The sequence below is a fragment of the Chionomys nivalis genome, chromosome 4 (genome assembly GCF_950005125.1).
Source record: "Chionomys nivalis chromosome 4, mChiNiv1.1, whole genome shotgun sequence".
NCBI lineage: Eukaryota > Metazoa > Chordata > Mammalia > Rodentia > Cricetidae > Chionomys > Chionomys nivalis.
This window is the reverse complement of record NC_080089.1, coordinates 93,131,433-93,192,091: the sequence shown is the minus strand read 5'-3', so window position 1 is coordinate 93,192,091 and position 60,659 is coordinate 93,131,433. Positions and strand designations below refer to the sequence as shown.

General features: G+C 46.9%; 2 protein-coding genes across 3 annotated transcripts in view; both read left to right on the top strand.

Moving 5' to 3' along the window:
- The first annotated feature begins 12,257 nt into the window (after nucleotides 1-12,257).
- Nucleotides 12,258-39,977, top strand: LOC130873562 (uncharacterized). The gene is made up of 10 exons (XM_057768400.1): nucleotides 12,258-12,517; nucleotides 13,300-13,510; nucleotides 15,323-15,475; nucleotides 19,462-19,610; nucleotides 21,256-21,396; nucleotides 22,348-22,493; nucleotides 25,636-25,731; nucleotides 32,676-32,808; nucleotides 37,415-37,521; nucleotides 39,802-39,977. Exons 2-10 carry the CDS (start codon nucleotides 13,331-13,333, stop codon nucleotides 39,975-39,977), a joined length of 1,281 nt encoding a protein of 426 aa, XP_057624383.1. The 5' UTR covers nucleotides 12,258-12,517; nucleotides 13,300-13,330.
- A 15,731-nt stretch (nucleotides 39,978-55,708) lies between these two features.
- Rnf7 (ring finger protein 7) overlaps nucleotides 55,709-60,659 on the top strand; it is a 6,738-nt gene continuing 1,787 nt past the window's right edge. The window contains exons 1-2 of one of the 2 annotated variants that reach the window (XM_057768178.1): nucleotides 55,709-55,938; nucleotides 58,922-58,969. In XM_057768178.1, coding sequence (XP_057624161.1) covers nucleotides 55,771-55,938; nucleotides 58,922-58,969 — 216 coding nt within the window. In that variant the 5' untranslated portion in view covers nucleotides 55,709-55,770. Of the gene's footprint in view, nucleotides 55,946-58,921; nucleotides 58,970-60,659 lie in introns of both variants that reach the window. The other variant, XM_057768177.1, reaches the window with a different exon arrangement.

Below are 60,659 nucleotides of genomic sequence, written 5' to 3'. Positions count from 1 at the left end.
CCAAGATAAGAAATTAAAGTTCCCCAAATATTATTGTTAAGCGTACTCAGGGCAGCTCTAGTGTGGGGGGCCCTTTACACAAATATTGTGAATCACAGTAAGCATGCTTATCTTCTTTCACCTTCAGCAAATAAGGAAACAGCTGTGGGACTGCTGATATTTATTTATTTTTGAGGGAGCTTCGTAATGGTGGAAATATTCTGTACAAGATTATAGAACCCTGGGGCTGAAGCCCTGCCCCAGAGGAAGAGTGAGGCGATAACTGGTAAATAAAGTAGACATTCCCTTCTAATTAAGACCTCAGTGCATAAATCCTTACATTTGTAGGTGTCAAGACTACAGCCATCTTGCATCTCAATAAAATGCAAGGTCAGCTAGTGGGAAAGGCAGTCTTGACAGAGGGCATTTGGCCCAACAGCCTCAAATGGCAGTGTATTTTCTGTGCTCACTTTCCCCATTCTTTATTTGCTACAAGGAGGAACTGAGAGAAGCAGGTTGGCTGTGGACTCATAGACTTCCAGTCTTTTCTCGAGCGGTCCCTCTGGGTGGATTCTCGCCTGCGGAGCCAGGCGATGGCTGCCAGAAACTTCTCACCTACAATTTCTGTTGACCTGCATGATATGCATTTAATGCAAGCGAGAAGGGTTCCTTGGGCTATGGTGAAGTCACAGAAAGTGGAACAGTTCAGGGAAGAGCATGGTGAGGCCTGCAGATACAGGTCAGTGCTTACCCAGCATGTGCAAAGCCCTGGGTTCAAATCCCCATCTCTGCAGAAAAAGAAAGGCAGGAGCATAATCAGCAAGAAAATTGACCCCGAAGCCAGTAGTCCCCCACTACATTCTTGGTTTGCTTTTATTCTTTGTTTTTAGCTTTTTTGACACAGGGTCTCTTTCTCTATGTGGCCCCAGCTGGCCTAGAACTCGTGACCTTCCCTAGTGCTAGGATTACAGGCTTGCACCACCTTCTAAGCTTCTGGATTTCTTTCTGGAGAAAGAGACTAGAGATGAAGGGTGTTTGTAAGGATGAATGTCTTCGAGATTGGACGGGGAGAAACAAGAGCATAGCTGCACACAGACCCTGTACAACTAAAGCTCAGACAGTTTTATTACCAACAGCCAGAAAGTGGGTGGGAACAGAGTTTGCCTACCAGCAGCCCAGCTCCCCTAGACCCCTCTAACCCTCTGGGGGCCCCCACCTGCTTCACTGCCTCGGGTGTTCCAGTGCTGTCTCCTTCACTGCTCCAGATGTGGGGTCTAGTGAGCCAGGCCTGCATCCAGAGCACAGGTGCAGTGCCTCCTTCACCCCGCTCCATCCCCAGGTGGCCCCAGCAACACCTCAGAAATGTACTAACCTCAAATCTCTGTTTTCACCAAACCACCAGCCATTCCTACAGTCTGACTGCATTCCCTAAAAAATGTTTGTTTGTTTTTAGGTACTGGGCATTGAACCACGACTCTGCATGCCAGGCTAGCGCTCCACCACTGAGCCATATTTCCAGCTAGATTCTTTTTCAAATGAAATATCTGGCCAGACACAAGCCCTCAAGCCCTTAACCTCAGCACTCAGGAGGCAGAGGCAGGTGGATCTCTGTGAGTTTGAGGCCAGCCTGGTCTACAGAGAGAGTTCCAGGACAGCCAGGATAAAGGTTACACAGAGAAACCCTGTCTCGATAAAGAAAGAAAGAAAGAAAGAAAGGAAGGAAGGAAGGAAGGAAGGAAGGAAGGAAGGAAGGAAGGAAGGAAGGAAGGAATGATAATACCGAGGCTTTGGTGTTACTCCTGGGGAGGGGGTGAAACAGCCCAAATCCAGTACTGGGGTACCACTCAGAAACAGAAAAAAAATGGACAGAGGTCTAGGCAACAGCAGAAGTGCCCCACAAAAGCCTGTTGTGTGCAAGTAGCTGGGCAGAACACAGTCCTGGTAAGTGGGTTCTGCTGTGTATTCTAAAGTGCAAACGGAGAGCAGAGCAGCAGCCAGGGAGGAGCAGGGTAGGGGAGGAGCAGTGGGGGGGGAGGAGCAGTGGGGGAGGAGCAGTGAAGGGGAGGAGCAGTGGCGGGGGTGAGGAGAAGGGGGAGAGGAGCAGTGGGGGAGGAGCAGTGAAGGGGAGGAGCAGTGGCGGGGGTGAGGAGAAGGGGGAGAGGAGCAGTGGGGGGGAGCAGGAGGAGAGGAGCAGTGGGAGGGAGGAGCAGTGGGAGGGAAGGAGCAGGGGAGGAAGGAGCAGGGGGGAGGAGCAGTGGGGGGAGCAGGGGGAGAGGAGCAGTGGGAGGGAGTAGCGGGGGGGGGGGGGGGCAGGGGGGAGGAGGAGATGTGACAGGGAGGAGAGTGGGAGGGGGAGAACAGTGGCCAGGGAGGGGCAGTAGGAAACCTGGACAGGGGGCTTTTTAAAGGAGCACAAAAACTTCTGGGGTGGTGGACATGCTCACCGGTTTATTGTACTGTTTGGATAAGGTTCCTTCCAGACATGCTACCCCCAAATACAGCATGTTGGCTGATGAAGTATTTCAGGTTGAAGGGATTTGATCAAATGGCAGAAACAAGAAGGTCATCCTGGCCGACTGCCTCCTCCCTTGAAGCAGGCGATGAGCCCTCAAGTAGGAGGCCCTGCCCTAGACCTCAGGACAGGAAATCACAGAGGAGGGTCTGCGGGCTAGAGGCTCCACGGTTAAGAATGATTGTTTCTCTGCCTTTAATCCCACGTGAAGCAGAGGCAGGCAGATCTCCGTAAGTTCAAGGCTGGCCTGGTCTACAAAGAGAGTTCCAGGACAGCCAGGGCTGTTACACAGAGAAACCCTGCCTTGGAAAAACAAAACAAAATAAACAAGCAAAAAAGCTTCTCTGCCAGAGGCCTAGAGTTCAGAACCTAGCACCCATGTGGGGTACACTTATAGCCACTTGTGACCTCAGCTCAGTATGTCTGATGACCCCTTCTGGCCTTTGCGTGCGCACGTGCGTGCGTGCGTGTGTGTGTGTGTGTGTGTGAATGCACACACACGCCAGACTGCACGTGCCCATTTGTTGTACATCAGTCAGCCAGTGTGCACTCTTCAAGTGTGCACATGTCAAAAAAAAAAAAAAAAAAGCCGGGCAGTGGTGGCGCACGCCTTTAATCCCAGCACTCGGGAGGCAGAGGCAGGCGGATCTCTGTGAGTTCGAGACCAGCCTGGTCTACAAGAGCTAGTTCCAGGACAGGCTCCAAAACCACAGAGAAACCCTGTCTCGAAAAACCAAAAAAAAAAAAAAAAAAAAAAAAAGTGTGCACATGTGTGCGTTTAACTCATTCTTTGCATCCTCTTTGCCTTATAGAGTCTTGCATGCTGTTTTCACAGTTTGTATTAAGTACATGTGTGCTCTGTCCTATTAACCTTTTGTCTTAGGGGTCTTGGGCCATAAAATCCAGGACAGATGAAAGTATCTCTTTTCTATTCTTTTTGGGATCTTTGTTATTGTTTTGTTGTTGTTTTGGTTTGGTTTGGTTTGAGACAAGGTTTTGCTGTGTAACGTAGGTTAGTCTCCAACTCATTGTATAGCCCCAGGTTGGCCTCAAACTCACAGTAACCCTCCTGCCTCAGCCTCCCCAGGCCTAAGATTACAAAAGCTCACCACTATCCTCAAGAAGGAAGATGCTTTTCTTCCCTTTTGGTCTCGCTGATGGTTCATACGTCAGTATCTGTCAGATTATACATTTAAGTTTGCTTCGTTTACTGTATGTCAGTAACACGGGTGTGGTATGTCTGTGTGTGCACATTCGTGTGTGTGGCATGATTGGGAATGAATCGTGGACCCGTATGAAGGTTTGTGGTGCGCTATTACGGGACAGAGAAAGGGAGGGAGGGAGGAGGGAGGGAGGGAGGGAGGAAGGGAGGGAGGGAGGGAGGGAGGGAGGGAGGGAGGGAGGGAGGGAGGGAGGGAGGGAGGGAGGGAATGTGTGTTCTTGGTGAAGCATGCCCTTGCCTCTGAGGCTGAGGGATGGAGAATGACGGCCTCAGTGTTATTGAGTAATTATTGAACCTGTCTGCCAGGCCGAGCATTTTACAACCAATGTCTTATTTAACTCCTACATGACTTCTGAGCAGAATTATTAAACCCATTTTACAGAGGGTAAAATAATGTCAGGAAAATACAGCATGGCAGGTGACCAGAATTTATAACAGGATGTGAGAGCTGTCCTCTTGAGATGTCAAACCGGGACCATTTCTAGCCAGTGGGTTTACAAGTGAATTTTGTTTATGCTTATTTAGTTCTGAAATTTTCTGTAACGGATGCATCTATGACTAACCAGAAATAGCCTTGCCTTCAAATGTTTATCGCCACGCTGCGACGACATTTCAAAACTTCAGCTCTCACACTGGTAGACGTAAGATCTGGCAGGACTCAAAGATGACAAAGGGGCTGAGAGAGGCAGAGGAATTCTGTGGCTCTCAAATGGACGTTGCTTCAGCTCCGCGGGCAGCCAGAGGCCTCCCAGCCTCTCAGGGCGCCTTCCGTTCTCAGCGGCGCGTGTTTGCGCTGGACCGACCGAGCTCCTATTTAGTTTTTCCTCTTCAAACTGTTTGAAGAATATTTTCCACAATCCCACTTGAAGATTATCCACATCCAGATAGTTCTCTAAAGGCCCACGTGATGCACAGCTGACATCTTGTAGTCCTTTGCTCTGCAGCTGGTGAGTGAGCTTTTTATAGAAAACAATGCAACTTGTCATGGAGCCAGAAAAGCACCAGCTAGCTGAGAATCCCTTCCCAAAAAAGTAGCAGAGAGCACGAGATGGAGCGGCGAGGTCCTGACAATTTTCACTCCAAAAAAACCATGACGGGGTTGGGGGGAGGCAGGGATGGAGCAAGAAATTAACTCCCTCATCCTTGGAAGGAAGGAAAGGGGAGGGGCCCCGTCTGCACAGCAGCTTCTTCCATTGAAAACCACGGATGCTCGTGCTGTGTGTCCAAGTTTACTTCTGCTTTTTCGTTTGCTGAGAAGCAAATATTGTCCGGGGGCCCTGTGGGTTCGTTGTCTGACCACGTGGAAGGTGTGGCCATCTGTGTGCTAGTGAGGCCTGAGGCAGATTCAGTATTCCATGAGAGGGCTAGTCAACCCCAGTGCAAAAGCCACTCAGTACTCTGATGGATATCTTAGGTTTTTAATTTTATTTTTCTTTTGTGTACACGGGTGTTTAGCCTGCGTGTATGGCATGTCCGCAGTATTCTGTGACGGCCAGAAGAGGGCGCCAGAACCCCTGGGATAGATGGTTGTGAGCCCATACGTGGTGCCAGTACCATTTTACGGTTTTTATGGTAGAATACACACAGCACCACATTTATCACTTCGACCACTTTGGAACGTGCAAGTCAGTAGTGTTGAGCACACATTATTAGTCACAGAGTCAAACAACTGTTTCCGGAATGTTCTCGTCTGGCAAAACTGAAACTCAGGCTGCCTGAGATGGTTAGGGGTAAATCTGCCACACAGACCTGATGACCTGAGTCTGATGCCCAGAATCCACAGGGAATGTGGAAGAAGAAAACCAACTCCACAAAATTGTCCTCTGGCATCCACGTGGAAGCCTTATATGGTGATTTGAATAAAAAATGGCTCCCATAAGGTCATATATTTGAATGCTTGGTCCCTAGTTGATGGGACTGTTTGGGGGAAAGATTAAGAGGTGTGGCCTTCTTGGAGGAAGGAGGTAGTCACAAGGGGAGGGTTTTGAGGTCTCAAACACCTACACTGCCCCCCCCACACACACACACATCCTGCTCAGCCTCCTGAGTTACAGATGTGTACCATCATGCCTACCTCTGATGATTTTTTTTCTTTTTGAGACGGTATTTTGCAGTGTAGCCTTGTCTGGCCTAGAACTCACCATGCAGACAAGGCTGGCTTTGAACTTGTAGCAATTCTCCTGCTTCTGTTTCCCAAGTACTGGGTTACAGGAATGAGCCATTATGCTCTGAGCTGCCTCTATTTTTAATTGTTGAAAATCAAAAGAAATAATATTTCATGGCATTTGAAATTCTGTGTTCCTGCTGGGGATGGGGGTACTTGTCTTTAATCTGAACACTCAGGAGGCGGCAGAGACAGATGAATGAATCTCTGTGAGTTCAAGGTCAGACTGATCTACAGAGTGAGTTCCAGGATAGCCAGGGTGGTTACACAGAGAAACTCTGAAAAAAAAAGAAAAAAAAGAATAAAGGAAGAAAAATGAAAAGGAGAAAGAGAAAGAACATCTGGGAACACACTGGAGTTCACTCATTCACAAATTGTCCACACCTCCTGCTTCTGCACTAAGTGCCAGACTGCAGTGGTTTCAACAGCTACCGTAAAGCATTTACTATCCGACCATTTATAGAAAATAAATCACCAGTGCTACTGTAAGGCTGGATGAGAGCCTGTCAACACAGACAGATGCTTGAAAGGCAGCCAAGGACCCATAGCAGCCTCGCTCCCCATTCTAGGCCTTCTGTGGCTTGCTAAGTCGGGACCCCTGCCCCTCATCACCCCTCCCCAGGCCTGTATGTTTAAGGATGCTAACCCCACAGCCCTAGCCTCTCTCCTCTCCAACCTCAGCTACAGCAGCTGCTGGATCTGAGATCTGCCCCACCTCACCCCTACCCCCCAAGCCAGCCAGAAGGTTTACAGCTGACCAATGAAGCCACAGTGGGGAAGAGCTTCAGAAGGACTCCAGGCCTTCTTACCAGCAGCCTGAGCTTTCCCAGTTTTCTGGGTGATGCTCAGACTCTGCCTCCCACCCCACTGCAAGAGTCCTGAATTAGCGATTTGGCTGTTTACCTGGGACAGGACTCAGTCTATTGGGCTTGTATGTCTAGCTAGCACCTGTTCTCAATGAGCTATCTCCCTGGCCCTCCAACCAAACTTCCAATAGAACTTTCTGTGGATTTTGAACAACTGATTTGAAATTCATGTGAAGGGTTGGGGGTGTAGTTCAGTACCATTTTAAAAAAAAAACAGAATATGAACGTATAGGCAGAATTTTTCTTCGGGACCACTGAGTCCCCAATAAATGACACAGAGACTTATTATTAACTATAAATGCTCAGCCGATAGCTTAGGCTTGTTACTAGCTAGTTCTTGATGGAGGAAGGTCATTGGTTAATTAATAAAGAAACTGCTTGGCCCTCATAGGTTAGAACATAGGTGGGTGGAGTAAACAGAACAGAATGCTGGGAGGAAGAGGAAGTGAGCTCAGATGCCATGCAGCTGCTCCGCAGGGCAGACACGATGAAGCTCCGACCCAGGATGGACGTAGGCTAGAATCTTCCCAGTAAGTGCACCTTGGGGTTCTACACAGATTATTAAAAATGGGCTAAATTAATATGTGAGAATTAGCCTAGAAGAGGCTAGATATAATGGGCCAGGCAGTGTTTAAAAGAATACAGTTTGTGTGTTGTTATTTCCGGGCATAAGCTAGCCAGGCGGCCGGGAGCTGGGTGGCAGAAACGCAGCCTGCGGCTCCTTCAACAAGTTCTTATTACTTAAATTAACCCATATTTCTTATCTACAGTCCACCACATAGCTCGGTACATTTCTTTAACACAGCGTATTCATCTTCCTTCTCTCCACCTCTCCTTGAGACTCCCCCTCCTCCTTCCCAGAGTTCTCTCAGTCTGGCTCTCCCACTTGACCTTTTCCTGCCTAGCTATTGTCCAGTTAGCTCTTTATTCAACCAATGAGGACAACACATCTTCACAGTGTACGAAAGGATTACGCCACAGAATGGAAATGAAATGGGCCAAGAGTTGCCCTCGTCCATGAGGAGTAAACCATTCCATATCATCAGGACTGGATCACAGGATGGGAGGGGCACCATAAAGCAAGCACTCTGACGAACTTGACTCTGTCCTCTCTGAGGTATCTTTACCATACTTGTATTTATGCCTTTGTTTTGTTTATTTATTTTTGTTTGTCCAATAAAACAAACAAACAAATAAATAAGTAAATAAAATGATGGGGTCTGAACCCAGAGCCTTGCGCGTACGGAGCAAATAGTCTACCCCTGAACTACTTCCCCAGTGAGTACATTTTTATTGTTGCCGAAGGCTGAAGGCAAAATGATTTTTTTGTTTGTTTTCTCAAGCCACTCCGGCAGTTCATGTAAGCTGAGATCAGCGCTGTCATTGTTGAGACTGCGGGGAAACGGGAAAGGGCCCAGCAACCGTGAGCGGCACAGAGTCACCCATCTGAAGGAGTGGAAGAGTGTCCTGTCGCCGCAGGGTGAGTCCTTGTGCAGCCTTCCTGCGAAGCGTATACAGTGCTGTGGGTATTCGGTAAACAGGAACATGGCTTTGAGGGAAAAATAAGAGTTCAATTTTGAGACCTAAGCCGGGCGGTGGTGGTGTACGCCTTTAATCCCAGCACTTGGGAGGCAAAGGCAGGCAGATCTCTGTGAGTTTGAGACCAGCCTGGTCTACAAGAGCTAGTTCCAGGACAGGCTCCAAAACCACAGAGAAACCCTGTCTCGAAAAACAAAAACAAAAAAAAACAAACAAACAAACAAAAAAAAATTGAGACCTATCTAATTTAAGGTTCTTTATATATCCAACCACACTATGGTTACAAAAAAAGCAGTAATGTTTCCTCTCCCACCAAACCTCAGCCACCCTTAGTAACAAACAGAAAGACTAACTCGGAATCAAGCTTTACCTGTGAGACAGATCAGGAGAGAGGGCGGAGCACTTTTCTAGAGGTTAGGTGACCTGAGAAACGTAACCAGGTAACACGGTTTGCATCCTGCACGACTGTTAGTCTACATACAATAGGACAATGATGTCAAGAGAGACAGCTTAAGACAATTACCTGAAGCAAAGAAAAAGTCCTTAACTTCAAAACCATCGTCTATTACTGCTGAAAAGTCAGTGCACTGTCATCCCAACTCTCCAAGACCGGCTCTCTCCCCTCCATCCTCTCCATACGCCCTGGCCCTGGCTGAAGGTGACCAGCTTCTCTCTCCTCCATCCTCTCCATACGCCCTGGCCCTGGCTGAAGGTGACCAGCTTCTCTCCCCTCCATCCTCTCAATATGCCCTGCCCTGGCTGAAGGTTTGGGGTGTTTTATAACAGTGGATGCAGTAAAGCTGAAAGAATCCAGGGAGGATGTCCAAACTTTCGGCTGCTCTCTCCTTTCAGCAGGGGGCAAGCAAAGGACCTCAGAATAGTCTACCGCTCTCTCAAAAGTAACACCAGAGGGCTAGGGCGTGGCTCAGGGACAGAGCCCATACTTAGACACACAAAGCCCAGGGTTCCATCTCCAGCACAGGCACCAGTAGGAGACAACAGCTGGGATGTGGGCAGGGGAGGACATTCTCCAATGATCCTAGCTCTTAGACAGGAGAGTACCACAGTGCTTTGGGCGTTTTTCCAAAGTTTGGGGGCAGGGGCTTTCTGTTTTGCTCTGTTCTGTTCTTGTGAGTGGTTTTGTTAAGCCCTGAGAAGGTTAGCAAGTGAGAATGTGGGCCTGGAGTTGAGCAGATTTGGTAGGAAGCCAGTTCTACTCACTTTAATTTCAGTGACTCCCTCCTTCAAATAAATGTACCGTCATTTCTGACCTTCATAGTTTCCATTTTATATGTATGAATAACACTCTATTAAACACTTTTGCATGAAAAATATGGCTCCCTGGGGCAGGCCCTGCTGGCTGTTCACTCCAGGCTCTTCACCCTCCTCCATCCTGCAGCACCCCAGCATTATTCCGGGAGCCTTGGTGCCTACCCCACGGTGGCCTGGCCGTCACATCCCTTGGGAAGGGCACCTCCTGGGGTGCACATTGCATCTCTACTTTAGACGCTAGATCAGTAGGTGGGTGTTCCTAAGTTTTGGGGGTAGCATTTCTTACAAAAGGCCTCTTCCTTTCTGACTGGTCATTGCCAGGAGCCCAAGAGACCCTGACCTACAGCAGCTGATCACGCAAGCAAAGCAGTGGACGGAGCTGTATCCTGTCTCCAGCCATTTCCTTCTCCACTGTCCTTCTAAGGATGGAATGGGAAGAACGTTTGAACAAAGTGCTTTCTTACTGATTCCAAAGGGACTAATTAACTTTAAACAGACTGTCAAGTGGGAGTTGACAATTTAGGTATGTCAAACTCGAACTCTTGGTAGCAGTGTGATGATGCTAGCCATTCCTGCTCTGAGAAGGTGTCACAGCTCTGGGAGACTCTCGGAGAGCTTGGGGGTGTCAACTAAGAGGGGTCCCCTGCAGAGCAGGTCTGAGAAAGCAGGGCACCAACAGGATCAGCAGGGTGGCAGGTCTCGAAGGCTAGAAGCAGATGCAGTGACAAATTTCTGTCTGCAGCTGCAGCATGGGTGGAGGCGGAGGCAGGAGTGAGCCCCTCTGCTCCCCCCCCTTTGGCTGAGGCTCAGGGGCTGGCTTCCACGAGCTCCCTGCCCAGGGCAGAAGCCTTGGATGCAGGGAGCTTCTGAAGCATCTGGGTCCCAATCTTCTTTTCTCTCCTTCCTCCATCGAATTCTCATCACGTCTTCCATTCCTGCAGCCCCAGAACGTGTGGGTTGTGGAGTACCAGCTGGACCATGAGAGGCCAGATGTGGATATACAAATAAGGTTGGGAATGGGACCAACCAGGGGAGAGCTGTCAGAAGTGACCTGCTTGCTCTGATGACCGCCATGGTTCACCATCTGCTGCTTTTTCACTTTTACTGCTGTGTGCCGGGATCCAACTGTCAAGCAACGGAGCCGGCGAGATGGATCAACAGTTAAAAGTGCTTCTGCAGAGGACAGGAGCTCAGCTCCCTGCACCCACATCATCCAGTTCACAACAACCTATAACTCCAGATCCAGGGGGATCTGATGCCTCTAGGCCCTGTGGGCATCTGCACTCGTATGTCAATACCAAATACATACATATACACATAATTGAAAATAAAACCTAAAAGAATGGGGGGGGGGCTTTTGTGCAGCTAGGGTTTTTGTTTTCTTTGCAGCTTCCTTGGCCATGGGGTTTGAATTTCCTTTCCATTAGAGAATCCTGCATTGGAGGCTCCTCTTATCCCAATTAAAAGGGAAATAATGTTACCCTTGCCCATCCCCCCATTAAAGATGGAAGAGTAGGGCAAGAAAAATCCTGCGAACCGATATCAGCACACCTCACTACCCAATGTCTAAGCCGTAAGTGTCTTATTTCTGCTGTCGCGTTAACTGGAGTTTCTGTGTCCAATAGCTGCCGGTCAGCTAACTCTTACACTTTCAATTACTTCCTGAAGTAGGAGCCAAGGTGTGGGATGTTGTTGTGTAAGGCTATTCTTGGGGAGACATGAACAAATACTTACCCAGCCCAGATAGGGAACCAACAACAGACCAAAGTAACACCCCGAAGTGCACTTTGGTGAGCCAAGGCGTTGACTAGGATCACTTACAGGAATGTGAGCCAGCGGTTACTTACAGAAGCATGGACCACTCCAAGGCAGCTGCTTCTCTGAAAGCCACCGCAGCCTGAGGTACAAACGTCAGGACCACGGTTCCGATACCAGCTCTCATGTAAAACAGCCCAGTGCCCAGCTGTGGGTCTATAATCCCAGCCCTTGGGCAGGGGAGGCAGGAGGGTCCCCCGGGCTTGCTGTTCTAGCCGAAATGGTGAGCTTTAGGTTGAGTGAGATAGAGGATGGCTGAAGAGGACACCGGAAGTGTCTCCACGTGCACCCATACAGGAGTTAGGTGGAGGAGGGGAGGGGGGAGAGAGAGAGAGAGAGAGAGAGAGAGAGAGAGAGAGAGAGAGAGAGAGAGGAGGGAAGGGGGAGGGAGAAAGGGAGGGACCGAGAAGAAATGATTATTATGTGACCATTATGGAGGCTAGAAGTCCCACTGGGCCCCACTGAGTTAAAATCAAAGCAGGTCCGACGGGACTGTGGTCCTTTATGGAACTCTGTGGAGAATCTATTTCCACTCTTCAGCTTCCGGAAGCCACTCACATTTCCTTCCCTCCACCTTTAGAGCCAACAGCTGCACCGAGTCCTCCTGGCAGTTCTGACTTCCTTCTTGGGTCTCATCTCTGTCCCTGACCACAGACTGGGAGTTTCTCAGGCCTGCTGGGATGGGGAAGTATAATAGCCCCTCAAGGTTTGGGGCCCCCAATCCAGTGTTTGTTCCCTAAGGCCTTTCCCCACTTCCTATATAGCCTGAAAGTTCTTAACTCCGAAGCCATTGCCTACAGCGAGATTCTTTCAGCTCTCTTTGCCTTCGCTTGGCCGGCGTTCCCGTCTCTATGGCAACAGAGGACGCAGGAAGCAAGACGGCAACACTTGGATGGTGTTCAGCACCTGCACCAGGCCAGAGTGGAGTGGCCAGGATTTCAAAGGTCCCCAAGAGGACACCGCCCTCCCCACTCCATCCCCACTCCAGGACCTGCTCTATACTCCCCCCACCTCTGGGGTAACGGATTCTTGGATGCTTCCTCAGGCTCTGATTGGCACGGCCTCAGACTGTGTCCTGTTTCTCGAGTGAGGTGCCATGTCGGAGGGGAAGCTGCCTTCAGATAAGATGATAAAGCCTGGCCTCACAGGTAAGAAAACTCTATGAGAGTTCACCCATGGTTTATTGTGACTGACTTTGGAGCACCCAGGCCCCAACTTTTTAATTTATTTAAAAACACTGTGAAGAAAAGTCACGCCATGCAACAAAGCTCACGTTGGGCTTATTGCGAGTTGTCTCTGTCATTTCTAGAGTTTTGGAAGCTGCTTACTTCTTGTTTACTTAGGCAATATTATATCCTTCTGGAGTCTTTGATGGAGGCCACCTGACATAAATGGCTTAGCTCTGAAGGGAGGGGGCCTTGCAGAACCATCTTCACAGTGAACTTAAATGGCAGAGGACAATTTACCAATATAATGTGCATTCTAAATGCCTGGGTTTTTTTTTCAGTATTGAATCCAGGGTCCCATGCACGCTAGACACACACTTAACAGCTAAACTATATTCCCAGCTCAAAGCCCACATTCTGAACCATGTCAGTAGGTACACAGGAACTGAATCAGTAGAGAACTGTGCCGCTTTAAAGCCAATGTATCCGCATTAATAGGTACTGAATAGTACCGTGAATTAATAGTATCGCCCCTCCTCATAACTGAGTCCATGGGCACTGCACTCAATATAAAGAAAGAAACAAAAATATGTACGCATGACTATGGAAATTGGAGATTGAACGGCTCTGTAGTGGTTCTAACTCCACTTGCTAGGGCCACTTAGGATAAGCGAAGCCTTTAAGGTTCTTGGAGAAGAGCGTACAACAGTGTTTTCTGGATTTCAAGGGTGAGGCATGATTTCAGCTTAAGTTATTGTTTTCAGAAGCCAAGTGGAATCGAACGCTGTAAAAACAATGCCAAGAGCAAAGAAAAGAAAAGAAAAACCTCAAGGGGCTTCCCCGTCGGTGGTTCCTGTTCTTCAAAAGTTCCTGAAGACATACCAGAAGCACTGCGCGCAGTCTGGGACATCCCTGTGTCCCACCATCCAAAGGGACCTGAAGAGCAGCATTGAGAGAGAGCAGATCCTCAGGAAGGTGAGTGGGGGTCGGTCCCTGGGGTTCAGTCCAAAGCTGACGCTCCACCAACTCGGCACTGCCCAACGGAGTGACGTACTCAGCTTTGCTCATTGGAGACCAAGGGCCTGGCCACTCTTCTGCCCCTCCCCCAAACCAGGCACCTGCCCTCTTTGACTGCCAGAATGTGTTTGTGGGGGGATTCGGGAGTTCCTCTTTAAGCCCCCCTCTTTCCGGACTCTGGCCTCCCTGAGGTGTATCCTCCTTCCCTCTAGCCTCTCTCCCCACCTGTTCCTCTCTACCAACCTCATAGGCCCTCAGGGTTTTTCTAGTCCCTTCTTTTTTCAGCTGTCCCCGCACTCATCTCCCTGCTCCAGTGAGGGGCCTCCCACAACCATTTAAAAAAAAAAAAAAAAAAAAAAAACTCACGTGTACAGCTGGGAGGTGGTGGCGCAGACTAATTCCAGCACTTGGCAGGCAGAAGCAATCAGATCTCTATGACTTCAAGGCCAACCTGGTCTGCAAGAGCTAGTTCCAAAACAGGCTCCAAGGCCACACAGAGAAACCCTGTCTCGGAAACAAAAATCATGTGTATGTGTGTGTTCCCGGTTGTCTGTATGTGCGCCAAACACGTGCAGGTGCTGGCAAAGGTCCGAAGAGGTCATCAGATGCCCTGGGACTGTAGCTGCCCAGTGTGGATGCAGGAACCAAACGCTGGTCCCCTGCAAGAGGAGCAAGTGCTCCTAACTGTTGAGCCATCTCTCCAACCTCACAATCACCCTTTTTTTTTGGGGGGGGGGAATAATATTGGTTAATTTTTTAAAAGATTTATTTTTCAGTTATATGTATGGGGGAAAAAAACCAAGAAGCCATTGGAAACCCTGGAGCCGGAGTTACAGGACATTGTTAGCTGACTAGCTTGCTCTTAAGCCATCTCTCAAGCCCACTAAATTTTGTTTTCACTATAGTTCTTGTAGTTAGCCTTCACCTAACTTTTTATTACATCCATCATCTGAAATACAATTAACATCCCATGTGGTTAGACACAACTAAAGAGGCTGCATAAGTTGGAAGCTTGCTTAGATGGGGGTTCTCCATTTAATTATGAATATCATTAGGAGCCTTGTAGGGGGCTGGAGAGGTAGGTCAGTGGTTAAGAACACTTGCTGCTTGCTGGGCACTGGTGGCACACACCTTTAATCCCAACACTCAGGAGGCAGAGGCAGGTGGATCTCTATGAGTTCGAGGCCATCCTGGTCTACAGAGCAAGTCCAGGACAGCCAGGGTTACATAGAGAAACCCTGTCTCAAAAACAAACAAACAAGCAAACAAAAAACAAACTTGCTGCTTGAACAGAGTGCCAACATTGGTTCCCAGCACCAACATGGAGGCTCCTATTAACTCCAGTTCCAGGAAATCTGACACCCTCTTCCAGCCTCCCAGGGCACTGCACACATGCACACAGACACACACAGTCAGAACATGCAGACACATAAAATTAAAATAGATAAGTCTTAAAAAATAAAAACCTTATGACTCAATCATTCTTTCCTTGCTATGTAAGATGCAATCCAATGGTTTCCCTGCCTTTCTAGTTCCTAAGAGAAAAAGGAAAGACTGGCTGTACAAAGCTAAATTGATTTGGTGACCTAATAGCAGGCAGTAACGCTGACCTACAGAGCCATGAACTTGTCCATGACAGGAATGCCATCAGCTAGGCCACCACCATCCCACACACAGGTAATAACCACCTCAAGCAGTCGTCCAGTCTTCTGGTAGCGCCATTCCTTCCCCACACACCCAGATGCGCGGATGTCTCTTCTTCCACTCCAGTTTACGCTCGTAAGAGCTGGTGACGCCACAGCGAGCCACCCGCCTGTTTCCTTGGAGCCTTTGCTCATGGCAATTCGAGATGAGCGCTACACGCTGGGGAAGGAACTCTGCGTCTGGGGCCTTCAGCTGACCAACCCCGAGATCGCCAGGCTCGTGAGTGTGCTTTCGAGTTTCTTCAAACCTTAAAATCAAAGCCAAGCTTGCAACATCCTGTATTCCAGATGTAATTTATTTTATTTCTGACTTATTGATATTCTGCAAGATTTTCTTTCTTAAAAACATTATTTTAGTGAGATTCTTCAAACATATTTTAAATGAGTTCCTCATCTTAAATAAGTTTTAAATAAATTTTAAGTAAGTTCCATTTGTTTTTCTCTGAGGCAGGGTTTCTCTGTGTAGCCCTGGTTGTCCTGCAACTCTGTAGACTAGGCTGATCTTAAACTCAGAAATCCTCCTGCCTCTGCCTCCTGAGTGCTGAGATTAAAGGTGTTTGCCACCACCCAGCAAGCTTCACTTTTTAAAGAAAATATGGAAAATGACAGAACTAATATCCATAAATCCACCTCCCAATTGTAATATACTCCTTTTAGATTAATATTTATTTATTTACTATGTATGCATTGTTCTGTCTGCACGTGTACCTGCAGGCCAGAAGAAGGCGTCAGATCTCATTATGAATGGTTGTGAGACACCACGTGATTGTTGGGAATTGAACTCAGAACCTCTAAAAGAGCACCCAGTGCTCTTAACCTCTGAGCCACATCTCCAGCCCTAGATTAATTTTTTTAAATATTTATTTATTTATTATGTATACAATATTCTGTCTGTGTGTATGCCTGCAGGCCAGGAGAGGGCACCAGACCCCATTACAGATGGTTGTGAGCCACCATGTGGTTGCTGGGAATTGAACTCAGGACCTTTGGAAGAGCAGGCAATGCTCTTAACCTCTGAGCCATCTCTCCAGCGCCCCCTAGATTAATTTTTTAAGAATTTACTTACTTAGCCTGGTGGTGGTGGCACACGCCTTTAATCCCTGCACTCGGGAGGCAGAGGCAGGTGGATCTCTGTGAGTTCGAGGCCAGCCTGGTCTACAAGAGCTAGTTCCAGGACAGGAACCAAAAGCTACGGAGAAACCCTGTCTCGAAAATAAAAAATAAATAAATAAATAAAAAAGAATTTACTTAATGCTGGGCGATGGTGGCGCACGCCTTTAATCCCAGCACTCGGGAGGCAGAGGCAGGCGGATATTTGTGAGTTCAAAACCAGCCTGGTCTACAAGAGCTAGTTCCAGGACAGGCTCCAAAGTTACAAAGAAACCCTGTCTCAAAAATCAAACAAACAAAAAAATTTACTTATTTAACTTTATGCACATGAATGTTTCACCTGCCAGCATATTTGTGCTCCACATGCACCCGTGTTGGAGTCCCTAGAACTGCAGTTACAGATGGATCAGATCTGCCATGTAGGTGCTGGGAATTGAACCCAAATCCTCTGCAAGAGCGACAAGTGATTTTAACCACTCTGCCATCTCTCCAGCCCCATGATATACTCTTTTAAATGAACAGAATGAGCAAATACTGACCAATATAATAGCCAAAGCATCAGTCACCTCTTTTCCCGACCTACTACCTAGGTGGGGCCTGCCTGAGGTAGATGTGCACTCACCATGCATATACTAACCCTTGTAGCAATATGCATGCGTGTTAACCCTTGTAGCAATATGCATGCATGTTGTCTTGTAGCAATATGCATGCATGTTGCCTACATAAGTATGATTCTGTAAATCACACTTTCACTCACATTCTGTTGTCAAGAATCACCCATGTTCAATAATTTTAACCGTTATTCTACATATAAACAATTATCGATTAACCTGCATTAGAAATTGAACTTCCTTTATTGCAAATAAGAATTCCACTCCCGGAAAAGACGAATCAGATAATTAAGACGAGCTCTCGCTGGGAACTAGATAAGCTAAACACACATGTGTACATGCATACATGCACAATCTCACACGATTCAAAGAAGGGTAGAGGTGGAGGTGCCCCTGGGATATTGAATTTAAAAGAGGGTAGTTGAGGAACTTAGAAACATGATCAAGAAGCTAAGTCGGGTGTCATGGCACACACCTTCAATCCCAGCACTTAGGAGAGGCAGGAAGTTCCCTGTGACTTCCAGGTCAGTCTGGTCTACATAGAAAGCTCCAGGCTACCCCGAGCTATATAGCGTGACCCTGTCTCAACAAAGCAAAACCCAGAAAGAAAATTGAAAAGTTTTCCATTGGGCAAGGGAGAGATGGAGGAAAGAAGAAAGGGAAGAAGGGAAGAAGGGAGGGAGGGAGGGAGGGAGGGAGGGAGGGAGGGAGGGAGGGAGGGAGGGAGGGAGAAGCATAAGCCAAGAAAATCTCTCCCAAGTTGCTTTCGGTCAAGGTGTTTCAGCACAGCCCTAGTAACCGTAACTAGGACACAGGCTGGAAGCTCAGCCCACTCTAGCTAGCAGGTGGGGGAGATCACACATCATTCAGAGTTAGCACTGGCCCTGTGGCTATGGCTCAACTTTGCAATCTCAGCCAAGAAATAGTTGGAAACCCTAGATCTGACCGATATGTCACTACCTTAAAAGGCCCTTAGCCTTCCAAATCCACCCCAGCCCTTTCAAGGTTTCTGTTCTGAGCTGAACCGAGTGTTCTCTGCTGGTTGTAATGGCTGAAAAGCAGCTCATGCAAGCCTCACGACTTGAGGCTTTAAATGCTCTTTCCTTTCAGGCAGGGATTTAACCATCACTGGTATCCTTGGCTACCACAAAATGACCTGTCTGTGGACCTCTCCACTCTGGAGCTGATGCTGTGGGGACCGTAGACGCTTGTGTACAGCCCAGTCCAGCAGCAGCTCCCACAGTAGCTACTGGTTTGCACACAGTCCACTTCTGAGACGGCCTTGGAATGAGGACGTCTGGGCCTGGGAAGGACAAAGACATTCTTATGGTTTTTATCTCATGCGGGGCGGGTGTGTGTGTGTGTGTGTGTGTGTGTGTCACACACCACACCTCTATTGAAAAGAGTACAGGTACAGGAGGCTGCGTTTCCTCGTTAAGAAATCAGCATCTCTGGCCAGTGAGATGCCTCGGCAGGTAAAGCACCTGCTGCTTAAGCTACATAAAGAAGGGAGGAGAGCACCAACTCCAACACACAGCCAACAAGTTAAAAAACAAATTCTTGGGCTGGAGAGGTGGCTCAGCGGTTAAGAGAACTGACTGTTCTTCCCGAGGACCCGAGTTCAATTCCCAGCACCCACATGGCAGCTCACAACTGTCTGAAGATCCAGTTCCAGGGGATCTGACACCTTCACACCAATGCACATAAAATAAAAGTTAAATAAACCATAAAAAAAAAAACAAAAAAAAAAAAACAAATTCTTTTGACAAATCCAGGCCTGGCAAGCTGGCTCAGTGGGGTAAAGGCACTTGCTGGGCAAGCCTGAGTTCCAGTTCCAGGACCTATGCAAAAATGAAAAGAGAGAATCTGCTCCACAGCGTCATTTTCTGACCTCCACATCCACGGCACAGCAGGCACGCGTCCCTCCCCCACTGATAGTAACCAGTTTTTAAAAACTGACATCCGCCGTAGTCTGAAGAGGCTGTCAGCATCACAGGCTGTGTGGCTGAAGCAACTGCTACTTCTGGAAGTTGAAGTCTAAAATCCAGGGGTCAGCAAGGTTTCTTCCTACGTCCTCTTAGGGTCCTCTTCTTGTGAGGACACTAGTCAAGTCAAGTTAGGGATCATCCCAAGATCTCATCATAACACAGGCGCCTAAATCCATGATGCAGCCTTGTGAGAGGCCTGGGTTAGCCCTTCAGTATGCGATGGGGCAGTAATAGTCAAGTACTATTTAGTGCAGTGTATCTCACCACAGGGCTTCGTGTTTCTCATAGGATTCCTCAATGAAACTTTGTTTTTTAAAAAGGAAAATGCCTTTATTTTCATGCTGCAAGATGTGGAAAACCATCTTGTAGGCAAGAATGTTGCGGTCCTTCATAGGTTTGGCTTGGGAACATATGAGAACTCATAGGCTTGGCTTGGGAATATATGAGACCGCGGAGCACACCGGTTGTCCTGATGGAAGTGTTTTTCAATCTCCTAGGCTTTGTTTCTGGAGTCGAAGGGGCACACCATCTGCCCAGTTACCACCTTGGAGATCATTAACTGCAAGATGGATCTGTGGTCCCTGGGGCGACTGGGGAGAGCTTTGCAGTTCAGCAGTTTGTATTTCCTGGCCCTCGATTACTGCAAGTAAGGCCGAAGGTGGAGCTGTGGCAGGCTGGGCTCGAGACGGTGACAGCTGGAGGATGGGGGTGGGGAGGACCACACACCCAGGTTCTTGAGCCTCCTCGAGACAAGAAAAAGAACCCTCCTCCTCCTGTGCCCAAGTAAATATTAGTGTTCCCCTTTGTTCTTTTAACAAATGTTTATTGAAGGTGACCGTGTGCAGGACACAGAGCTAGGTGCTAAGGAAGATATAAAAATAAAGAGGCTGTGCAGGCTGGTGTTTGTCACCTTGATGCAAGACAGGGTCATTTGGGAAGAGAATCTTAACTGAGGAAATGCCTGTAGGCAAGTCTGGTGCTCTTTCTTGATCAGTGATTGATGTGGGAGGGCCCAGTCTCCACATCAATCATGAATGACACCATTCCTGAGAAAGTGGGCTTGGGTATTAATCCCAGCACTCAGGAGACAGAGGCAGACAGATCTCTGTGAGTTCAAGGCCAGCCTAGTCTAAAGGCTCCAAAACTACAGAGAAACCCTGTCTTGAAAAAAACTAAGGAAAGAAAGAAAGAAAGAAAGAAAGAAAGAAAGAAAGAAAGAAAGAAAGAAAGAAAGACCTGAGCAAGTCATGAGGAACAAGAAGCCAGGAAGTAGTGTTCCTCCATAGCCTCTGGATTAATTCCTACCCTAACTTCCCTGGATGATGAACTATGGGCTGTTAAGATTAAACAAATCCTTTTCTTCCCAAGTTGCGTTGATCATGATATTTTATCACAGCAACAGAAGAAACCCTAAGACAAACACCAAGAAAGATATTAATAAGAAAGATACCAACATGACCCACAGAATCAACTAGGCAGAGCACACAGGGGCTCACAGAGATTGAACAACAGTCAGGGAGCCTGTATGGGTGTGACCTGTGTTCTCAGCATATATGTTATAGTGTGCAGCTTGGGGTTCCCATGGGACTCCTAACAGTGGGAGCAGGAGCTGTCACTCTTTTGCCTGCCTTGGGGACCCTTTTCCTCCTACTGGGTTGCTCGCCCAGCCTTAATATGAGGGTAAATTCCTAGTTTTATTATAACTTGATATGCCAAGTTTGATTAATAACCCTGGGAGGCCTGCCCTCTTCTGAAGAGAAAGGAGGAGGAGTGTATCTTGGGGAGAGGGGATGTAGTGGATGGAGGAACTGGGAGGAGAGGAGGAGGTCAAACTGCAGTCAGGACGTAATATAAAAGAGAAGAAGAAAGAAGAAGAGGAGAGGAAGAGGAGAAGAAGAGATATAAACAAGGTGATGCTGGCATCCAAAGCATCTTCGGAGTGGTAGAGCAGACAGGCTCTTCACTATACACAGTGCGAGGTAGAAGGGTGGAGTCTATGTGTCAACCCTGACTGTCTCAATCAAATCCCTGATGCTATTTGGGTTTCTCTGTGTAACCCTGGCTGTTCTGAAACTCACTTTGCAGACCAGGATGGCCTCAGACTCACAGAGATCCGCCTGCCTCTGCCTCCCAAGTGCTGGGATTAAAGGCGTGCACCACCACCGCCTGGCTCTAAACCAAGTTTTCATTCACACCTCTTCGTGGTTTATTTCCCTGCCGTGACCAACCACAGTGTCCCCCTTGGCCTGTGATACAGTTTAAAAACCATGTGGCTTGTTCTGTCTTTTCAGGTTTGGAAATAAAGAACTTGAAAGTATCTTCTCGGGCCTGGAAAACAACCAAAGGCTCCAAGGCCTCAGTCTGCGCTACTGTGGCCTCGGGCCTCAGAGTGGGCAGAGGCTGGCCTCTGTCATCAGCCAGAGTGCCATTTGGTGAGCTGCCCCTGGGCCCTTGCTCACCTTGTCTCATTGTACCGTGCATCCTAGTGGCTAGATTTGCCCCCCCCAACCGTACGTGTATGAAGGTGTACACACATGTGCACGCAGAACCCAGAGGTCAGCTTCGTCAGCTGCCATTCCTCAAGCATTCTCCTCTGGTTTTCAAATCGGGGTCTCTTACTGGCTTGAAGCTCACCAAAAAGGCTGAATGCAGAGAGCTCCAGGGATGCACCTGTCCCTCCCCTTTCAACCCTGGGATAACAACCACACCACCATGTCCTGTGCTGTTGTTGTTCTCTAAATTTCCTTAGAAATTTATCTCTATTTTGTTTGTATTGTGTGTGTGTGTGCGTGCGCGCAGCAGGCACATCTGGAGGTCAGAGTCCATCAAATGGATTCCTCTCTCCCACTCTCTACTTTTTGAGACAAGGTCTCTCACTTAACAGAAAGTTCCAGGGACCCAATGGTCTCTAACCCCCCCCCCCCCAATGCTGGGATCACAAGTATTTGCGGTATGCCTGGCTTTTACGGGAGTGTTGGGGATTTGAACTCAGGCCCTCTTGGTCATCCCCACGGCCCAGTGTCCAGTGTTTTTCTCTGGGTTCTAGAGACTGAACACGGGTCCTCATGCTCGCTTGGCAAGCACTTCACTTAATAAGCTGTTTCCCTAGCCCCCCCCCCACACACACACATACCCTTTACTTTTCTTACCCTGAGGAGAAAAAGCCTTTAGTGAACTTTGAGAACCAAGGGTATCTGCTGAGGGCATGGTTTGTGCCACTGGCATAGCCAGCTTTGGTGACATGGTGTAGTTTATGTTTACTGTAATTATCCACTATGTTATGTCGTTTATGACTCGTTATGTCCTGTCGGAGAAAGATTTTAAACTCAAAGTTGAAGTGAGCCCGACAGCCAAGGAGTAATGCTTTCTGCCCTCTTCCCCAGCGAGCTGCATGTGGATGGAAATGATCTGCAGTGTTCTGGAACTCTGGCCCTCCTCAGACCCATAGCAGAATATGCAGAGATGCAGGGGAAGGACCAGCCCGCCTTGGCATCACCTCACACTGGAAATCTCCCTCTGCTTCCCCAAGGTGAGCCCTGGGTACCACTTCTAGGCTGCCCCTGTTGGTTCCTGAAGAGAAGATTCTGCTTTGCAAGCCGGTGGCTTCTTAGTGCTCACTGGAGACCTTCTGGAGGTGTCTCTGTCCTGACCTTCAGCACCTGTGAATACGTTCACGTGACGGGCGTCAGGTCAGTCTGAGGTGGAGATCTTCTCCTGGACTAACCTGGGAGGAGCAAGTACAATCACAACGACCTTTCTAAGAGGGAGGCAGGAGGGAGATGCGAAATGGAAACTGAGGCACAGTGATCTAAGCTGGAATGTGGGTGGTCTCTGGCAAAAGCAAAGTAACTTTTCCCCAGAATCTTCTGAGGACCTAGCCCGAAGATCTCCTGACAGTCTCTTGTAGGATCCGTTTCAGACTTCCAGCTTCCAGAACAGTAAGGCAGAAAGCTTGTATCCCTTCGAGTCTCACCTCATCCCCACTCCCAGCCCCCACTGTTACCCCGCATACCCCACTACCACCCCCACTCCACCCCACCCCCTACCACCACGTCTATTTCCTTCAGTTTTGTGAGACAGTCTTGCTCTATATCCTGGGATATACCGGAACTCATCAGTAGCTCAGGCTGGCCTCAAATGTGTACTAGTCTTCCTGACTCTACCCTGTGAGTGTTGAGATTACAGGCATGGGCCACCACTTCCGATTTTAAGCTTGGGTTCTGTTAAACCACTCACTTTATGACTGCAAACTAACACACCATATTAATTAATATCAGACTCATCAAGTTAGCAAAAGCAGGTCAAACAGGATTGAAGGATACTCATGTATAGCACACACACCCCTGCCCCCCATACAACTGTCTCCAGAGATGGCTAGTTTCACGGACTAAACCATGGCAGCAAGAGCCCTCGAGTTTGCAGCCCTGGTCCTCTTTGGTCCCCATACCTACATCTTGGTCCAGGCTCTACGGCTCAGGTCCTGATGAGCTATGATTGGCAGGACTCATCACACACCTTGGGGGGCGGGGAGGGTGAGGTGAGGATTGGGTCGAGTACTGTGCCAGGACTGTGTGAGTCACGGAGAGAGCATGTCCTCACCAGACAGCAGGCAGATGCAGGCAGATGCACCGCTTCCATTCACTCCCCCTTTAAATTTAGGTGAAACCTAAGAATGTGTATTTATGGTACATTTTAAAGCTGACTACGTTTACTAATTGGTTGTCTGTATTGGATGGCTAGTAACACAGACAGTGGCATGCCTGTGTGTGGCTCTGAGCACTGTTTCAGGCTCTTCAGCTGCTAAATGAACATTACGGTAATCAGCTTCCATGTCGGGAAGGACTTAGCAGCACGTATTTGAGTCATATCGGTCCTCCTCACCACTATAGCGGGTTGGGGGTTTTCTAGGAGGAGAAAATCTGTCATGGTGGGAAACTCAGTTGCTCTATATTCTGGGGGGGGGGAAGCGGTGATGGGGAACTGAGAAAAGGTGGCTTTGGGGGAGAAGAAGGCCAGGAACCTGCGACTGACAATGGCTGCCACCTCTTCAGAGACTTTCAAGGATCAGAGTCACCCAGGTCACTTGTCAAGCTAGGTTATTCAGCCAAACCTCTCTGTGCACCAAAGAAAGCGGAAACACTGTTTACCGTCTCCACACTTTCCATACACTGCTTTTACACTCTCCTGAAGAGCCACGGTCTACTGACAGATCCTGTACTGCAGCTGTGGGCTCAAAATAGCTAAGTGACCCAGCGTGGGTATTTATTTTTGAATGATTATAAATGTAAAAGCCATGTCTTGAGGGTTTGGCATGTAGCAGATGGGCAGGAATGAGAGGTGGAGAGGGGAAAGAACGCCCCAGGATGTAAGGTGGAGATGTGGGGATCCTATCCCAGCTGTCTCAAGCAGTTTCTCTTAGGGGGAAGCTGCAATTTAATATTCAGCAAGGTGGCTCGGCAGTAACGGCACCTGCTGCAGAGCCTGGAACATGGTGGAAAGAGACTGGCAAGTTATCCTCTGACTTACAGAGCTCACACATACACACACATGCCTGCATGGATTCACACACATGCACACATGCACTCGTGCACACACTCGCAGACACAGACACTAAATAAATAAATAAAACATGATTTTAAAAAGAATAGCTATACATGGTGGCACACGCCTTTAATCCTAGTACTTAGGAGGCAGCGGCAAGCAGATGTCTGTAAGTTCAAGGCCTACCTAGTTTATATAATGAGTTCTGGGCCAGCCAGGGCTATATAGTAAAACCCTATCTTTAAATAAATAAGTGAAATCTACATATACCCGCAACAACAACAAAAGAGCAATTTTAAAAAATCAGATGAAAGTTCTGGAATTGTTTTGCCAAAGAGGCAAAAATAAAATAAAACAGAAACAAAAACAAAAAACCCCAGGTTTTTCCAGAACATCCAGGGCTACACAGAAAAAGCCTGCCTCATAAAAACAACAACAATAAATAAATAAACAAAACGTACTTTACAGTATAATAAGTTTTCAATATTCATATAAGCAGTCACGAGAGGATGTGTGTGCATGCCCTGACTGTTCTGGAACTCACTCTGTAGACCAGCCTGGCCTTCCTTGAACTCACAGATCCACCTGCCTCTACCTCCCAAGGGCTGGGATTAGAGGTGTGTGCCACCACCTTTTGCCATTTTTTGAGTTAGCGTTTCTCTGTAGACCAGCCTGGCCTGGAACTCAGCGATTCACCTGCCTCTGCCTCCTGCATGTGGCCTTTAAAGGTATGGGCCACCTCAGCCCAACTCCTACACAGTTCTTAATGCATGCCAACAAAGTGTATGTCTCCATAACTGTTCTTAGCAATCCCAGGAAGGTGGGGCCACGGTTATCGAAAGCAGCTGTGGCTGAGGGAGTCACCAGCAACCGCGGGATGACTCTGGGAGCCCCACTTGGCTCTGCTGGGTTGCATGTTAACCTCTAGCTTTGCAGCAGGGAAATAAAAACAACAGCACCTAAGCGATTCTGATGCTGTTTGGCTAATTCTCTCCCAAGAGAAATACCCTTGCAGGAAGTGTCCATAAAGCGAAGGCAAACAATCACCAGTACCAAAGGATGCCGAAAATCATTTCCTTGACTCTGACCCTGCACCGTTGTTTTGTCTTTTTTTTTTTTTTTTAAACCAGTGTGTGGAGGTGGAAACTCAACTTTGAGCCAGATTGCGAAATCTTCCGAAACTGTAACAGTGAAAAGGACCTCCCAGAGGAAAAGAGGGGAAAGAGGTATTTTGGTTGTCGTTTCAATTATTCTTTCCACTCCCTTCACCTTCTAACTCACTCCCTGTGTGTTCCTGGTGCATAATTATCCCAAACAAAGACTTCAAATCCAATGGAGAACAAGCAGATTCGATGTCTTGTGACCTCACACAAACCACGGTTGAACAGTTTCGCCATGCCTGCCAGAGAAATTCATCGTGGGCACAGTCAACATTCCAGAGGAGCATGATTTGGAACAGTTCTTCCAGCAAGGCCTCAGAATCCGGGTTACTCAGAGTTAGAACCAGGGTAACGGTGAAGGGGCTTTGGGAGAGATGGGGAGGGGCAGAAATAGGGCGAAGGAGGGGGAAGAGGAGCAAGGAGGAGGGAGACAGAAAGAGAAAGAAACCGAACTCAGAGTGGGATTTACCACCCCAGGAGCCTCCCAAGGACTAAAGTTCACAGTGTTGCTGCAGCCCCTGCTCCTGCACTCCTACCCTGCCTGGCTTTCAGCATCCCACCCTGCAGAGGGCAGATTGGGCCCTACAGGCTCCTCTCCAGGCACTAATGCATTAAAGTTCTAAGGACGCAGAGCAGGAGAGCTGCTGGGTGTGTCATGAAACAGCCTTTGGGGAGCTCTCGTGGTGCGGCCTGTGCTGCTGTGGTTTGAGCATTCGGTGGTTTGTGTTTTGCATTTGTGGGGAAGACAACCAGCTGTTTGAGAGGAACCTAATCTCCTTGGCCTCTTTCCTTCTTCAATTTTAATCTGTTCTTGTGTGGTCGTTTTTTTCTGCCCTTGAAATTATCGTTGAGCCTTTTCTATGAAATACGGCTACATTAGAAAATTACAGACTCTTGTTGTCCAAAAGCCGCATGAAAATGTAAAGCCCGGTACATGCCCTTCTTCTCTTTGGCTGGAAGACAGAAGGAGGATGGGATGATGAGGAGTTCAAGGTCATCTTCAGCTACAAAGCAAAGTTTGAGGAAACCCGGGCTATAGGAGACCTTGGGGTAAGAGAGAGAAGTGGAGGAGATTATAAAGAAAGAAGGCATTTCAGGCCCTGTTCTACGTCTGTCTTTGATGCAGTTTTCCCATTGGGTAATGCTAATAGAGAAGGCAGTCAATGTTTCCAAGTCTAAAGAAGTGGCCTTTGGTGTGTTCTCTGGACCAGCAGAAGGGCATTCTGCTCCAGAGTTGGGATCAGAGAAAAAGCTTTGGGGGCAAGATGACCTAGGGTGGGAACAAGAAAGAACTTGGACAAAGAAGGACGTAAGTAGGAAAGGCCTTCCCAGTACCATCCAGGAGCCCACAAGTTTGGCCAAGACAAGAGGATGCAGGAGACTGACCCTTCTGAGGGAACGGACCGCATTAAGGGACCTACAAGCCAAGACAAGGGTTTGGATTTGACCCAGGAGACAATTGAGGCCATTAGTCTCCTCAGCCTGAACTCAATGGAACAATTTTCATTGTGTGTGTGTGTGTGTGTGTGTGTGTATTTTCAGGGATAACAAAACTTCAAAACACCTTTCCAAAGGCAGGACATAATGCCACAAGTCTCATGAGGCACAGGGGAATAGAGTTATATGAGTTCAAGGCTAGCCTGGTCTGTATAGAGGGTCATAGGCTAGCCAAGGCTACATCTAAAAAGAAAACCTTCTCTTCTCACATTGGACAACTGCTTAACAGTCATGGGGGTTGGGGGAGAGAATCTGGTCTTTTGTAGGACTCTACCTGTTTCAAAGAGAGGGACCGAGAGGAACTGATTGTGCCATGCTCCTGGGTGAGGAGGCCAGATGGTTTCCATTTGGTCCTAATTGGAAACAGCCAAAATATTTTCATGCACACCCCTTGTGGAAGGAGGTTTTGGCCTGCTGCTTGGATAGCCATCCCCACAGTACCTTCTGAGGCCAAACGCCACTCAGTAGCTTAGCCCTTCCCCTGACTCTCCTCTCATTTGGAGTCCTGAGAACATTTACAGTGATAACCACAAAAACAAGACAATTGACATTGGGCGGCTGTCTATAGTTTGATGGTGGAGCACAGTATTCTATGTGGCTACCTGCAGTTGTACACAGTATCCTATGTGGCTACCTGCAGTTATACACAATATTCTATGTGGCTACCTGCAGTTATACACGTGCCTGTCTCGGCCATTCTGCATTGGTTGCACCACTGAACACAGAATCACTAAACCAGTGCTGTTTGACCCTGAGAGTTTGGGCGCCATCCTGTGGGTGCCATCCCGCAGGACCCTGAGGAAAGGCTGAGGCTGCTGGTCCAGAGAGATCACTGGGAACCACTTCTTTAAACATGAAAACATTGACTGCCTCCCTTGGTTTATTTTGCTCAGTGAAGATGAGAGAGCAGAGTGGGGCTCTCTGATGCCCCTTCTATGCCTTGGGAACCTCAGAACAAGGAGGCCAGGCCCATCCTGCTGGGCTGCTTGGGTTCATCCAGCCTCTGTGGATCCAGCTCTGAGACCCAGGCTCTGTTTACACGAGGTTGTGTACAAGAGTTTAGAGGTTGGTCAGCCTTCAAGCAGGTGACACCCAGCTTTTCCACAGCCCAGTCACCAACTACGCAGCAGCAGGGGATGGTAAAGGCTAGGAGTCACCAAATGGTTGTAAGGAGTAGCCACCTGAAGATAGCAAGGTTCTCCTGAGCCATTATGCTGGTCCTGCCTTGTCACCTCAACACCCCTCACCGTCCCAGAAGACACAGTGGGGAGCAAGGAGTGTCTTGGAGCCTATTTTTTTCCCCAGCTGAAGCTACACAGTGTAGCCAGTGCAGCCGTCCCCAGTGTTTAAATTCTGGAGGACTGAGGATGAGAACCTGTGACTTAGCTGTATGAACAGGGGTAATAGTCCTTCCACGATCCTGATGAGATCAGCACTTGACTCCAGTAGCAAGCTGGCCAAGTCAGGTTCAGTTCTCCAAATAAGGCACTATTGTTTATATCAAAGCCACAGCCCACAGAAATACCAATGGCAGTAAGGAATGCAAGAGCCCACTTCAAGAGTCAAGATGTAATCTTCAAAAGCTATATTCATTCAAAATCAGGAAGCTACCAGTTACAATCCTGAAGTCACTGTACTCGTGATTTCATGCTGGGGACAGCCGATCATAGACTGGAAACCTCTACATAAAGGGATCAGGACCCTCGGTGTGAACTAGCCAATTCTCGTCACATTCTGTTTTCTGGAGTCCCAGGATCCTCGGTGTGAACCAGCCAGCACTCATCACATTCTGTTTTCTGGAGTCCCAGGATCTTTGGTGTGAACCAGCCAGCACTCTTCACATTCTGTTTTCTGGAGTCCCAGGATCTTTGGTGTGAACCAGTCAGCACTCTTCACATTCTGTTTTCTGGAGTCCCAGGATCTTTGGTGTGAACCAATCAGCACTCTTCACATTCTGTTTTCTGGAGTTCCAGGATCTTTGGTGTGAACCAGACAGCACTTTTCACATTCTGTTTTCTGGAGTCCCAGGATCCTCGGTGTGAACCAGCCAGCACTTTTCACATTCTGTTTTCTGGAGTCCCATCATCGAGCAGATGAAGTTCACTTTTATAAAATGGGGTGGTAAATGGGAAATTGCATGTGTCCATTATCAGTGGGAGGATGTTATATCTAAACAACTTTAAAAGAATTGTAGCCAGGCGGTGATTGCACGTGCCTTTAACACCAGCACTCAGGAGGCAGAGGCAGGCAGATCTCTGTGAGTTCGAGGCTAGCCTGGTCTACAGAGCTAGTTCCAGGATAGCTAGGATTGTTACACAGAGAAAACCTGTCTCAACCAGGAAAAAAAAAAAATTCTACCTCAAGGAAGGCCTGGTGTCTACAGATAAGCACTGCAGCCTCTGGTGCCTACAGAATGTGTGTTGCCATTTGTCCTGCTGGACCAAAGGAGACCAAAGGGTGAGGGAGAAGATGAAGCTGTCTCAGCCCTCCACACACACCCCACCCATGAGAAATAGGCCCCTGTCTCATTGCTATGACAACACCTGACAGAAGCCATTCACAGAGGAAGGGCTTATTCTGACTCAAGTTTCAGAGAGGTCACAGTCCATCCTGGTGGGAAACACACAGCCGAAGGAGTGTGGGGTGGATTTTCACACACAGCAGCCAGACAGGGAGCAAAGAACACAGGCCAGAACCGAAGTGGGAATAGCACTCAAGGCTGGCTTCTAGTGACAGGCGATTGCCAGCTAGGCCCTTCATCACAAAGTTTCTACAACTTCTCAAAACAGCACTGCCAGCTGGAAGAGTTCAAACCTCTGAGACTATGAGCATTTTACAATCAATGACGTAGAGCCACGGTAGTTTTGAGTATTTGCTTATTTGTTTGTTTGTTTGGAGTTTCAGGGATTTTGTTTTTGTTTGGGTTTTATTGTTGTTTGCTTTGTTTATTTGTTTGGGTTTTGTTGTTGTTTGCTTTGTTTATTTGTTTGGTTGATTGGTATTTGGTTTTTGAGACAGTTCTTAAGTATCCCAGGAGAGCCTTGAACTCATTATTAACTGAGGATGGCCTTGAACTCCTGATTCCCCTGTTCTGCTTCCTGAACGCTGAGGTTACGGTTTCAGAGTGGGACAGGAGCATAGTGGAACTGAGCTGTTGATCTTGGGCAGTTCTCCAAGACAGAGAGAATGGACCACCAGGAAGATGGAAACTCATTCGGCTGGGTGGCCCTGGATCAATCTGCAGAATGGCTTCCAGGTTAGGTGTGCCAATGTCTGAAATAAATGTCAGACCCTTTGGTAGAGGGACACTTGTTTTTTTTTTTTGGTTTTTTGGGACAGGGTTTCTCTGTGGTTTTGGAGCCTGTCCTGGAACTAGCTCTGTAGACCAGGCTGGTCTCGAACTCACAGAGATCCGCCTGCCTCTGCCTCCCGAGTGCTGGGATTAAAGGCGTGCGCCACCACCGGGCGAGGGACACTTGTTAATAAGTTACCAGGTTGCTTCCATGCAGTGTTTTAGGAATTCAGGGAAGTCAGAAATGACACCAGGAAGCAAGGCACCACTGTGTGCCATGCACTGTGGTCCTTGATAACTGGTCATTGAAAATGCCAGGAGATGGGATATCAGCCTCTTTTACAGTGAGGCTCAGAGATGTTTAGGTACTTTATAGGAGCCACAGGTCATTTTGTTTGGTTGGTTGGTTGGCTGGTTTTGGGTTTTTGAGACAGGGTTTCTCTGTGTAGTTTTAGACCCAGGTTCTCCATGACAGAGAAGTGTGTTCAGACAGTTATGGTTAGAGAAGCCGTCTGTTTATTTTTTGTGTGTATGGGTATTTTTGTCTGTGCTCCTTGTGGATGCTTGGTGCCCAGAGGGGCCAGAAAAAAAGTATTGGATCCCCTGGAACTGGAACTGTAGATATTTGTGATGAAAATGGAACCCGGGGCCTCAGGAACAACAGCGAGTGATCTCAACTGCTGAGTCATCCCTTTATCCCACACCTGGCTTGGTTTTAAAGTAATAATAATAATAAAAAAAAAAAGGAGTAAAAATAGATTAGAGTGAGTACAGCTGGGGCAGATCAAGTATGACCAGGGGCTAAGTGTGTCCTCATCTGTATCCTAAGGATTTGTTTTCCTCCCAGAAAGAAGAGCTTGGTGTTGCTTTGGTTAAAGCCTCAGACCAGGACCAGAGCAGGACCTGAGCGGTCTTCCTGCATTCTTTGCAAGTTCCTGAAACCCATGAGAGGTCCATCTTCCAATCTGGTCCATTTGTTGTGGGCAAAAAGTGATGTTTTCATTACTCCTTGATGCCAGTTTGGGAGCAGTTGAGACAGTTTGCCCATGGGGATGCCAGCTATGCCCAGTCAATCACAGGCCAAGGCCCCCTCTCCAAAGGCACACACTTACACCGAGCTGATACAGCAGGGTTCTGGGTGCCTGACAGTGCCTCTCCTTGCAAAGCTGAGCATCTGTATAGGAATTTGGCCTTCAGTCCTCATCCCTGGCTGAGGATGGCTCAGGTTTTATCATTTGCTACTTTCTGGTGTGTGGAAATTAGGAGAAAGAAATGAGAACCGGTGTGATCAGTGTCCACCTCGTCAGGGCAGATACTCCACTCTCAAAGGCATTTTAGATTTGTGAAAATTTTTTATAAATGAAAAATCATATTCCATTCATGTTCATGAGTGGAATCAAGGCATTATACTCAAAAACAATAATGAATGGTATTAAGTTTGGCAACAAGTGCCTTTGCCTTCTGAGTCACCCCGCTGGCTCTTCCCTGCTTTAAATCAAGCCATTTACCCTTCAGGCCAGTCCCATCTGAAGCAGTTCACGGAACAGTGGGCTCGGGAAGGCCTCCGGGAGCACTCTAGCTTGGGAGCAGTGGTTCTGGTTTCCCACCTTTCCTGGCTGAGTGGATGAGCCTGATTTATGCTGACGGCTGTTTTCTCTTCATGTTTTCTTCTTTCTCAAACTCCTAAGATTGAACTGGGGTGAATTAAATGTGTATGCTGTGCCCCTTGGTGGCCCTGATGATGAACTCTGAGAAACCTCAGCAGACCAATGAGGGTGAGCCAGACGCAGGACTCCGGCCCTCAGTGATGCCATCGCGAGTCACTGAGGCGGGCCGTCTTTTCTCCTTCTGACGTTTCCTAGAACCCAAAGCTTGGAAAATGACTGCTTCTCAGACCTCTATAACAAGCTAAGCCCCTTTCAATAAAAACTGTCAACTCCTCAGGATCAGCAGATAATTTTCCTCTTTAGTAGATTAACAGTGACGATCTGACTCCGAGATGGGATTGTCTATCATGCAGTCTGGGGCCTCTGTTGTAAAGGATGACGTGGAACCAAATGCAAAGCCAGGACTCTCAAAATCACATATATTCTACTCATTGATTGTGTCGCAAAATAAGTCTATTCAGAAATCCAGTATGTGCAAACTCTGTTAGAAAATTGGTTTAGATAGGGGAGCTATCATCTAAAAATAATACCAGTGTTCTGATTTTTTCTTGCAGGAATCAGGAAAAAAGTTAACCGCCTGATGGAAGCTGGCCCTTGGGTGGTGACGTTGCATCTGGCCGATAACAGCATCGATGGGACAGGAGTAGAGGGAGAGCAATTGCTGGAACTCACTCGAACTTTAACACGGTGGGGAACAGTAAGAGCTTCGAATTCATTCACTCTCTAAAACTAAAGGGACGAAGCTAAACCACACGGCTGATCGCAGCTTTTCAGCAATTCTTGTGTGGCTTCTCAGCTCAGAGAGAGGCACTTACCAGTCCTGGTCTCGGTACTTGTGCCCCTCAGGAACCTCACAAGGAGCCTCATATGAAAAGGATGGCAGGTGGGGTAATAGAGGAGGCAAGACTTAGACCATTCCTCTACTGCTAAGGTCGGGATAAAACTCAAACCCTGCCTGATGTCAAGAGGAGGAAGGGCAGCTTGCTTGGAGCACACATTCTTATGTTTGGTTAGGAAGCTACCCACCTGGACTCTTAAAGCAAAAGATGGAACTAAAATTCTCAGAAGCTTCTAGAAAGCACTGTTTCCCTGTCTTGCTTATCTTGACAACCCAAGGCGTTCTCCCATCTATCTTTACTGAACCCACACCTTAAGCTGACCGATCATTGGCAGGGCTTGCAACCACTGCAGGAACTGCAGGGTAAAAAAGGGCTCTGGGCAGCACTGTCTCATGGCCACAGCCCCACTGGCGGCCAAGATCGCTGGGCACGGCTGACGTCGGAGGCCCGAAGGCATGATGGGTAGCAGTTTTTATCTCCGCAGAAAGAGGTTCCTCCTTCCTTACTCAAGAAGGATGGGAAGGCTTCCCAGCTGGCGGTCAACGCTGCCCTTTCCCAGATAATTACATCAATAATTTCTATTTCTGTATCTTTTTGAACTTAATATATTGCTGAGGTAAACTGCTGAAGACGTGTTCAGGATTTTTGTGTTTACATCCATGAGCTACACGGATTCACTCTCTCATTCTATGTAATACATTTGCCTGCTTGGGATCAGAAGCCCTTGACACCTGGAGCTTTCTCAGCAGGGGGTTTTGTGGTTTTGTACGAGTCTCACTATGCTGCCCGTGCTGGCCTCAAATTCACGGCCTTCCTGCCTCAGCCTCCTGAACACTGGGGTTACAGGCATCTGCCACCACACTTAGTTCAACCAAAACTCATTTTTCAAAGCAGTATATGTTAGGTTGGTGCTAGGGTTTATGTGGAACACACGAGGCCCTGGGTTTAACCCCCTGCACTGAACCAACCAACCAACCAAACGTTTAGTATAAAGGCTCTTCTGACTTTGAGGGGTTTTGCCTGACATATTCTAGTTTGTTCCTTTCAAAGAATGTATTTATATACATTGTCAAATATATTAGAATGAAGTTACTCATATTTCTTTATTGTCCTTTTAGAAACTGTAGGTTCCATGGAAATCTCTTTTTCGTTGACATTGGTCATTGTGTTTTCTCTTCTTGTACATTTGGTTAGAAACTTATCAGTGTTACTGATCTCAGAGAATCGGCTCTTGGTTTTCTTTCATTTTTGTTTGATTCGTTTTCTTTTTTCTTTTTGTTTTTTGTTGTTGTTAGTTAGTTTGTTTGTTTGTTTTGTTTTTTGAGACAGGCTTTCTCTGTGTAGCTCTAACTGTTCAGGAGTTTGCTCTATAGACCAGGCTGGCCTCGAACTCACAGAGATCTGCCTGCCTCTGCCTCCCGAGTGCTGGGATTAAAGGCGTGCACCACCACTACCTGGTCTAAGTTTTCTTTGCTCTTACTGCTCTTAGGTTCACTTTTCTCCCTTTTTACCTCCTTTGTCTGCTTATCGTGGATTCCAGGGCTTCGATTCCCTCCTGTGAAATGATCATGGTAGTAGTGTCTAACACAGGAGATAGAGGTTAAATAAATCATTCATGCAAAGAGCTAAACCGCATTCAGGGATCTCGCTCCTCCTTTGTCCAAATAGGAGAAGAGCCACTCTGGACAGAGGAGGGAAGGAGGCACCACCTCTGGCCAGTTGAGCAAATGAAGTCCCCTCTACGTCCAGGCTTCTGGGTTCAGCACTGGGCAGGAAACTGAAGCCTCTTGGGGGCAATTCTGCAGGGCAGAAGCCTTCAAGTCTGGGGATGGCCCTGGTGGCGGCCAAGGCCCAGTAACACCAGTGAGGCTCAGCTCCCCAAACGTCACAGACACAGAGCTGAGTTATCAGGTTGGTCTTCAGCACCCTTTCCTCTCCCGTGGGTCTCCTTTTCCTGGCAGCACCCCTTCCTTTACCTTTTAGTTCTTTTTAGATTGGTTTATTTTTATTTTATGTGTACAGATGTTTTACCTGCACGTATGTCTGTGCACCACATATGACCCAGTATCCTTGGAGACCAGAAGAAGGATTAGATTACCCGGAACAAGTCTGTGTGAGCTACCATGTGGGAGCTGGGAACTGAACCTGGGTCCTCCGCAAGAACAAAAAGTGCTCTAACCACTGAGCCATCCCTCCAGCTGTGGTTCCCTGTTCTTACCCATCTTGTTTGAAGAACATGGACAGATCTGGGAGCTGAAACTGTTCAAGTACTAGGCAGATGCTTCCTTGAGATCTTTGATAAGCATAGGCCGACGGCTTCAGCTCTGGCTGCTGAATCAGTGTAAGTGTGGGCAGTGAGCAGCCAAGTCAATGAGACCACAAAGCCAGCAGTGACCTACGTGAAAGTTCAAGTCCCCCTATGTGATAATGACGCGGACTGATCTCTTGATAATCACTTCATAATTTACTTCTGAGCCAGAGACCATGAATTAATTTTCCTTTAGTCCCTGCTGTGCTGGGCACTAATGTGTACTCAGGAAAGAATCATCTGTCTTCACTGCAACCTCATAAAACAGACCACAAAGCCCCCTGCTGGCTAGTTTTGCAGATATGGAAAGTTAGACCCATGAGGGCACATGCCTTGCCCATGGTCAACGAAAGGGCAGAGCTGACCAGAAGTCCAGTTCTTTGCCTCAATGCCACCTCCACAAAACCAGCCAGCAGAACACTGCCAGGCCAAGAATTCTCAATAACCCACCAAAAAATAAGGAAAATGTACTGTTCACAACACCCTGAACATTCCTGGTTTCTATTGATCTTATAAGCTAAGCAACGTTGGGCCTAGAGTCCTTAGGTAGGACTAAAGCACAGTGGTTTTCTTCTCATAAAGCTAATTCATCTGATTTTAAAATCTTTTTTCAGAGGTTTGCCTTTTTAAAATAATTTATTTGTATTCAATGTTCATTGGTGTTTTGCATGCATGTATGTCTGTGTGAGGGTGTTAGACACCCTGGAACTGGAGTTACAGACGGCTGTGAGCTGCTATGCAGTTGCTGGGAACTGAACCAAGGTCCTCTAGAAGAGCAGTCAGTGCTCTTACCCGCTGAATCATCTCTCCAGACCCAAGGCTTGCTGTAGTTGGTTTTCTTTGGTCTGCCAGCTCACAAATAATGACACAGAGACTTATTATTAATTATGAAAACTCAGCCTATAACTGAGGCTTGTTCCTAACTAGCTCTTATAACTTAAATTAATCCATTTATATTAATCTATATTCTTTTTTGATTTTTTATTTATTATATATACAGTGTTATACTGTATATATGTGTGTACAGTATTATGCCTGCAAGTACGCCTGCAGGCCAGAAGAGGGCACCAGATCTCATTACAGCTGGTTGTGAGCCACCAAGTGGTTGCTGGGAATTGAACTCAGGACCTCTGGAAGAACAGCCAGTACTCTTAATCTCTGAGCCATCTCTCCAGTCCCCTAATCTATATTCTATTATGTGGTGTTACCTCTCTTCCATCTTGCACCTCTTGTTTCCTCTCCATGTCTGGCATCTGCCATGTGCCTAAATTCTCCTCTTCCTTTCTCTCCCCAGAAATCATGCTATACCTCCTGCCTAGCTGTTGGCTATTCAGCTTTCTATTACACCAAATCACAGCAAAATATCTTCATAGAGTGTACAAATATCCCACAACAGCTTGCCTTTCTTAATTTTATGTGAAATTAATCCCAGTACTTGGAAGGCAGAGGCAGGTAAATTTCTGTGAGTTTAAGGCCAGCCTGGTCTACATGGCAAGTTCTAGGCAAGCCAGGGCTACATAGAGAGACCCTATCCAAAATAAATAAATTAAATTACATTAAAAAAATCACCAGGTAAGAGTTATTATTTATTTGACATTCTAAAAGTCATCAAGCCATGGTCAATCTCTCAAATATTTTGACATCTTTCTGGTATATAACATATAAATGACTAAGAAGTCTTACATGGAAGCTTGTTTGTTTGTTTTTCAAGACAGAGTTTCTCTATATACCTTTTGAGCCTGTCCTGGAACTCACTCTGTAGACCATGCTGGTCTCGAACTCACGGAGATCCACCTGCCTCTGCCTCCAGAGTGCTGGGATTAAAGGCGTGCACCACCATTGCTCGGCACATAGAGCCTTTTTAAAGTAAATGAATAAAAGAAAGATTTATGGCAGGAAACTCTTGCATTGGCTTTCCTAAGAGAAGCAGACTATTCCAAAGTAGAAAGGCTCATCCAGGTTCAACAAGCGGGCTCAACACCTCTCCAGTCTCAAGTAGGGCCGTCGCATCAGCTTGGGAAGGGGCAGGGAGGCTGAGGAGCCTGAAGAGAAGGGGCGTTCTCTGAAATTCTGGACTGACTTTCTCTGAGGGACCGGGAGCCACACAAGCTGCAAAGCCGTTTTGTTTCATTGTTTCTCTATGCAGCCTGATCAAATACTCCCCTCACTTAAGGGAACTCGACCTTGGAAACAATGTCCTGGGAGAAACGGCTGCCGCGGACATCCTGGAAGCCCTGAGAGCCAGGAAGACAGGTCGAGTTTCATCCTCTATCCTCTTCTCCCTGGGCCCTGAACTAGTCACAACTGCCCCACTGTTTAAATGACAAATATGAACTGTGCAATGAGCTGTGTGTGTGTGTGTGTGTGCTGCCAAAGGCTAGCCTCCATTGGGTCAGCATGCCAAGAGACTTGTGCAAAACTCAAGAACTTTTACAATGTTGTGTGTACCCTGTGAGCCTCTGAGTGATGGTTTGCCTCTGTCCTTGTAGGCCAGTGTCGAGATAATTCTGTCTCTGAAGTAGCTTATGCTTGCAGCATATTCCCAGCCTGGCTGTTTTTTTTTTTATTGTTTTTGTTGTTTGTTTGTTTAATACCTTTTTCTCTATCACTTTTGCTTTTTCTGTCTTCTCTTTCCTTCCTTTTCTTAAAAAAGGACTTATTTATTATGTATACAGTATTCTGACTGCACACCAGAAGAGGGCGCCAGATTTCATTACAGATGGTTGTGAGCCACCTTGCGGTTGCTGGGAACTGAACTGAGGACCTCTGGAAGAGCAGCCAGTGCTCTTAACCTCCGAGCCATCTCTCCAGCCCTTCTCTTTCCTTTCTTACTCACCAAGAAAGTTTTCTCCTGTTCTCTGTTCTCCTCTCAGCTCAACCTAATGTGGTTTGTACAGAAATCGACTGTAGAACTGAAGTAGCCACTGTCCTAAGACACAGCTGAGCCAGCCAGGCACGGGACCCTTTCAAGTCCGAGGTCAGCCTGGGCTACATAAGGATACCTTGGAGACACAGAAAGAGAAGAGGGAGAGAACAAGGAACACAGTGTACTTATTAGTCATCCAAGAGGGGTTTGGCTCTAAGTGGCAGGCAGCCCTGAGTGACTTATGGTCCTGTAACCTTTGGAGAGTGAGAGAAGCGAGGTCAATAAATGGTGACTACACCTGGCCTCTCCTTTAGTTTATTTGTTCTTACTGCTCTTACGGGGAGAGCAAGAAATGCCATTTGAAATGTTGCTCGATGTAAAACATGAGGAGATATTAGTATGAAGTGTCGGAGTGTGAGGGTAGGCTGAGTGGGGAGAGCTCACTGGCAGCGGCATCCTGTCTTCATCATGTCTTTAGTAAGACTCGGAGCTTGCATTTTTCCTTCGCTGGCAGTGATTTAAAGAGAATTACAGGGCTGTCGTGGTCTGCTGCATTGCTCCATTTCCAACTAAAGTGATGCATGTTTAATGACCAATTAAATGATTCTAAGATTTTTCTTTTCAATTATCCTTTTCTTTTAGAGAAACAGAACACCCACTTTGTGTTCCATTAGCACTGAGATCAAGTTCACCAGGATTATTCTGTTAAAACCTCACTTTGAGTGCACTAAGCAGAAGGCAGGTCATGACTGCGCTTTGGTTTTCCTGGTGCCACTTCCCACTCTACCTGGCAGAGACCATTACTGAGCTGCAGGCGGTCTCCCCCCCATTACTGCAGGGAGCGTGATGAGAGACAGCCCCCGGCAACTTGACGGGAAATGATTTCCACCCAGTAGCTCTCTGGAATGGAAAATGTCTTGCTTGCTTAGCAAATGGCTCGATTCACATAAATGAGAGGCTGATTATGGAGTGCCCACCTGAAATGCAAGTAGTCATTTAAACGGCATTAGAAGGCAATCTACGGCTCAAGGAATCAGCGATTTTGAAGTTTCGTCTAAGTGTTCAGCCTGAATGCGTTTATTTCATGAGCTGGACTCCTTAGGCGCTGTTTCTGACAAAGCACTTTAATTAGGTTGTTAGTTTGAGCACAGTGAAGAGTCCTCAAAAAAAGGGTTAGCAGCTTGGATTTCACAGAGTGAATCTAGTCATTTAGCCCTGAAGACATTGCTTTAAAACCTAAAACAACACTGATTATAAAACTAACATTCTTTCTGTGAGTGTCTTCCGTGTTCGTGTCGTTTGCAAACCAACAAGGGAATTTCTAATTCTCCTTTGATGAAATCACACTAACTTTCTTATCTGCTAACGAGGGAGTTTCGTTCCTTTTGCCTTTATCTCTCCCCCATCTTCTTCCCTTCTTCCGGTTCTGATTTTTTTTTTTGAGACAGGATCTCCGTAGCCCCGGGGTGACCTTGAGCTGGCTACGCGACTGGGACTGGTCCTCCAGCCTCCGGAGTCCTAGAATCACAGAGTTCCACCATGCTCTGTCAGGGAGTTCTTCATACGCCAACCGTAATGACGCATCTCTTGCTGGGCTCTTAGGCCTGAGAGCACCCTACACAGTGTGAGCCATTCTGCTCATTTTCGCTTTTGCTCTCTTTGCTCAGGTAAATTACCACCCTTAAAAATTACGGTCACTCCTCGGATCTCTTCAGACACCTTCACAGCTATTTGGAAACATAGCAAGAAATCTAATAGGACCAGCAAAAGGAAGAAAAAGGTAAATTCTTTACTGTCTGGGTGGTTGAGTAGCAGCCACCAGGGGGCGCTAGACGAGGCGTGAACCTCGGTGGACATAGGTGGAGCCTTCGAAGCCAGAGTTCAGGGTCTTGTAGGTCTTCCTCCCCTAAACTATCGTCAGATGGTCGGTGGTTACGCCAAGAGATGAGCAGTAAGTCAGCAACATCATCTCTCAGGGATTAGTGGAAACTGACTCCGGCTTCACCCCCTCTTCCCTGCCAAATGTGCATGTTCCCGCAGGCCTGTTGCAGATCTGCAAGGAGTTTGTCTCCACTCTTAGATGCCTGTGCTGTCTTTTGGGCAATAATGATTTATATACATTCATTCTAACCACTGCGTAAAATCAATTTTTTTTAATAGGGCAAATATTTAATGACACGGGGGGGGGGATGTTACGAAATGAGCTGGTTTTAAGGAATAGGTAGAAGGCGATTTTTGAAATGAGAATTTAAAAAATACACATGCATTTAAAAACCTAGATTGCTGTATACCAAATTATCAGCACCGTTTCTACCATCCAGTGAGTAAATACTCTCCCCTGTGTGAGTTTGTATGTGTGTGTTATAATTTTTTGTTTACTTGTTTGTTTGTATATTTATTGAGACTGGGTTTTACTCTGTACATCAGACTGGTCTTGAACTTGTGGCAATCCTCTGTCTCTTCCCGAATGCTGAGAACACAGGCATGAGCTACCATGCCTGTTTGTGGCTGTCATTGTTTTGTTTGTTTTCTTCTTTATGTATTTTTAAAACACAGCTATTTCTGACCCAAACATGTTGTACATGGTGGCCCATAGTGTCATCCTAATTAACACTTGAGGCTAAGGCAAGAAAATTGTCACAGGTTCAAGACCAGCTCGGGCTATTTGGTGAGGTCCAAGCCAGTCTGGTATACAGTATTAGACTTTCTCAAAAACTAAAACAAAAAAATCAACAGTCAAAAGAGAAAGGGAGGGAGACTTTGAGAAATGCTAGATGCAAGGAATGGAAATCCAATAAGCCAAACCACAGAACAGTGGTCAGGTCAGAAAGTGAAAAACAGTGTGGGTGGGTGTCAGCGGTCAAGTTTGGGACGGAATGCCACTGGCACGGCTTTCTCTGCATTTGGAGTCCTGTAAGTGATCACATCTATGGGGCCTAAACAAACAGCTGGCACAATAGTAAAGCGTTGCTCACAACGCTGGCTTTGGGGCGCTGCAGAGAATGACTCTCTGCCAACTGGTTCCTGCACGCAGCTCACTGGAAACTGCGATCTTCCAATTTATGGCTATGGTGTTTGACCTCTGGTCATTTTAAAGTCATTACATATGTATTTTGTCTCATGGATCCAGATCTAGGAAAGGCCATTATTCCTCATAAAGAAATTTAGTTTGATATATGTTACATGATGTCTCATGACAGGTTTTTAGGTCTCTGATGTTCCTAAGTACTCTGCAGTAATAAAAGGGCCTCCCCAATCAAAAACACCTGCTGATTAATTAAAATGAATATCACCCCCTTTTCTCTCTTCTTTTCTCTCTTTCTTTCTCTTTCTTCCTTCCTCCTCCTCTCTCTTTTGCTTTTCCCCAGCTCACAGAAATCCACTTGCCACCCCTCCTTGCATTGGGATAAAGGTGTGGGGTACACTCTGACCTCTCTCTGTTTTAATTGGTTTTCACTGAGTTACTCGAGAGCAGAATATTCCCCAGTTATCACCAGGAGACTCAGCAGTTTCAGTTCTGACCTTCCGTCCATAGGGTAGGGCTGCCAGTATGTTATTCAAGTAACAAAAGTAGGCAGCCCTCACCCACATGGGAAACCCTGGATTCAGCCTCACAAGCCAAATAACTGAGAAAGGCTCACTGGTTTTGTGACTTTTTTTTTTTTTTTTTAGTTTTTCGAGACAGGGTTTCTCTGTGGTTTTGGAGCCTGTCCTGGAACTAGCTCTTGTAGACCAGGCTGGCCTCGAACTCACAGAGATCCGCCTGTCTCTGCCTGCTTTTGTTGTTGTTGTTGTATGGGTTTTTTTTTTTTCCGAGACAGGGTTTCTCCGTAGCTTTTGGTTCCTGTCCTGGGACTAGCTCTTGTAGACCAGGCTGGTCTCGAACTCACAGAGATCCGCCTGCCTCTGCCTCCCGAGTGCTGGGATTAAAGGCACGCACCACCACCGCCCAGCTGTTGTTGTTTTTGTCTTTTGGATTTCTTGTTGTTGGTCGGTCGGTTGGTTGGTTGGTTGGTTGGGGATTTGTTTTGTTTGTTTTTTGGTTGGTTGGTTGGTTGGTTGGTTGGTTGGTTGGTTGGTTTGTGTTTGTTTTTCTTTTGGTTTTTCTGAGACAGAGCCCTGGCTGTTTTGGGACTCACACTGCAGAGCAGGCTGGCCTTGAACTCACAGAGATCCACCTGCCTCTGCCTGTGCTGGGATTAAAGGCGTGCGCACCACGTGTGGCTCATTGTTTTAGAACCAGACAAAGACAACACCATTGTTAAATCGCTTGCTGTGCAAGTGTCAGAGCATGAGTTTGATCTCCAGCGTCCATGTAGAAAGCCGACCGTGATGTCACTTCAAATCCCAGAGCTAGGGGAGAGACAGCAGCTCCCTGGGCTCCCTGGTCAGCGAGCGCAGCCCAGTTAGCAAGCCTCAGATCCCAGTGAGGTGCTGTGTCTTAAAAAAATGGAGTTGGATATGAGAGGACAGAAGAGAGAATAAGAGGAGAAATATCCAACACCAAAGCCCTTTTGAAAACGTCATAGAAAAACCTACTAGAAGCTTCCTAAAATACACACATGCACATATAAAGAATTTAAATGGCGGGGCTGGAGAGATGGTTCAGTGGTTAAGAGCATTGCCTGCTCTTCCAAAGGTCCTGAGTTCAATTCCCAGCAACCACATGGTGGCTCACAACCATCTGTAATAAGGTCTGGTGCCCTCTTCTGGCCTGCAGGAATACATGTAGACAAAATATTGTATACATAATAAAGAAATAAATATTTTTTTTTAAAAAAGAATTTAAATGGAGTTATCCTATAATGGGCCAACAATACCCCTCATAGACAACACAAGTCAACAAATAAAAAGCCTGTGGGTTACTTCTTTTGGAGTTGTTTGTCAGTGAAGTCCCATAGACCCTCAGAATTGCAGACTTTTGACAATGCTGTTGGCTGCCCTCCAGAACATGATCGTAAGACCCAATTGCTGAAGGCACCACCTTGGTGAAATCAAGCTGGTACTGGCGGGAGGCTTTGTCCCTGCTGGCTTGTTTTCAATGTGCTAGAAGGTGCTACGCCCCCTACTGGAAGACAAAGGTCATAGTCATCTCTCGCTCAGCTATGAACCTTATAGGTGCTATGACGCCAGACATACCCACTGGTGCAATTGCGACACAAATGTCGTGGGAGTAACTAACCACTTTCTGGTGGATTTAAGGCCCCTTCCACAAGATGCAACCCATGCCTGGCACCATTACTGGGGCCAAGAACCTGTGACTAGGTGGGTCGTAGGCCCTTGGGTGGAACCTACCACTAAGACTATGCTAAGTGAATGTAATATGAAATCAACTACCAGTAACTTACTGTACTCGAGATGAGCGCATCTCTCAGCCCTCATCAGAAAAGCTTTTTCATGCAGTCAGTGGTGATTGACACAGAGACAACACACCTGGCCAAGGGGCAGGGAATGAGGGAGACTGCAGGATGCTCAGGCCTGAAGGGGGCATCTGCATCTCTTCCCAAGGCTCGGGGATCACTGTGGGGGATGGGCAGAAAGGTTGTAAGAAGCTCAGGCAGTGGACGGCTACAAGGAAACTATTTTCCGGGCACAGCAGGGAAGCTGCACACGTGAGCTCAGACCGGATGTGACAGCATCAACAGCATAGCCCAGCACTGTGTGAGCTCAAGCCAGACAATCCCAGCTTGGAGAAAGGAGGTGGGCAGGAAGTTCTAGCTGAAGAGCTATTGGCGACTGATGGCCGCTAGGAGAGGGAAGCCAGTCTTAATGAGTGTGGTCCCAGCCAGGCGGTGGTGGTGGTGCATGCCTTTAATCCCAGCACTAGGGAGGCAGAGACAGGCGGATCTCTGAGTTCGAGGCCAAACTGGTCTACAGAGCAAGTTTCAGGACAGGCTCCAAAAAGCTACAGAAAAACCCTGTTTTGAAAATAAAGAAAGTAAGGGAGGGAGGGAGGGAGAGAAGAAGGGAAGAAGAAAGAAAGAAAGAAAGAAAGAAAGAAAGAAAGAAAGAAAGAAAGAAAGAAAGAAAGAAAGAAAGAAAGAGGCCCCTTAGGGACTGGAGAGATGACTCAGTGGTTAAGAACAGTGGAAGAGGCGCTGAGTTCAATTCCCAACACCCACATGGGAGCTCACAACTGTCTGCAGTTCCAGGGGATCCGACACCCTCACACAGACATGCAGGCAAAACACCAATGCATAGAAATAAAAATAAATAAACAATAAAGAAAAGAGTGTGGCCCCTGGTAGGTGGACCATGCTCCAAAGAATGGCCCACATCCATAGCATTTGGACAGCAGAAATTGGATTTGATATGTGGATAGGGAAGAAGAATAAATCTGAAAGGAGTTGGGGGACGGAATGCATATGACCAAAATGTATTGTATGAAATTCTCCAAGAACTTAAAAAAAAAGGTATATGGCTCCTAGGGAATTACAACTGAGGTTGGCCTCCGGCCTTCGTACATGTTCACATGTATACCTGTACATACTTGAATATGTACATAGTTGAAAATGAGATAAATAATTAATAAAACCAGACAATGTAAGACTTTAAGACAATCCTAAAGCCATTTCTGACTATTCTGAATCCTCTCAGCCTCTGTGCCATAGTGCTTCCCCTCCTCCCCTGGGAACCAAGAACCAACTGCTACACACGCATGCATGTACTCAGTTCTTGAACAATTAATTACCCATATACGTGTGTTTTGATTCAGTCCCCTGGGAAACAGGGTCAAAATGACCTCTTACCTCACCTGATCTGGCAACAGCTCTCCAGTCAATTATTGGTAATAGCCCTTTCGAATAAGTCAATCAAAATAGTCAAAGAACAACCCCCCTTGCTTCTGTGGCCCCTTTAAAAGTAGACTGTACCAGCTATTCGAGGTCTCTCGGCTTCCCAAATGCTGGGGGACCCTGTCATGACAGAATTAATAAAATCCTCATGCTTTTGCTTCGGCTGTGGTGTATGAAGTGGTCTCTGGGGGCGACTCCTCCTCGGTGTTTGGACGCTAGAGTCCAACAACATATACAAAAGTGTCACCTTGATCATTTCTCAAAGGTCTTTGCCCTTTTATGATACAGTGTTTTCCGTGGAGTAGGGGGAAGTCTAAGACATAAACCCCAAAAGCAAACCAAAGCATTTTTCTACATTCTGCCGCCTATCCAGTATACTGTCACTTTTAGTAGCAAGTTAGCACAGCAGTCTATACCATAAAAGTCTCCACATATCTGAAAGGGAAACTACAGCAGGAGTTGTCTTATCTGGGTGTTATACAGGGGTTGCTGCACACCTGGTATTAAAGCCTTTGTGAGATGGAAGCAGAGGAACTGGGAATTCAAAGCCAGTCGCAGCTAACACAGCGAGTTTGAAGTTAGCCTGCCTACATGAGACCTGGCAGAAGAAGGCATGCCTCCAGTAAGAAAACTACTTGTTGTCGTTTTTGTTTTTACATTCATTTTAATTAATTAATTTTAAGACAGGGTCGCACTATATAGCCCTAGCTGGCCTGGAATTCACTATGTAGAACAGTCTGACCTCAAGCTCACAGAGATTGCCCGCTTTTACCTCCCAAATTCTAGAATTAAAGGTGGGGTTCTCCATATCCAGCCTTTATTAGTTTCTTAACTCATGGTTCCTTGTTCATTATTTCACAGGTAAAAAACTGACTACGGATGGCGTATTTCCAAATGGAGTCACCTATCTCCATGGCTGGACAGACATACCTAGAAAGATACTGCTCATTGTACACAAACATTGTTCATTGCCATCAACCCCCCTTTCAGGTTCTAAAATTCATCAAGACCACTTAGCAGTGCCTATCCTGCCACACAATTAATTTCTTTTTTTTTTTCCTTTTAGTTTTTTGAGATAGGGTTTTTTACATAGCCCTGGCTGTCCTGGAACTAGTTCTATAGACCAGATTGTCCTCAAACTCACAATGATCCACCTGCCTCTGCCTCCTGAGTGCTGAGACTAAAGGAGTGTGCCACCACCACCCTGCACAATCAGTTTCTAAACCGTAGGTTTCATTCTGCCCCTGAGGCTAAGTCACCAGGAGGAGGCCGAGGCTTCACTGGTAAAACACCATGACTAACATTAGTGACTAAGTCATTGCTGCTGGAGATCCCCTTATCCAAAATGGCCTAGCACGGGGAAAGAGCTACCATTCCCATCATTCTCAGTAATATTCAGCTGTGATGAGCCAATGCGTGCCAAGGTGGTCGAGGCCCCTTGTGCTGGCACTGACTTGATTGAAGGTTGATAGCACCAAGAAGCAGAGATGGGATGGGCATCTGCAGAACTGATGAATGGGGAAATGCAAAGAGTGGTTGGTTATGATGGACCCTAAAGCATTTTGAACCCAGTGTGGTGCTACAGGCCCGTAATCCCAGCATTAGGAGATGGAATAAATTTACAGTCAACCCCAGCTATACAGGGAGTTCAAGGCCATCTTGGGCTACGTGAGACCCCGCCTCAACAAAGCAGAAAAAAGAAGAAGAAAGATGAGCCTCTTTGATTTTAGCAGCAGAAGCAAGATGGATAACAAGGGAATGTTCTAGTTTAAAAAACAAAACAAGTCAGGGCAGTGGTGATGCATGCCTTTACTCCCAGCACTTGGGAGGCAAAGGCAGGAAGATCTCAGTGAGTTCAAGGCCAGCCTGGTCTACCAAGTGAGTTCCAGGCCAGCCAGGACTGTTACACAGAGAAATCCTGTCATGAAAAAACAATAAAATAAACAAAAACAAAGACACAAGCTGAATATGATAGCACATTCCTGGAGAGGCAGACGCAGGAGGATGGCTGCAAGTCCAAAACCAGCCTGCTCTGTAGTGGGCTCTGTAGTGGGTCCAGGTCAGGAAGACTGCACACCAAGACCCCATCTCAACGGCGAGCCCCCACAGGAAGAGAAACAGAGTTAAAATTGGCCCCGGAAGCCATGCTGGGGAGGGTGATGGACTCACCTGGTGCTGGGGAGGAGGGTGATGGACAGCAAGACTTCACAGGACCCACTGAGTCACCAGTGTCCACACTTCCTGACCTCTGCTACAGAATGGGCCCAGGAAAACCAGCAGCTCTTCTCTCCCCAGTTCGGTCAAACGGTAAATAAACTCATTTTCCTTTGCCAGTTTCTGTTTCAAATTTTCTTTTGGAAAATGAGGTAGCAAATTTATGGGCCTAAGCACCCAGCAACACATGACAGCCCCATGCCAAAGGTGTCAATGCATATCACAGGTTCAAAAATGAATAAATTAAAAATGACTGTCAGGCAGTGGTGGCACACGCCTTTAATCCCAGCACTCTCTGCAAGTTCAAGGTCAGCCTGGTCACAGAACTAGTACCTGGACAGCCAGGGCTACGCAGAGAAACCCTGTCTGGACAGAAACAAAAAGACTCATTTCTATATAGATAAATGAATAAATAAATCTGTCTGACAATACCAGACAGAATACTCAGGAGGCAGAGGCAGGGGATCTCAGTGAGTTTGTAGCTAGTCTCATCTGCAGAGCGATCTCCAGGCCAGCCAGAGTTACATGGTGAGACCCAATCTCAAGTAAATAAACTTGAAAATGTAGATTTCATAAACAGAGCTTAGCAAGGAGAGAAACGGGGAGCGAGGGAGAGAAAAATTCTTGGGTTCTTCTTGTGCATGAGAAATTTATAAGGAAGGTTTTGCTTTTTGTTTTTCTTTGAGACAGGGTTACTCTGTAGTTTTAGAACCTGTCCTGGAACTAGCTCTTGTAGAACCAAGCTGGCCTTGAACTCACAGAGATCCTCCTGCCTCTGCCTCCTGAGTGCTGGGATTAAAGGTGTGCACCACCACCACCAAGCCTTTTGTTTTGTTTTGTTTTTTGGTTTATAGTGTGAAGGAAGTTAAAGTCTTTATTTTAACCAGACAGAAACGTGACTACAAATCTGGCCAGTAGGAGTGTTTAGAGACCGTGACCACGTCAGGTTGTGATTACTAGTCTTTTTGTTTATTTGCTTTTCAAGACAGGTTTTCCCTGTATAACAGTCCTGGCTGTCCTGGAACTCGCTCTGTAGACCAGGCTAGCCTCAAGCTCACAGAAAACCACCCGCCTCTGCCTCCCAAGTGCTGGGATTAATTTAAAAGCATGAGCCACCACTGCCCAACATGACTGTTATTCTTAATCGTCAATTTGCTGGAATTTGAAACCATGTGGGAGACACAACAATGGACCGACTCTATATGGGTGTTTCCAGAGAGGTTTAACTGAGACAGAAAGTCCCACTAGATATCAGTGCTTCTGTCCCATGGCCTGGGGTCCCACATTGAATGAAAGGGAGGAGGAGAGCTGCTCACAGCCACCACCTCTTCTCCCAGCTGGGGCCACAGTGACCAGCTGACCTCCTGCTCTGGCTGCTCTGACCTTTCCTTCCTTTCGTTGCTTTTGTTAGTCATTTTGTCAGAACGACAAGAAAAATAGCTGGTACAGCGTCCTAAAGGACACCACCCTAGGAATTAGGGTCTTTTCCAAATGAGGAAACTTTGAATCACTAGATTCCCCCCACCCCCAAGATGCCGGACCGTTCCCTATGACTGATGGTTTATGCATGATAACTAGAGTTAGATGGATTTTCTGTGTTGCCACAGTATGGTATAGCCAAGAAGATTATTAGGCACCAGATTTATGTATGAAAAGCTTGCTGGTTTTCAGTTGTGACTGTCAGACTCCTGAGACAGTGTAAAGAGACGAAAGGAAGAAAGGGACTACCACCTGACTTTCAACAGATGAACGTGCCATGTTGAAAGAAGGTACTGTCAGTGGCAGAATGTAGATTAATAGAAATGAGTTATGTTGTAAGAGCTAGTTAATAATAAGCCTGAGCTATGGGCTAAGTGTTTATAATTAATATTATTAGGTTTCCATGTTGGCTATCTGGGAACTGGTGTGTGGGGGAAAAAAAGTCTGTTTACACAGATAACTTGGATGCTGGGACCTGTTGTTCACTTAAGTAAGCAAAATTAGTTGCCTCAACTGCACAGAATGTCCTTGATCATATGTAGGTGTGTATGCAGGAAATACATCAAGATGTTTCCCAGTTGGACAAAAGTGGGAAAGTATGTAGCCTTGTGGGTTTTCTTTATGAGTACCTGACTAACCTAATTCAGTGCCATTCTCTGGGAATCCCAGATGTGGACCTGGCCAGTGTCCATCATCCTGGCTAGTATTAAATAAAGGTTGATTTAATTAGACAATCATAGGTTTGGTCTTCCTCCCATAATTTTCAGATTTAACAAATGGTCATAAGTCATTTTCCTAGGATTTTAAAAACTAGGGACTATGGATCCCAATTGCCAGAAAAAAACAACACAAACATTGTCACAAAATTTTCATTTCTCACAACTATTCTGTTTTCAGGATGAATGAGAAAATGACATAAAAGGAAGAGGATAGTTAGGTTTTTTTTTTTTTTTTGTTTTTTGTTTTTTTGTCAACTTGACACAAGGGTCACATCTTGGAGCAGGGAACCTCAATTGAGAAAATGCCCCCACTGATCAGTAGGCAAGTCTATGGGACAATTTCTTGATCTGGGAAAGGCCAGACCACTATGGCTGGTGCTGCCCCTGGGCAGGTGGTCCTAATTTGTATAACAAATCAGGCTAAACAAACCTTGGGTGCAAGCCACTAAGCAGCATTCCTTCATGGTCTCTGCTTCAATTCCTGCCTCCAGATTCCTTCCCATCGTGAGTTTTTTCCTGCGTTGACTTCCCTCAGTGATGGACTGTGATCTAGAAGTATACATATAAGCCAAACAAACCATTCCTCCCAAAGTTGCTTTTCATCATGGTCTTCATCACAGAAAAAGAAAGAGAACTAAGACACACACACACACCCCTTTCTTTTAAACTTCCCTTTCCCTTATTCGGCTGGTATACAAACTCTAAATCCAGGCTGCTGTTTTTCTTTTCTTCTGTGACTTCTACTTCTACAAATCAAAACCTGCCTTTTCTCTTGCTAACCTTGTCTGTGTAAGTCACAAGATGCCAAGAACTGAATTTAAGAGGGCCTGGAGAGTTTTTCCTCTTTAACCACAGGAAAGATTGTTTTCATAAAGATGAATGGCTTGAAGGAATGGTAAAATAAGGGCCAAAAAAATAAACAGTGGAAACATTCACTTGTGATGGGAATAGGGTTTTTCCTGAAGGGCTTAAACATGTTTGAGCTAAAGGAAAGTCTCTGAAGCAAAACCCAGCATCTCTTCAACATTCTGAACAAAGGAATAGAGACTCTCCCACTGAGGAGGATAAGTGGCCATGGTAAAGCCATCTTGTCCTGACTCTGTATTTGCTTAGACAGTTCTCAGCCCTCTACCCAACCCCACTCCCACAATGGTCACATCTACCCTGCCGACACATTTGAGATTTCCATGGCCTCACCAGGGGGCAGATGTATTAAAACTAAGATAACTGGAGAAGAGCTAAGTCAAAATTAATTTCCATGTTATGTCTGAAATAATCACGATGTTATGCCAGGAAGGAACGTTTCAAGGTTGCCTTGCCATGTGAATTATATCATTGATTTTTACACTTAAAAATGCTGTACCCCGCCCTGAGTTTCGTCACCAAGAGATGTTGAGGTATGAGCTCAATCTTGGTTGGAATAGGGCCCCAGACCTTAGTAGGCCCCAAGATCTTAGCACAACTGACTCCATGATTGAAGTATCATTCAGACTGTAAAATTCAGCATTTAGTCAGCACCACCTGCCAAAACTAAAAGACCTAATCTACCAAAATTTGTAGTTCTGGAAGAAGTCTCTAAATGTACTAACCTTGCTTTTTGGGTTCTATAATTCCACTTCTGGGTAACTGTTCTTGTTAACAGAAGTATGTTGACCCAGAATATAATTTTTGTGCTTAAAATCTCAGCCTGAGAAAGACTAAAGTGTTGCGGAATATTATTTTAAGATGTGTTACATTTGTTTATGCTGTGGAACATTTGTTGAATGATGCACAGATGTGTTGCATTATTTTATTTTGCAGTTGTTTAATGCTGTAAAGCTGTGTTACTTTGCCTGTCTAAAATATCTGATTGGTCTAATAAAGAACTGAAGGGCCAATAGCTAGACAGAAGAGAGAATAGGCGGGGCTAGAAGGCAGAGAGAATAAATAGGAGGAGACATCTAGGCTAGTGAAGAAGAATGGGAAGAGGAAGGATGGAGAAAAGGAGGGAGGAGGACACCAGGGCCCAGTCATCCAGACACACAGCCAGCCACAGCCACGGACTAAGAAAGGAAGAAAGATATATAGAACAACGAAAGGTAAAAAATCATAGTTAAAGAAAAATGGTCTAATTTAAGTTAGAAAAGCTGCCTAGGAACAAGCCAAGCTAAGGCGGGGCATTCATAAATAAGAATAAGTCCCTGTGTATTTATTTGGGAGCTGGGTGGCAGACCTCCAAACAGTAAAAAGAAAACAGCTACACTCCGGGCTACACTGGGATCCCAAACACTCAGTGGAGTTGCCTGCCAGGTTTACTTTTGCTTTTTGTTTTTTCAAGACAGGGTTTTTCTGTGTATCTCTGGCTGTCCCGGAACTCGCCCTATAGACCGGGTTGACCTCAAACTCACAGAAATCCGCCTGCCTCTGCCTCCTGAGTGCTGGGATTTAAGGGGTGTGCTACCATGCCTGGCTTAATAAAGACGTTTTATTGACTTAAACCCTCATGTCTGGGCAGTCTTCTCTTGTGACTACCCCACAACACTGGTCATAGAACAATAAAGGACCCATGTGCTTTTTTTAAATATGCATTGATGTTTTGCCTGCATGTATGTCTGTCCGAGGGTGTCAGATCTTAGAATTATAGACAGTTGTGTGTGTACTGGGAATCGAACCTGTGTTGGACTCTAGTGTCCAAACACCGAGGAGGAGTCGCTCCCAGAGACCACCTCACACACCACAGCCGATGCAAAAGCATGAGGATTTTATTAATTCTGTCATGACAGGGTCCCTCAGCATTCGGGAAGCCGAGAGACCTCGAATAGCTGGTACAGTCTACTTTTAAAGGGGCCACAGAAGCAAGGGGGGTTGTTCTTTGACTATTATGATTGGCTTATTCGAAAGGGCTATTACCAATAATTGACTGGAGAGCTGTTGTCAGATCAGGTGAGGTAAGAGGTCATTTTGACCCCGTTTCCCAGGGGACTGAATCAAAACATACGTATATGGGTAATTGTTCAGGAACTGAGTACGTGCATGTGTAGCTGTTAGGTCCTTGGTTCCCAAGGGAGGAGGGGAAGCACTATGGCACAGAGGCTGAGAGGATTCAGAATAGTCAGAAATGGCTTCAGAATTGTCTTAAAGTCTTACACCTGGGTCCTCTAGAAGAGCAGTCAGTGCTCTTGACCACTGAGGACTCATAGACTTTCAATGGGCTGAGCAAAGTGGTTGTCTGTACCTTTCTCCAGTGGGGCATTACAGAAGCAGGTATATGAGGTCCAGAGCTTGCGTGAGAGCATCCGCAACACTCTCCAGCTGGTAAGAGGAACCTGAAGGATGGTGGCCAGCATGAGCTGAGCAGGGCAGGAGGCAGGCATATTTTGCTTTTTCTAAGTCCAAGCTCTCCTGTTGTCCTTGCCCTCTAACTGCCTTTGATCTGAGACAAAACCTGTTGGCAGGGGTATAAAAGCAGATCACAGGGGCCTCTTCCAGGTGGCTTAAGTTATGCCTGAACTAACTGCAGAGCCTGGGCCTTCCTTGGCTGTCCCTGCTTTGCCATCTCCCGGGCGCACATTTGCTTATACATGGTGCTCTTGCCCGTCTCTTTGCCTAGTCTCTGTCATTTGGAAGGCCTTCCTGTGAGAGCGCCAGATGTCCGCACTGAAGACTTCCCCCGTTCTCCCTCCTGTCTGGTCTCACAGTCCTCTTCTGGGCCAGCCATGGGCACGGCCCACCCTCATGCTCTTCCAGCTGTCGTCATTCTTTCAACTACGCATATACGGACTTCCCTCCTTCCCTGTGTGACTGCTGGGCTCTCCCCTGGGTGTGGTTTATCTCCCCATCTGCCTCCTTCAGTCTTCATTCGCCACCACGTACAGCCACCAGCATCAGATTAGGGGTCTTCTTGCATAAGCAGAAGATGTGTTTGGAGCAGGTAACCCAGGCTTGTTCATAGGCATCATAAAGTGTGGGCAGACCCCTGTCTCCCTTCACTGTTGCTCTGCTCTGGCCAACAGCTAAGATACACAGGCCAGCTGTCCACTCTACCTCCTGTCTCCCCAGTTCCTAACTGTTGTTATGGAGCAAGTGGGTCCCTGACAGGTCCCAAGGTGGGTGAGCAGCCTGTGAGAGACCTTTGCGACAGGTCCCATGGTGGGCGGGTCCAAACCACAGCGGGTGACAGAATACGCCATGCAAGCAAAGCTTAAGTGAAGAGTTTTATTTGAGATAAGGACGTGGGAAGGGAAGAGTGAAAGGGGAGGGGAGAGACAGGAAAAGTGCTCCCTGCCCCTTTAAAGGAAGAGGGCGGAGCTTGTCTCTTAAAGGGACCTTGGTACCTGTGTATAGACTAGGACCCCGGGCGCTACATCCTGCCAGATGACAGGGCAGGCCAGCATAACGCCTGAATCCTAACACCAACCTCACCTCTTACACACATAGATCCACCAAGCAGGACTCTGCAGCCACAGTCAGTGTTCTACATATTAATGCGTTCTCGGTCTTCCAGCCCCTCTCCAGGGGCCAGGTAGGGATGCTGGGGACTAGCAGATCATGAGAGGCCAGTGATCGGAGCAAGGCTCTGAGTCCCTACTCTTGACACCACAGGGTGTAGTGGATTTAGACACTCCTCAAGACCCTACACCTCAGCTTCTGATCTTTATGGGAGATATCTACTTTGCTTGGAGAAACGGGAGGTGACCCTGGGTTTCAAGACTGGCACCTTCACAAGACAGTTCTGCCATAGCTGTCACTTTCCTAGTTCTCCATTACATGGTTTTTTGTTGTTGTTGTTGTTGTTGTTTTTGTTTTTGTTTTTTTTTTTTTTTTTTTTTAAGAGGAACTTAAACTGGCTCCGAAGGGCCCTCCTACAGGGTTTCTGGGATTATTTTTCTTTGTGTAACAATATTTTGTAACAATTTCCGTTTTTCACTCTTATTTATACATACCAATCATATGACTGAGGCTTTCGAGGCAGGGGAATTATGAGTTCCAGGGCAGCCTGGGCTACCTAATGAGTCCTAGGCCAGCTCGATTTAAAAGGGGAAACTGCCTCAAGGAGGCAAGCAAATAAACCAAATCTATCTTTTACATAAATAAAAGCCTTTGCAGATCCAAATAGCGCTCCAGAAGCAGAGGCAGGTGAATACCAAGTCAGCCTGGCTTAAACAGTGAGTTCCAGGCCAGCTGGAGCTGGGTAGTGAGACGAGACCCTGTCTCAAAACAATCAGACGCCTGTGGCAGTGGCCCAGGCCTTTAATCCTAGTTTTTGGGAGGCAGAGGCTGGTGGATCTCTATGAATTCTAAGCCAGCCTGGTCTACGCAGAGACCCTGTCTCGAAAAACCAACTAACCAAACAACAAACAAAAACACGACAAAAATGTCAAAGTCCTAATAATTTTTTTTTTTTTTTTTTTTTTTTTGGTTTTTTGAGACAGGGTTTCTCTGTAGTTTTGGAGCCTGTCCTGGACCTAGCTCTTGTACACCAGGCTGGTCTCGAACTCACAGAGATCCACCTGCCTCTGCATCCCGAGTGCTGGGATTAAAGACGTGCGCCACCACCGCCCAGCTGGTCCTAATAAATTTTAAGTGTAAAGAAATCCAAGATGCTGGGTGTGGTGATGCACGCCCTTAATCCCAGCGTTTGGGTGGAGGAGACGGATGAATCTGAGTTCAAGGTCAACCTGGTCTTGATAGGTTCCGGGACAAATCAGGGCTACATAGTGAAAGAAACCTTGTCTTTTATTTATTTATTTATTTAGTTAGTTATTTAGTTAGTTTTTCAAGACAGGGTTTCTCTGTAGCTTTGGAGCCTGTCCTGGAACTAGCTCTTGTAGACCAGGCTGGCCTTGAACTCACAGAAATCCGCCTGCCTCTGCCTTCCAAGTGTTGGGATTAAAGCCGTGTGCCACCACTGCCCGGCGTGGAAACCTTGTTTTGTTTTGTTTTGTTTAAAAAAAAAAAAAAAAAGGAGGAAGAAAGGAAGGAAAGAAAAGAAATCCAAGACTCCCATCCCCAAATTGAAACCCACTGAACCAGATTCCTGGATCTCTTGCTTTCAACAGGCCTCTTACGGTCAAGCATTTTGTAAGATACGGAGGTTACAGTGATGGAGAGACTTCTCTCCCTACTCTGATAGTTCACATTTGGGAGAGAGAAGACAAATGAAAACGGAAGCAAGGTGATCTCCGAGAGCTCCGGGTGTAATAAAGGAAGACGTAAGGCAGCGCTCGCTCTGCAATAAATGCCGGTGGCCCCTGCAAAGCAGCAGCAGGCGCAGACGGTCTTAGTGCAGGCCTCGTGACGTCACCGAGCGGCGCCAGCCAATCAGCACCGCCTACCTCCGGCGGCGCGGCGTACCTGCGGGAGGTGCCGCGGCACGCGTTTGGGCCCTACTGAGCCGCCATACCTCCCGCCTCCGCGCCCGACGTCCGCGTCGCCGTTCTGCGCCGCCGCCATGGCCGACGTGGAGGACGGCGAGGAACCGTGCGTGTTGTCCTCGCACTCCGGGACTGCAGGCTCCAGGCCGGGGGGCGACAAGATGTTCTCCCTCAAGAAGTGGAACGCGGTAGCCATGTGGAGCTGGGACGTTGAGTGCGACACCTGCGCCATCTGCAGGGTCCAGGTGATGGGTAAGCGAAGCGCTCGCGGCACGCGAGCCCGGGGCTGCTGGGCGGGCTCCGCTGGCGAGCACTGGGCCGGGCCGCCCGTGCGGGATGATTCCCGCGGGTGGTGGGCGTGACCGAGGGAACACAACCGGGTTGATCCCCGGGAACCCGTGTGTAGGTTGCCCAGCGGCCAGCAGACCTCACAGCTGGCCCGAGACGTGGATCTGAGGGTTGAGATGTTTGTTTTTGAGAGGCTCACATGTTCCCCAGGCTGGCTTGGAAGTTGTTCATCTAGCCGAGGTCGGCCTTGAACCCCCGGTGCTCCTGCCAGCACCTCCCAAATTCTAGGAATTATGAGCCTGCGCCACCGTGTGGATCACGCTTCACGGCTCTTGTCAATCCCGAAATGATGCGCAGTCATTTGCGTAGATTCGTTGTTGCAGCCGCTCTTTGGCTGGCTTTTAAAATTCAGATCGACAAGACGAGTCAAAGCTCGCTTGTCTTGAAGCGAGGGCCAAGAGGATTTAAATCCATGGGAATCCAAGGATAGAAAAGCCCTTGCTTGGTACAGAAACATGAAAGTTCATCATGTCCCCTTCCCATAAGGTGCCATTTCTTAGAGAAAATACTGACCTGTCCTTTTGTGCCCTTTCAAAGAACCTTTCATAAATAATCAGTTTTATTATTTTGAACGAAAATATTGAGCCAAGCCGGGCGATGGTGGCGCGCGCCTTTAATCCCAGCACTCGGGAGGCAGAGGCAGGCGGATCTCTGTGAGTTCGAGACCAGCCTGGTCTACAAGAGCTAGTTCCAGGACAGGCTCCAAAACCACAGAGAAACCCTGTCTCGAAAAACAAAAAAACAAAAAAAAAAATTGAGCCAAGTGAAACGTATGAAACCAGCGTAATCTAGTTGAGTTTTTTTGTTTGGTTTGGTTTTTTTCGAGACAGGGTTTCTCTGTAGCTTTGGAATCTGTCCTGGAACTAGCTCTGTAGACCAGGCTGGACTCAAACTCACAGAGATCCGCCTGCCTCTGCCTCCCGAGTGCTGGGATTAAAGGCGTGCGCCACCACCGCCCGGCCAATTTTGATAATCTTAAAGTGACTTACTTGCCTTCTTACTCTAAGGTTGGCCCATCCATCCCATTGCAGTGCAGGTAGTGCTTTCTCCCTTGGGTTCCATCCGCAACCCACTTCCTCCTGAAAGGAGCAGGGGGCATAGAGAGGAGGCCAGGCCATCAGTACAGCCAGGGTAAGGGTGGTACCTGACTGTGTTAGTTTAGACATTTAACACGGGCTTTGTGGAGCCTTGGGTTCCTCCTCTACAAAAAGAGATAGTGGCGCCAGGTGATGGTGGCACAAAGCTTTAATCCCAGCACTTGGGAGGCAGAGGCAGGTGGATCTCTGTGAGTTTGGGTCCAGCCTGGTCTACAGAGTGAGTTCCAGGACAGGCAAAGATACACAAAGAAGAAACCCTGTCTCGAAAAACAAAAAAAAATAGTGACTCACTGATTCTCCACCATATGATATACCTGAGCCAGGCCCAGGTATATCTTATGCTTGAGCCAATGTAAGGAGAGGCAGGAAGCAGGAAGCGGTCTTCAACTCCAGGCTGGGTGTTCTTTTACAGATTTCTCTATTTTTACCTTTTGAAGTCATTCTAGCCCTGATGTTAGCAGCACACTGTGTAAGAAAGCAGTCCTGAACTCACAGCAGTCTGCTGGATCTGGAGAAATGGCGCGGTGGTGAAGAGCACATACTGCACCAATGTGGGGCAACTCACAGAATGCCTGTAGCCCCAGCTCCAGCCATGTCCAGTGCCTCTGGCCTCCACGGACACCTGCGTGCACATACCCATAGTTAAGCGCGCACACACACATAATTAACATCAAGCATTTTCTGTCAGCTTGAGCCTCCTTTTACCAAATTTGAACTGTTTATACAGTTAAAGAATGAACCAGTTTCACTGGTCCCTAAAATATTGTGTTGATTGAATTATTAGGTTTCCATTTCTGGTATTTACTCCTAAGTAATTTCTTCAAGTACTTTGCTGTTGTTGGGTGAGTGCATTGAGGACTAGGGGTTTGGGCCACCCTAGGCCATATAGTTTTAAGCCAGCCTGAGCAACACGAAACCCAGTCTTGAAAACAAAGGAAAGGAATTTTGCTTATGGAAAAATTAGAAAAAAAGTTGTTAACTTTCAAATAGGTTGTATAGTCACATGGCTTAAAAATTAAGGGGGTTTAGCCGGGTGGTGGTGGCGCACACCTTTAGTCCCAGCACTTGGGAGGCAGAGGCAGGCGGATCTCTGTGAGTTCGAGACCAACCTGGTCTCTAGTTCCAGGACAGGCTCCAAAACCACAAAGAAACCCTGTCTCGAAAAACCAAAAAAAAAAAAAAAAAAAATTAAGGGGGTTTATGTGAAAACTTCTTCCTGGTCTATCCTACACTTTATTGTTGGGCAGGGCTGGGGGCACATGCTTGTAATTCCAAATCGTTAAGGCAGGATTTTAAGGTTGTCATCCACAGTATGTTCAGGTTAGAGACTAAGGGCTATGTGAGACCCTGTCTCAACAAAAATCTTTACTGGTTCCTTGAAGATAATAACTAACGAATACATGGGCATGGCTTATTTACACTGGTGTCTTGACAATAACCCTGAGGTTGGTCCATGTGAGTGAGCAAGCCAGTGGCCTTACAATAATTTGTTATGGTAGAGTTGGCATCTTTGTCTTGAAGGACTTTCCCTAATGCCACTGCCGAGTTCTCTTGTCATATGAGCTTGTAAGATCATCGTTAACCCTGGTCAAATATTGGTCACAAGTGAACTAATAGAATGCTGTGTATTTTATTTCTCTTTAAATAGTTATTTTTAGATGAGAAATTAATATGAAACATTTATCTCCATCTCTGATCCTCAGGGCTTTTGTTTGACTTTGAAGGTCTGGGTTTCCAGTATTCCTCCTGAACCTTAGATGAGATTTGCTTTTGTTTGTTTTAGATGCCTGCCTTAGATGTCAAGCTGAAAACAAACAAGAGGACTGTGTTGGTATGTATTAATTCTTCTTCCTGCCTTTTCAGTTGGAGGTTTTCTTCTGTCTCTGTGGGAATGTTTGAGTTTGCAATTCAAATTGACTTTATTGAACTGTCTTTGGTAACCTAGGCCTGTCTTTGGTAACCTAGGCCTGTAAATCCATGACTAGGAGGCTGAGGCTAGCTTTCGCTGCATAGTGAGACCTGTTTCCCAAAGAAAGAAATGGCTTTGTCAGTACATAAAAAAAATTAAGCCATAAAGCAATGATTAATTACTAGTGTAAATATTCAGAGCACTTAGGAGCTGGTGAGATGACTCAGGTAAAAGCACTTAACCTCTCAAACCTGACCACTCCACAAGGTCCTCTGACCTCCACGGGAAGCAGTGGCATGCATGCCCCTCATCCTATACACACAATTAGAAATAAAAACAAGCAAAATCAGAATTAAAACTAAAAGGGAAAGAATAAATAGTAAAATGTTTTAGTTCTTTAAAAAAAAACCTTATTGAGATAAATTTATGAGTTCTTCTATTTTAGTTAATAATTGATTATATATTCCATTCATGGTCTTGATAAACATTTTGCTAAGCAGAAAGAAATACATTTTTTGCTAAGAAAACTACAGGCCAGGACTGGTGGCACACACTTGTACTCCCAGCAGAGACAGGAGGTACACTGCAGGTTGGATACCAGCCTGCTCTATCAGCAAATTCCAGGCCAGTCAGGACTATGGAGTGAGACCCTGTCTCCAAAGGAAAAGGAAGTAGGACAGAGGGGAGGGAAAGAAGAAAGGAAAGACAGACAGATTTTAAGACCTGAGCATGGTGGCCTACGTCTGTAGTCCCAGCACCTTGCAAGCCTGAGACAGGGCAGTAACCATAGTGTACATAGTGAATTCCAGGCCAGGCTGGGCTTATAGGAAGGCCCATCTCAGCAAAGAACCCTGATCGCAGAGAGATGCCTCTCCAGCCGCTCTGCAGATCTGATAGTCAGGTGAGGAGCTGCACTGCCTGCTGACACGGTAACTTTCTGGTTTTGGTCTCAGTGTGTGGCTCTTACTTGATACTTGCTATGTAGACCCCAGGCTGGCCTTTCAGTGATCTCTCACCCTGCAGGGACTGGCCTTCATGACCATACCAACTGGTCAGTACCATAATTCAAAACTTCACAGCTTCACAAAAACAGCTCAGTAGATAGACTGCTGGTGATGTTCCTGGACTACCATCTGTTTGTAATAGCCAGCTGTAAGCCCAGGGCCTGTAAAACATTGTATCTGGGTAAATAAAAACCAGGAGGATGTTATAAGGAAAGTGCAAATGATCCCTAAGGTCACCCCTTGGCCGAGGAGGTCTGGGCTCTATGACAGATTCAAGTCTTTTAATCTCCTAATTTAAGAAGATACCAAATAGATTTGTTTAGGAGCATGGGATTAAGTTCACCCTGAAAAGAAGTGGCATGTTTCTTTTTTTTCTTTTCTTTCTTTCCTTCCTTCCTTCCTTCCTTTGGCGGAGGGGAGGGTCGAGACAATTTATCTGAATAATAGCCCTGGCTGTCCTAGAACCAGGCTGGCCTCGAACTCTCAGAGATCCACCTGCCTGCTGGGATTAAAGGGGAATGCCACCATGCCCAGCCTGTCGCAAATTTCTTTCTTTTATTTGTATCTTTCACATCGTGCCTCCCGATTATACACACACACAAAGTTTT

Bases quoted from the DNA above. Each gene is read 5' to 3' on its own strand.
- LOC130873562 (XM_057768400.1), top strand. From the start codon at position 13,331: ATGCCAAGAGCAAAGAAAAGAAAAGAAAAACCTCAAGGGGCTTCCCCG. The intron at 13,511-15,322 runs GTGAGTGGGGGT...CTTCCACTCCAG, and splicing joins GAGAGCAGATCCTCAGGAAG to TTTACGCTCGTAAGAGCTGG. The intron at 25,732-32,675 runs GTATTTTGGTTG...TTTTTCTTGCAG, and splicing joins GAGGAAAAGAGGGGAAAGAG to GAATCAGGAAAAAAGTTAAC.